The following is a 72,089-nucleotide window of genomic DNA, read 5'->3' as shown; positions in this document are numbered from 1 at the left end:
GCAATAAAAATAAAATTGAGTTTTTCCCTCAATTCTTTTTACGCGTAGTTAAAACAATTCATATGTAGAGAAATTATGTAATCACATGTTCGAAATACCGTTTTTAACGATCAATTAAAACAATGAATACTTAAATCCGACGTTATTAATATCAATGCAATTAACATAAACATCATACGTAATAGAATCTTCAAATTATGTAACTGGAAGATAATCAGAAATTCGTAATACCAATTCTTAATTAACAAATATTGGTAAATTACACTGAAAAATCAAGATTTGTCGAACGTTTGTTAAAAGATCTTAAATGAGGTCTGTAATTTGATAAATCCTGGAAGATAATCAAAGGTTGGAAATACCGAATAATAAATATCAAATATTAGTTAATTAATTTGCTGCAGTTGTCAACGAGATCGTTTACAGGGGGAACGATAAAAATGAAATTGAGATTTGTATTTCTCGAACGTTTTTAACGGCGACTACGGTTCGCTAATGCCGTGCGTACGTTATTTTAAATAATGTTTTCGTCGGTGTGATTTACGATCGAGGCATAAAATATAATCGCGCATTACTTAACGACCGCAACCGACCGAGAATGAAGATAGTGCGATGGTCGTTGCGCTGCCGCCGCCTCCGCCACTCACAAACATATACACTCGATAATATAATGCAGAGAAAAGAGGAGGCGGCCGGAGATTTCCGAGCGCACGAGCTTTCCGATTTAAATATCGCACACACTCAAATACACATGGAGGCAGCTGCTGCGGCGGCGATTGGCGGCGGGGGTAGACGCAGGAGTAAAAATACCGGGCAACCGCGATGAGGCGAACGAATTTGAGGGAATCGATATTGTTGTGTACACGGTGATGATGATGGTGGTGAGGTAAAAGAAGAAGCGCGCGGAGGACGGTGACCGTCCTCGAGCTAGCTCGTTCTGCGTGCGAGACAAGGCGAGGTGGGTGACGATCCGCCAAAGAACGAACTCAAAAAGGTTGATTGGAAGGCGATGATCGCTCGTCCTGATGCTTGGAGGTGCTGCGAGTTTAGTAAATAGTAGACGTCGGGAGGACGGAGCTTGCGTGCGGGCAACGGCAAGCCGTCCTGCCGGTAGCGCAGACCGGCAGCGACTGGGATCGGGATCCGAACGCTCGGTGTGGTATGGCAATGGTATGGTCGGGGACTACTACTACTCCGTCTCTCTCTCTCTTTCAATCCACTTGTTGAGTGCACCAACCCAGTGAGTGGATTGAAGTGGAATGGAATGGAATGGAGTAGAGTAGAGCAGACGCGACCCCGTAACGAGTCTCGCTCGGGCCGACCTCGTCCATGCCCGGTCGCGTCATTGCAATCATCGTAATCATCGCAGCAGTATCAGCAGTAGGAGCAGCTTACAATGGCGGAGGAAGGGAAAACCGCGCACACGGCAGACACCGCACCGTCGCACCGTACACACTGTACAGACACAGACGTAGACCACCGGCAGACGTGTGTACGTACATATGTGACGGTGCGCGCGCGCCTGTGGATGTGAGTGTGTATGGATGTATGTATGTAGACCGGAACCGCTAATCGACGACGGCAGCCGGCAGCAACAGCGGAGGCGGCATCACAATACACACTCGCAGCGCGCCAAATTAACCGTCGTTTAAATCACGAAAATCATGTTATAAAATTGAGCAAAAACATTTTTTTTTTCGTTTTCTTTAAATAAATTTCTTTTTCTACATATACTTGTTAAAGAAAGTACTCTATTATCTTATCATTATTATTTAACATTTTCTATTATAATTGTCTTGTAGATGAGAAAATCAATAGTATCAGTCTGGAAAATACACTAATTATGATATTTTTGATGTTGTATTAATTTTATTTACAACCTATTCACTGAGTACAATAACTAAATCTGGTTGCAGTAGACATTATATGGGTAAACTTTCTCTATTCTCTTTCTCATATTAATAAAAACGCTTAATTCTTGTTTTACAAGCAGGTTAATAACCAGTACATAAATATGTGATTATGGTCTATTTGTGTATCATTGTTATCGTATCATTATCTAGATCAGTGGTTTCCAAACTTTACTTTCGTTCAACAATTTGAAAAACAGATCAATATGAAAATTTTCATAAAACATACATACGTTATTAACATTGATTCAAATCTTTGAATAATTTGTATGTTCGACATTTTGACTGCGCCTCAATTTGTATATATGTCCACACTTTTTCTATAAGTATAGTGATAATTCCAAACTTTGTACTATTAAAAAGCAATAGAAATTAACAAAAAATATTTCTATTTATTCCCTTTTCGCCTAAATCTGATTTGTCATTCTTTTGTCGAAATGAAAGCCTAAGAATTTCAATTTAGTTGATATAGGCAGATCTTGGAACAAAGTAAGAAATGATTGACCAAAATATTTCCACCTTAGGAGTGAATAATGGTATATTTTATTTTCTTACAAATACTTATTATTGTCCGATGTTTCCACATTTTACTTGTTCCGAATTTGTTTAATTACAATAAATCGCATAACAATAAATTAAAAGTGTGGAAACACGATACTTTACAAGTAGTGCGTAGTATGTAGCGACTCATGTATAAGCTATTACTAGGTCATTTTTGCATATTAATCAAAGTCGATCAGATACTATTGAAATAAATGATGATAGGTACACAATATTATAGATGCTAAATATCTTGTCTAGTATAACCACTATCGGGTAATGTGTATGCCCGACGCTGTTCTACCACGAAATTAATCTTGAATACCCCCTGGTTTAGAAGATATATTGAAAATGAGTTACAAGTACACTGTATAAAATCGATGACCTACAAGTATTCGTCCACCGACTGACAAGTACATATACTTGATAACTTGATGAACAATTGTGCATATGCATATGCAAACAAATAAATAGGATAATCTTGTTGTTAATTAACCTTAACGATATTCCTTTTTCACATTTTTAAGTTACTCAAATGATATTTTACATTAAATACAAATTATAATATTAATTGCAATCATATAATTATTGGTATAACAACCAATTAACTATATTTTTCAGTTTTAATAAACGACAATTATTACAATCTTCTATATTTGGTTCTTTTAATATCATTTTATATAAAAAAAACGAGAATTAACAATATTTCACATATACTGTTTAATACAATTAATAATAAAAATTTTTAGAGACAATCAAATTTGATATCGAAATATACTTGATTATTAATTATTTAAATACCTTTTGAATTCACACAAAACTAGATATTGTAAACCCTAAAGCAGTGATCCCCAAACCCCAAGGAACATTAAATTATTTCCATTTTATTTTAACTCACCAAAATACAGTGAGTTAAATCACTTATATTCATTTTTGGTGTAACTGTATCAACGTCAGCCCCCCCACAGCGGACCGCGTAAAATTATCAAACGTTGACCGGTCCGCGGCAATAAAAAGGTTGGGGTGCACTGCCCTAAAGTTTCCAAATTATTTTACATTTGATTCATAATAAATATTATTGTCATTATATGAACATTGCCTATGGGAATCATATATAGAATCATATATAATACTTGTATAATATTGTACAGTACAGTAATAAAATAACAAAGTTGTAACATCTTTAACAGCAGCAATTACATTTAATGATTTGTTATCGGATACATTTCAATTCAATGTTTACTTTAAATGAATCACCATTACATTAAGTAAACGATGTTACAGCTGCACGTCTATTTCCAATAAGCCTGCATACAGTCCAGATCAAGAGTATCCATGAAATCGTTGCAGTTTTCGATTTGGCAGCCTACGCGTAACAAGTAAGCAATGCAAAAATAGCATCAAGGTTTTGATACTTCACTGCTGCGGTAAATCGTTTGATTGTTTCCATCCAATGGAGCAGTTGCCCCATCTGCACACAAAACCGCGAAACAAAACTCAAATAGGACATTCCTATTTCGTTGGACGTATTCGTCAACGCATTAAAAATATCTTAACTCGATGTGATTAAAATTAGTTTTTTGTTTTCGTTCAACTACTAGGATGGGCCACACTATAAGACCGGTTTTAAAATAGTAAAATACAAATGAGATTTTTATTTCAGAAATTGAATTGTGAAAACAAAATATATAAGTATGAATTCGAGATATATAAATTGCCTCTAAGCAGGAAACAATTTATTATATGCAATTTATGATAACTGCAAATTGAGTGGGTTGCATTCCATTTAGCGTTTGATTTTAGCAAGGAAATCATTTGCCAAGTTGGTTTTAATAGCAAATTTATGTTTGTTTCTTAAAACTTTAAATTATATCAAATCCTTGTTAATAGTTTTTATTAACTAAAACGACATGTACTTCAATCATAAAGATGTTACAGCACTTGTCAAATCAAATCTACGGATTTGTCAACTACACTATTAATGCTATAAACAATATGACTCTGATGAAACAAGCTAAAAGCGGGTCATGGCCATCTATTGAGTAAGGGCAGATTTACAGTTATTATAATAGTTACGTTGAGAAGGAATTAAAAAGAAAATGTTAATGTAAATATTGTTATAATGTATGACCCGAATCGTCGTTTATCTTATCATAATTTGAACTTTCGCACCTTTTATTACCATTATCATGTACTAAAAATACCAAGAGAGGGCGTTATTTAAGCGAACATAAATTATTAGCAATATTAATAAAATAAATCTTCTTTATCTACATAAATTTTTATTATGCAAAAATGATTACAGTTGTATACGCCAGGCAAGAAACATTTAACCTTCAATTCGTACAAAACCAACATAGTTTATGTTATATAAGTATTTTTAATGCATTGGTAAAACATATTATTAAATCATATACAATTCAGTTAAATTACGCTATCGAATATATGACTATTTACGATAAATAAATAACTTTAAGTACATAAGTTATGTAGTTAAAGTTATGTTGACACGAAATTATTTGAACTATTTATCTGGAGCATTTGCATCTCACGCGTCGAATGAAATCAATAGGAGGCACACGACACATCGGGTAGTTCAAATATGAAACCGTATGTAAACGCCACCGTACATATTTTGAGATTCGCTTCTTACATAACACAGTAAATACAAATATAGATTTTTGATGCAACCTCGAGCCATATGCAAAGGCCTCTTCTCTGTACTGGAAACGGAACATATGTTCACTGCGCATAAACATTAAATTTGTGATCGAGAGAGAGAGCAAGCATTGCAGTGTGTACAGCCGTTCAAAAAATAACCCCCAGATGTTCACTAGTCAAACTTCCCTCGCGTTTACGCCATCTATCTGTGAAAAGATTACAATTTGAAGTAGTGGCAATCTCTAGGAATCCTGAAGTACGCTCATTATTGTCTGTATACACCTTATATCCACTCATCCGTGTTTTTGCTTCATTATTGTATTTGCTTACATAGAAAAAATATTCATTTCTATATGAAAATAAGTGATTATTGCAACTCTACACTTCTAAGATTATTTTATTGCATTCTAGTTATAAAATTGACTCAAATATCTTATAAAACAACGAATGTTAACTTCTTTATTCAACCTATATTTCATCTGTCAATTTAACAACTAATATACTTTAATGAAATATTGCTCTGTTTCAATTGAACTAAATACAAATTCATATATTTTAAGATACATTCCTGCACATGGTCGTAAAATGAAACTTTTGTCATTGCTACCATTGTTAATGTTAATTGTAACAAATATTTGGAGTAACCGGTGTAATTAAATTATTATATAAGGCTGTAATCATTAAAATATATTTATAAAAATAGTAATAGTTGATTGATGTAGAATCTATGAATTAGATTCAATATATTTCAATTACATTTTGAATATATGTACCAACAAATATCAATTAAGAAATACATTCAAATATGTAATTCAATGAGTAGAACAATATTTTAAATTATTCTGACATTAACTGTCATAAATATTTTAACCTACATTTACATTCGACATTGACATTAATCGCTATATTGAAAAGAAATTTACATTAAAATTGAAATTATTTATTAAAGATATTAAAATAGAGGTTATTAATTGCAAATATTTAGCTCAAAATGTATGTCTTCAATAGTTCATAGCCAATTTGAGTACGAAACTATACATTTTACTCTATAATTAATTAAATAATGTTAGTAAATAGGTTATCTGGTAACAAAGATAATTATTATAAACCGACTGTTATTAATTTTGCAACTGTCATTTTCGTAAATAATTTAGGTTAAAATATAAATTGTAAATATTATTTTAATTAACAATTTTAGACTTGTGAATCTATTCAAATTGGGTTAACCTACTTTTCTCAACATTGATACGAAAGACAAAAGCCGATTCATACATTATTTTTACATCATAAATTTAATTCAATTTTTTTGATTTAATAAATATGTTAACTTTCTAGAATATAAAATACATTTAGTTAAGATAGGTCTACAAATACATAAAATGTATTAAATAAATGTCATTTAATAAAAAAAATATTAATATATAAAATCTGTATTGTGTCACCGATTCATTTTACAATCGTAATCCCGACAGTATCAAAATCCTCCACTTACGAAGGAAATTATTATTATTACGGGGTGGGGATTAGGAGTATTAAATTAATAATCTAATTGTATTTTAGATTATTTCTTATTGTTAAGTCCACAATTCAAAATCTTCTGGATTATGGCTGTCGAGATTTTGATAATGGATTTCGAATGTCGGGAATTTGATTGTTGGGATTTCGATAGGATAGGCCCGTTCTAAATAAAAAATTGAAATGCGCGAGCGCCATCTATTTATTTTAAATTAATTAACACTGAAATATTTTCGTATTTTTTTGTTTGAATTTTAATAAAGAAACTAGGTTTCCAACAAATCCGAGGTGGGAGTCAATTTTTTGTTTTTTTTTAGTTTAAATGAGGCAATTTAAGTGCAAGAAAAGTAATTATTATTCTTTGCACGGTAATATTAGTAAAAACGAAGGCAGATGGCCTTGTTAAGGCAAACAAACAAACAAAAAGAGAGAAAAAAAAAAGTAATGAATAAAAACACGTGCAATGCACGCGATGATCTGCAGCGTGTAATAACAGCAAAATAAAGCTTCAAAAATGTGGACCGCTGCTCGTTCAGAATGAATTCAAAGAAAAATTTTGAACAAACAATTCGTTATAGGCGACTGTTTATCGAAGCGAAGGATCCTCCTTTTTACACGTTAATATGTACGAAAGATGACAGATGGCCACACCGTATTAAGGAACGTGGCGATAAACTGGAGGAGGCACGAAATCGAAAATTGCTTCGGATGTTCATAAATGGTCGCAATTCGTACGGCTTCCCCGGTTTTACACCGTATCACAATTATGTAACAAGATATCAAACGTGGCGTTACACTTAACTTGGGGGGCTAACGCAATCAAATTTACGCGCACATTGTTACGTATATTTATTGTAAACATTATCGGACATCGATCAAAGTCCTAGAGCCATCACAGCTGGAGGCGCTTCGATGTGTACGTACGTATCCGCTATGTGCTAATAAAGGATACCGATATTAAATAAAGGTTTCCTTTCTGTTTGTTATATTGCAGTATGCGATCGATCATCCTCGGGGAAAAAGAGTACACGCATTCGTTTAGCTTAGGTCAATCTCGAGGCTACTACTGAAACCTTTACCGCCATGTCATTGAAATTAATTAACAATTACATTTAGAACGTATATTTGCTATAACATTTTTAATTCATTCTAAAACATATTTTATTCATCAAATAAAAAAGATATTATAAATTAACGTTATTTCCTGAAGTTGCCTGATATAATATATAGTTATAATATTGTTCCATATTTGGTTTATCGTTTTAAATTTTAATATCAGAAATACACAATAATACGACGGAGATTTATATACTCATGACACTTGAAGTTTGACACCTTACGAATGCTAAACCACATTACAGCTATCGGAAAACATTATCCTTTGCCAACTCTGGACTAATATGAATAAATATTGATGCAAACACTATTATAAATTGATTTTTATCATTTTTCATCTATTATCTGAAATGAATTTCTGAATACTGGTTTAAATAAAAAGTGAATCCAGAAAGTAAGTACCAATTGATACAAACGCTGATATGTAATAAATAAAGGTGATAAAACCTGTCTGTAAGTCTAGGTTTACAATTTTCTTATTTTTCAAGAAATCTGATAAAGCATTTTTTAATCTTGCATTTCGCATCCGTGCAACACATTGCCATAAAATATTTGTAAATGATAAAAAAAATCAAATTTGCTCATTAATTTCTATGACAAAAAAATGGATTGCAATACTTTCTTACTTGCCAAACATCTTCTACATTCTAATCCAATTAAATTTATCTATGAAAGGAAATCTACACATGTTTTTCATGCGAGATAAAATAGAAGCAACGAAAATGAAACTTCGTAAATGGATTCGATGAATAGAATCGAATGTTTTCGAAATATTTCCAAATTATTGAAAGTAATTTTTAATAAAGAACATACACATTACTTAATTCAATATCATCTCCAAAAATTAATTGAAAAAATTGACAAATATATTACAAATAATTAAATTGATAGCAGAAAATTGTGGATAATATAAGGATAACTGGGAGAATATATTTTTTTCACCAACCCACGATAACATTGATTGAATTGATAAAGGATTTAAGTTTAATTCACTTTTCAAGAATTTTCACTATGGTAAATATTAACCCTTGTCCCAGCAATAAATAAAGTCTATTAGGACAAAGATACCAGATACAATGTTGGGACATAATGCACATATGACAATTAATTCTCACACATATATTAAGTCTCTAAATCATTATTTCTTAATAATTTCCATTTTTCAACAAAAAAAACTATAGTTACAGACTATACGAATAGCATTGAATAACACAATTGAAGTGCGAATATATTTATACCCTGTAGTTATATAAAATTACTATTTTAAAATAGTGGGCCGCGAAATTATTTTAGGATATATTTAAATCATAATTTATTGTATCAAATAATACCTAATTGAAGCAATAAATATAATTTGTATTATATATATTTTTTATGAATATTACTAAAGTAATTATTACATTTATGGTCTAAAACAACTTGTCTAATTATTAATTTAAGTCCAGAATATAAGTTCACACTATTTCTTTTAATTTTATTTATAAACAACTCGCCCAGAATTGAGAGAATATTTTTATTTATTTATAATAACAACATAACAATACATGCAATTATTAATTGCTTATTGTTAATATACGTAATTAAAATATAATCTATATAACAGTAAAACTTTTGTCAAAATCACTTTGTACAAGAACTTTTTGTGTAATTTATAATTATTTAAGGTCTTGTTCACAGTGTTTAAACTATCAACGTCACATCAGACCATAAAAAGTAATGGTGGTAATTGAAATTAATTTAACTGGCAGTAAAAGAAACACATCAAAAATGACTTTTTAATGGTTGCAAGATTATTTTTTTCTTAAACCACAATAATTTTAACAATTTAATTATTCGACAATTTTAATAGTTAAATGGTGCGAATTGTGTTTTTTCTATAAAATAACACCATTGTTTAAAGAAGTTATGATTATTTGGAAATCGGAAACTAAACTTTCTATCCGAAAATAGAGATTTCTCGCATTTGCTTTATGATTTTTCATTATTTAATAGAAAAGATGTAAATTATGTTGAAAAGCAAGAACTAAGAAAGAAAATTAAAAACTAATTTCAGTATTATATTATGTAATAATATAATGTAATTTCATTTTTCCAATGAATACCGAAATGGTAATTGTAAATGACAGATGAATTTCAAATACCTCAGAATATTACATGACATATAAATCATCAATAAAAGACTAAATCATAAATGTTTGAAGGTGTAATAAAAAAAAATAGATTTACAATGGAAAATACTGCTGTTAAAGTATCGGATATAAACCTGAATTTAGGTGTGAACTGATTTGTTAATTAAAAACGTCATAGATTAACATAAGTAATATATGATAGGTATCTATTAAATAACCTATTTCCATTACAAAAAAAAAAAAGATTATACGTTTGTAAAGTAGGGTTTGTCACAACGGAGAGAAAAAAAGTGACACTAAACATGTTCCCCCTGGCCACGTGGTGAGTGTGTGTGCATGTAATTTGAGGACTAGTCCATCGAGTTTTGTATAGGATGTAATTGTATTTGGTCAAAGAAACGCCAAGGGCGTTGCTCGTCCATCTCTATTCAATTCAAACATTACCAGTTAGAAAGGTAAATCAGGTATTATTGCTTATTAAATTACCAAAAATTCCAATTGGAAAGATCATAAATTTGAAAAAACAAACAAATCAGCGCCATCTGCAAATCAAATCCTTCAAATATGCGGAGGCGTTAATAAACATGAAGTTAATAGCACATGAAACTCACAAGTGTATAAAATTGGATCTGAATGTAAAGAGGGGAGAGACAGACAGAGAGAGAGAGTACCAAAAAGCCGACCAATAAAACGGTCGTCTAATTTTTCCGAGCGGGAGACCGTTCGGAAATCGAAACCACCACTATAATAATAACAGGTTTTTAGGTTCAAAGCTTGGAAGCCCCCCTTTTACAAATAAAAATTAAATTTAACCCTCGCTCATTTTACCCACTCGTTATGTGTATTCGTTCTCGGGTTCGCACGATCCCCCTCGCAGCTAACTACCAACTTAATGCGTTCAGAAAAGGAGTTAATTCACCCTCAACCATACACACAATAATAGCAATTTAATCTGCAAAAAATGGTTACCTTCCTACGTTAAATCTTTAAGAGTAACGACTAAATGCACTAATTTATAAAATACACTTTTAATACAAATTAATGAAATCTTTATTTGCATAATTTCTCATAAAAATAACAATCAATGTTTCAATCAAATTACGTGCCATTTTCACGTGCATTTGCGTGTCAGTTTTAACACGCCATCTATAATTTAAAGATGCAAGTACATAAACTTCACGTCAGCAATAAACATGTTGAAAAAAAATATAAAATTAATATAGTTAAAAATGATTAAATCAAGATAATTAACATCAAAAATGTAATGATTTATTAATATTAAAGTATTAAATTGTTACAGATTAAATTACGTAGTATTCAAAATATCAGCATCAAAAAACAAATTAGAATTATTGTATAAATTGATGACATTATCTAATTAATGTGAGTGTTAGTTTGATCAACTTACAATCTTAAATTAATACCTGAAAGATCCGGGTAGCAATACAAAAAAAAACTTTTTTGCCGTAACATAACTTATATATTTTATGTATATATATATTTACCAACGTTATTGGGTAAGTGTATACATTTCCCGGAAATGGTGGGTAAATGTAAGTTGAACTTACATTTACCGATTATGTACTTTTACCGTAACATGTATATTGTATAAAAATATATATATATATTTTATGTTAGGTTTTTTCATATCGATTCGTTTAACCTATTAGAAAATAAGTTTGAATTAAAGAAAATTATAATCATTGTAAAATACACATATTTTTCTGGAATTTGTATTGTTAACTACAAAAGAATGAAGCTTGTAACAATACGAAACAGAATATCTCACACAAAATGGATAGCCGATTTCGCCATGTAATATATTGCTAAATGAAGTAGACCACTTAAAAAAGCTCAATTTAAATGCCTACCCACAAGTTCCTGCTAAATTTAGAATAAACTTATGGGCGAGGCAACAAGAGATGCTTGCATGAAACAAACACGTTTACTATTTTATAGAAATATCCTTCACTTTTATTTTTATAAAATGCTTTTAACGCCGTCAACACTTAAATAATGAATTGCAATTTAGAACCCGCTGAAAAACATCCAAATAACTTACTACTTTGATAAACATTATTTGCAATCTACTAAAACGCAATAGGTTTGTGTCGAAAAGAAAGTAGAAACAAGTAACCAACATAAATTCATGTTATCTGAAAGACCTAATGAATATTACTTAGTTTTAAAATAAATCTATATAAACCAAACATATTGAGTAAACATTTACAATTCATACTTTCTTCATAATGGTGCAAACTATTATTTTTGTTTACGCTTAAAAAAAATCCTGACGTCAAAGAATATTTAAAAAAAAATACACACACATGATGTGATAAAATTGTACTAACTGCGTACATATTCTGATAACAAACAACTAATTTTGACACTTATGTTTCTTATTGACAATGCTTCCTCAAAATTATTAATATGTTCAAAGTTTATATTCAATTAAAATTCCACAATTAACAATTTTTTGTTAATTAAATACTAAATTATGTAAATATACCTGTGCTATTGTTTGTTTGCTATTTTAAGCAGATGCACGGTAATTAGCATACAGTCGACATAAAAAAACACATATTATATAATATCAATGTTTCGTGTTATTGGGCATTTGAAGGTTGACTAGAAATATTTTCATTTGTGTTTTGTAATTGATACACTCTGCAGATTCTTCATTAAACTTAATACAAGAAATAATGTTTTAAAAATAACGATAAATAGGGATAATTTAAAATATGCAGACTTAAATGTAAATTAAATTGCAAAATGAAGACATTTCAATACTCACATATATACATTTTGTATTTGAGCTCCTTTCCTTTCCATAGTAAAATTTGCCAAATGAGCGAACATACTGCAAAATGCAGGTGACGTCTCTCTCATGACACAACAATGCTGATTAAGCAAAATTTGTCGATCATCGATAGCAATTCAACAGGAAATGCCCGAAGGTTGAAATATTTCAACTGTTCGACCGATATGAAATGCGATTAACGTTTACATTATACCCATTCTGTTGTTTTAATTGAAGCGAAATATCCGGACAACAGAAACACACAACTGAAGTGTTTCAATGCTCAAACGTTTACATATTCTTTATGTAATCAAATTAATGTGCATAGAATACAAAACTCAAGTGTTTGAAGCACTTGGATAAGTAGGAACTTTCAAATTTACGACTTACATTTCTCTACTGTATAATATTCTGTAATCAATACTACATACTCAAATGATGTGTACCAAAAATTTTTAAATGATTTTAAAATAAAATGGTTTCTCTTAATATTAAAAATTTAAAAATATCAGAAAATGAATTACATACAAATGCATTAGACAAAAAATATTTCAAATTCTATATGTAGAAGATATGTTATAATTATATAATACAAAACTTGCAAATTACTCATTCTAATATGTTTATATATTAAAAATAATATAATTGCCAAGTATCATGCAGTGTATGGATAACTTAAAATGTAAACTATTTATTATTAGTGAATATATTAATATTATAATGAATTGATGAAATCAAGATATGCTTCTAGGTACTTGTTTATTAAAATACACTACAACAAATGGAAAGTCATTCAACCTTATACATTATAATATCAATTGTTGCAACAAATATCAACAATATATGAAATTTTGAGTTACTGTAATCATCGATGATGTGTAATGTGTAATCATTGAATGATTTATTACCAGTTATGAATCTTTTTATATCGTATCGATTATGAGTCAATGGTTTGTAAACTGTAAGCCATTTATCCAACATAAAACTGCGACGAGCACGAGCATTCTAGTGGTTGTCATGAAGCCCGACGGGGTCGTGCGGATAGCACCGCATTCGAGCGGCGAAAAATTGGCGCGCTTTGTTTCTTTTCGATTGAATTTCGAGCAGATTTCTTCATTGTCAGCAAACGGCTGGGGCCGCAAACCAGTGGAGGTTTTCGTTTCTATCCGCGGAACGGCGTATGCTATGAGTTTGGTGTGACCGGGTCGCACATCGAGTATATCCATATACACCGACGCCTGGTGGGAATGGAGAGCCAGGAGCAAATCAAAACCAACCAACCAACTTATCCGACGATTACGTTGAGCATATCCGTCTACGACACATACACGAATTAGTTCGACCGGCCGCTAGATAACGCCACAGATATAGATAACGTATTACAAGCATTCTTTAGATGGACTAACTAAAACGAGTAAAAAAAAAGAATGGCTGCATATCCTTAGCAGTTCCAAACCAGTAATCTTCAAACACGATACACTTGAGACAATTTTCAGAAAATGAAAAAAAACTTATAATTATAAATATATTTGAGCAATTTGAATACAAACTAAATATGATTAATTATTTATTAATCATTGCTGAAGTGCTTTCATATTCAACATCAAGATTATTTATCTATTTTGTTTCGCATAAGCTGTGACAAATACTATTAGATTCTGTACATGTTAGACCTTTCGGGATATTCTGAATTTTCAACAAGTAAATGTTTTCTAATAGGATTAATTCGAATAGGAAACTATTAAGTTTTTCAAAACATTTATGTGATAACGTCAAAATTTGTCTAGGAATAACGCAGTATATGCAACATTATAATTTGAATACAATTCAATTATTTAACCAAATGAAATAAATAAATGTATACCAGTTGTACAAATAGCCTCCTTTATAAAAATAAATGCATGAATGTTCATAGAAAACGTTTAAAAAATAAATCAATTCAAACATTTCAGAAGATATCAAACTAATATACTTGTCAAATATCGCGTAGCCCAGCTTCATATAAATCTAAATATAAATTTCCATATAATTAGTGCAAAAAAAAACAAATTTCGAAAAATGATAATTGGCAAGTATCGAGTAGTCAGTAGCCAACGTTTATACGCATAATATTAATTGATACAACCATTTCTCTAGAACAGATGTAAAATAAACCAATTTTGGAATAAATGAATTTATTTATATTCTTTAATTTAAAAAATAAAGAAACTATGCACTTTTTAAATAGTGAGCAATTTCAAAACAATTGCTAATTGCAAAATAAACAAGTGCATTATAACTGATGATTGGCATTTTTTTCTATTCTAAATTGAATAAAAAAACATTTAACTTCGTATAGGAAACTGGTATTTACTCAAATGTTTATTAACATCAGTATTATTATATCACATAATTAAATTATATTATTTAATAAATTACTAATGGAAATATTAAATAATAAGTACTGCAGAAAATGTTATATACTTTACGTAATTCATATAATATTAATACAATAAGAATTTAATTATATAATATATAAATTGTTTTTAAAATAAATAATTAAAAACAATTACAAATTACGGAATTAATAATTGTTTAGATGATTTGCAAAAAAAATTGAATTTTAAATTGAATGGAAAATATGTACATCATTGTTGAAAACTATTATTCAAAGAAATTGCGCTTTTATAATATAAAAATAGAATTATTTTTCATGACTTAATAATTCATTATATTATCTGATCATATTATATAATAATAATATTACTTAATAACTTAATAAATAATTAATGTGTCAGATGTCATATAAAATAAATCACTAAATAATTTGATTGACATAACAATATTTCAACAATTATGCATAATTTTTATTCATCGCAATTTTAAAAGAAAAAATAAATTTTAATAGTAAATAAAATTAATGAAAAAATATATAAATCCTTGAAGGCAATGTGTGCATACATTAAAGTACGATTTACCAAATATAAATTTAAAAAAAAAAAAAAATAGATAATGTGGGATCTTATAACCTATTCTTAATTCCTTATTTATGAATCATCAATATAAACAGTGCATTTAATTTAAAACTTTTTAAAATGAAATATTGAATAATTAAATACAACTATAAACTTTTTTCAAAGAAAACTATGAATAAAAGAAAAGGTAAAATCTGATTTGTAGTATTTGCACAATGTGCTGATATATGTATAGTTGTAACATTTATTAAACATTAACATTTAAACTATGATTAACTACTTGATACTAATTTTCAACATAAACTTTGTTATTTTTAATAATTATTTGTTATTATAAATAAACATATAAGAAATATAACATTAACTATTAACTAACGAGAAATTAATTTGAATATCACTTATGTTTTGTCTAAATTGAAATTAATGGTATACAGAAAAGGCGAAAGCAGAATATTGTTATTAAACACGATAAATGATGATAGATTACTGAATATGAGCATCATTTTATAATTAAAATATAATATATAAATGTGTCACATTTAATTATGGTCGTTACTTTGTAGTTCTCTACTAATGTTGTGACATTGTATTATCAATCAACAGTCAAGTATTACAGTTGCAATGTTTAAAGTCCAAGTATTACTAAGCAATACTTGCCAATTAACATGTCAAGTACACATAGTGGATTGTTTAAAATGATATATGTAAGTACAGTAATACCTCGCATAGTGCGGGCAATCGGTTTCGCAAATATCCTGCACTGTTTGAAACCGAAACAAGACTTCACTGAATAGAGAAAAAAACGATAATTTATGTAAAAAAAAAATATTGTATCCTATTTTTATTTGCTCAATCAAACAGTAGATTACTTTGAAATTTTGAAACCGTACTATAGTGAAGCCGTACTATACGATGTATTACTATAAAAATAATTACATAAATAAAAATCAATTGACATTCTGCACAAATTATTATTCTTTACTTTATAACAAATAAGATATTGGTATTAATTTCAATATAATATGAAAAAACTTGAATTACAAATATTAAATTATATTTTCTGCAGAGTAAAATATTGACAATATGATTCATTTATATATAGATTACTGAAAATGTACATTATTATTTCATCATAGTATAATTAAATGAGTCATATTATCAATAAACTATTGCGCTTGTCCATCAATATATTCCAGATAATACCGGAATTTCTTTGCAAGTAGATTTACAAGAAAAATAAATAGAATAAATAATTCTTTAAACATTATGGAAAATTTAATCTTTGACGGAAAGACCTATGGTCAATAGCCTTTTGTAATAGTTGATCATTTTTAACATAACACATGTGAGTGTTATACTAAATAATATTCTTAATTATTTTTTTGAAATCTTAGGAATAAAATAAAAAAATAGATTTCAATAAGCCAACATTTAACAATAAATTAATTGAAAATTAGATAATAACTCATTCCTTACGAATTTAAATAAATATATTACCTCCATATATAAAAAAATCAATGACAAATAATATTGATCTTTACTTATATTCAGTTCTTTAAGTTATAGCTTTTGTACACTTGACCATCAAAATATCAAATATCATTATTTAACATTTAATTTAATACATAACAGATTCAGTGTAAGATGATTTGCAAGAAACTAACGAAAATATATTTTAATAAATCATTCTTTAAGCATAGTCAAAAATTCGTGACTTGATCAAAAAATTATTTCCCAAGAATCATCAAATAATTAATTTAAGCTTATATAAGATTTCATGATAAAAAAATATTGGTATTTTAATGTCAAAATAAAGAAATATTTGTTTAATTGAACATCAATATATGAAGTTTAAGAGAAAGATACAATAATTTAATTGTCAAAAACGAAGATAATTTGTATTGTAGCATCATTGTAACATATATTATAAATATAATATCATATTTAACAGATCATATTTATCAAAGGTGATTTGCAAAAATTGTTACCTATAACTCGCGCCGGTGTAAAATGTACACCAATTTTCTAAGAAATGATACCACATCTATATTTTCTTTCCTGCATCTATGACACTTAACGTAACCTATGTTCAAAGTGTTTACTAAATGTCGGTGCAAAATTGTGTTACTGCAGCACAAAGAAGTTGTTTTGTGCATGTTTGTTCTTGCTCTGCAGTGTTGTTGTAATAGCAGATGTTGATCCCTCTACTTACGTTTATATAGAGGGCAATGACGACAACTCTGATTCATAAATTATTAGATTAATTATTATATTAATGTATTACAAATAGTTATGAATCTAATAAAAAAGCATTAGTAAACTTGAAAAATTAGTTACAATCATTTATGCACTTTGTCTGGCAGTAATACATGTGGTGTATAAAATACACCGCGCGACTAGTTCATAGAAATTTCAGTGCGCAAGTAGTTAAAATAAACCAATTAGATTGGTATGAGAAATTCCTCAAGTAACATTGTAACTATGTTCCTAACTTTAACATATATTGTAAACAAAATATTACTATTACAAAGATTCAATTAATTTCATCAAACATTCTTTAAAAATGAAGTCAAGAGTTTAAAACGATTTTTATGTATAAGAAAACCTACATATAATATTGTCATAGTTTAACATATATTATATACCTAGATAATTATATTAAATAACATATTAATTATTAATAAAGTTATGAATAAAATAATTTAATAAATTATTCTTTAAATCAAATCAATAACATCAAAAATGAGATAACTAGTAAATCTTTTGCTAGGTGTATCATGTTCATTACTTTAACTTGTATTTTATATATGTATAACAAATTAATTTTAAGATTATTAGCAAGAATTTAACAATTTATTATATACAAAAACTCAATCTTTAAAAATTAAGTTCAACAACTAAAGACAAACTGCTATTTCACTGTTGAGAAACCTCTCAAGTATTATTGTTAATCACTTTAACCTGGATGATTTACAAGAAGTTAATGTAACAATTATTCTTTAAATATCAATTCAAGAGTTTCAACTCAAAGAATGTATGTGAAACCCCATAAAATAATGTTTGTGTATTGTGAATATGTTTATCATTTAAATGTGCCGCCTAAATTTACGGAGTGCCCCTTATGACCGAGAAACTCGATTAGAGCAAATCGCAACAAGGGTGTTCTGATTTGGATGACTCACCGCCTCCTGAGAAACACCGGTTATCTGCCATCACTCCAACATTTATGGCGCCCCATTCGATCCTGCAAACGACGAAACAAGAATTCAATTGATATTGCAATGAGCGACGACAGGAAGAGATGAACGTGAACGGGACAAGGGAGGACTTGGAATCTCGGAACGGAAGAGAAGATGGCCATTTTCTGGTATGCAGACGCGTGCACGGCGAACAGGTCGTTCGCCAAAGTGGATTTGCAGTTGGATGTGCATGTGCATTTTTTTTGCAACAGCAGCAGCCATGATCACTTGCCTCCGCGGTTTCATCTCTTTACCGGAGAAGTTGTAAGATTATTCAATTGAAATAGATCAAAGTATAATAATGACACACACACAATACCGATTTGTTTACACCTGTCGCTAGGTGAATTACGTGAACGCTAGCCGCTTTGATTTCGGCGAGAATGGCGGATTGGGAGAGAGAAATTCGCTCCGTGTAACGGATTCATACATGTCATTTATTTGTGTTATGTGTGTGTTTTTTTTAGTGTCTCTCGCAGATTATCCTTTCGGCTGGGATCCTGGGATGGACGGGCGTTCCGGCGAACGGAAAATTACGCAGGCGAATCGATATAATACACGCAGCTAGGCGAGAGACGGGCGGGCGGTAGGAGGACGAAAAAAGTAAACGGGAAGATCCCGCGACCCGTCCCATATTTATACAAATTACATTACACGTATTTATATGAAAATGGCGTCACGTGGTCCACACGGGTTTATTTTTAGATGCCCGATACACTCGGCATTCCTGTCTCTCTCTCTCTTTTTCTATCTACTCGCATTTAGGTACTTCACTGTCTCTGTTCTCTCGATATCTCCGCGAAGTGGATTTAGAACGAAGTTAATAATGTAATTGTGATATTATGGGCCAGAGGGAACAACCAACAACGTGGATGGTCGAAAAAATGGTGTTTACCTTTATGCTATGGGAATCCGGTCGTGGCCGGTGCCGATCCGGTGGAGCGCACTCTGTGGACCGTACTTTTCGCCTCTCCGGTGCAAAAACGCTTAATTCCCATGCATCGCGATAGAAAAAGTCGCGGGCGAAAAGATGGCGACCGATAAATCGTTCTCTTTCACGGTCATAATATCAAGGCATATACGTGAACTGTACTATACTATATTACTACAACTGTACGATATTCTCGGTAAACTCGGACAGCACTTTCCGCCGAAGGATAACGATTTGCAGGATACAGGGAAGCAGTAAATCCTCTATTTTCCTGGAGAGAATTTGCGATGAAAAACTTGGATAGAAGTAGTAGTAGTAGTTACTGGGTGGTTGTTAACATGCAGCGGAACCGACGCAAGTGATCGAAAGGCGGAGGATTACCGGTCATATGCAGGGCAGGCTCCTAAATTGATCCTCCGAAAGGCACAGCACAAAAGAACACCACCGCACCGACGTTGATGTAGTAGATGTATACGTTGATGTTGTCGAAGGAAACGACGGCCGCTCTAGTTGCAACTCTCTTTATGTAACCGACGTGGTCGCTTGTGTAAATCCTCGCCTGCTGTTGGAAAACCGACTACTAATTGAAACGGAACTACCATTCGTCACTGCTCACTACGTGCGTGTACGTCTCTGTTTATTATTTCTCTCCGCCGAGTTGTAGTTCATATATATATAAATACATATACACACTTATTCACACACACCTACATATATATACACACTAGCACATTCATATACATGTATAAACATTATATATATTTTTTTTCTTTTGCATGCGAACGGTCGGTTTTCAGCACCGGTCCTCCTCGTTCGGTCCGTGCTGGTTTGTGCAGGGGGATCGCGAGATCACAGATTGATCCAGTTTTCTGGTGCTGGTCGCATCGGTAGGCGCGAGTCGTAAGCCATCCCACGGCTTTGAAGAAGACGGCGGCGTCGATCAGGATGATGAGGACCAGTACGAAGATGACGACGGCGACAACAGCACAACACCGCCAGAAAACGCCGACACATTCACTCTCTCGCCGTATACACACCGACTGCTGCGCCGCGACGTTGCCACCTACTCAACGTGCGCCTCCTCTCCAGCGCCCATTCAACTCTCCACTCCACGACGATTCACAACAAACAACACGCACGCTTACACACATCAACACACACGCACATGCATATATGTAGACAACATTGTACGCACCCGCACGCATTTTATACAACAAGCCGCTAATCAGCAACGGCCATTCAATCAAAACCGTTGATGTCCAATAAAAACTTTACTCTCATTTATTAACAAAAAAAAACAACAGCAAAATAGGTATTAAATTTCATTTTTAATTTGGATTTTTTAATGTTTATTGCGAATAGTTCTTTGTAATATTAGAACTTGATTATATTCCTAAACTTATTTGGCCCTTCAAACCGTTTAAGAAATTCCACGCTCTTCTACATCAGCGTTTCATAACCTTTTTCCCTTGCAGTTGTACTGAGATCTAATTGCTACTTTGCGACCCATTAAAAATATATCGTGACCTAATTCTGAGTTGCGTCTCATAGGTTGAGAAATTAATATATTTCTAAATATATTAATTCCTGTGTTTTTCAAACGTTATGTCTTTTTATGTTTTCATAAAAAAAATATCACGTCCTTCCTCAATTTCATAACTGCTGAAGTTTGTAAATAATTATTTTAAATTATGATCTTTTTAATAAATTATAAAAGAAAATATTTTTGGTAATATTTTCTAACAAATTCTCAGTGTATTATATTTGAAAAAAGTGTTTAGTTTATTTTAAAATCTTTTAATTGTCTGCAAAATGTAGATTTCTGCTTTTGGCTAAAATCCTAAATTTCGTTTGTACAGAAAAAAAATATGATACAAAACTCTTTTCTTCTTCCACAGCCCCCTTATTTTTATTCACTTGGGGTGAGACTTTTACATAGAATATTTAAGCGACCCTAGGGGACGGGAATTAGCGATTTATTCCTTCATAATAATATTATTTGCTTATAAAAAATAAAATTGAAAATAACTGGTTTCCCAGGCGGGTCAGTGGTTCAATTTCAGATTTCTCAAAGTAACATTTTATTGAAGTTATTGCATCAGTTAACGTTACGTCTATGTTGTTATATATCGAACATTTTCAAAGCGCTGGTCCAAATTCTAATACAGTGCGCAAATGAAAACCGCGTAAGTCGAGCGAGCAATGACAAATAAGTTGGATATTTTCAAATTTAGCAATATTTTGCATAGTACTGGACGACTGTTAAACACCGGGCTAATAGAGGAACTAAATAATAATAAAACATTAGTTATCGACTAATATCAACAAATATTAAAATTCTACAAAAAACGAGATTTTATAATAAAATTTGTTAATGTTAATTTAAAATAGATATATCTTAATATATTATATTTAATAACATAATAACAACTTAATGTTATTTTTATTTTTTCCAGAATATATACGAAAAATGAAAAAAATAATTAGGAAAATAATGAATTCTTCTTTCCAAACAAAAATGTTTTTAAAAATTTGTTCATACCAATTTGATTTATATACCAGATTCATTTTTTTTAATAACTTATTTAATTAATTTTTATAATCGAATTTATTTTATGTAACTTTTTTGTTGTTTAACATTTTACGTATATTCTATGTTTTCGTACGAATGAATTTCTTTTCTTAATCTAAGCTCGGAGGTTACCAATTTAACATTACGTCTTATAGAAAAAAATTGACAATCGGAGTACTCTGTAGTTCGTAGATTGTATAAAAAACACATAAGTGATAGAAACAATTTGCCAACAAATTGTAACTCATACAAAAAAATAAATCGATGGAATTTTAACTAATAAAGGAACTAAAAATAAACTATTAATTATTGACTAATATCAACAAATATTACATTAAAATTCTACAAAAAACGTGATTTCATAATAAAATGATTAATGCTAATTTAAAATAGATATAAGTGATTAATATAAGTACATAAAACATTAAGTACAAATTATTATTAATATATGTCAAACATTTTCTAGGTGCCGGTCCAAATTTGGCAACATTTACTACAACGCGCAAATGAAAACCGCGTAAGTCGTGCAATGACAAATATGTTGGATATTCTCAAATATAGCAATACTTCGCATAGTACTGGACAACTGTTAAACACCGGGCTAATAGAGGAACTAAATAATAATAAACCATACAAAAGGAGACTTGTAGAGACAATAATAATAAAAAAAACAGATCTGATCATTTATCTATAAAAATAATATATTTTTTTAGAAGTTATTTTTATTTAGTTGAATTAAAATTTAGTTTATTAAGTTAATCCTGACTGATCCATACTATGCGAGGTATTGCTATATAGGTTATTATAAAATAAGTAATGTTCTATACATTTGATTTAATTATAACTGAATTGAATTAGAAGATTGAAAGGAATTATATTCGCAACGAAAAGAATTTCTTATAAAAAGAAAATAATATTATGAATTAAAAATAAAATGAATACTAAATGTACAATAGTCTGTAGTTATGATGATAAAAACATGTTTTATTTATTTTAATTTACGTATGTTGAACAGTTTCAATTAAATAACTATTATAAAATTAATAGATATTGATAATTGACCCTTTACAGCAGTTTAATTTAATTTAATTTTCTTGATTTTTGATATTATATTATAGTATTGCGTTGAGTTTATATTTTGGTAATTTATTGTTGCAATAAATATTATTATTATCATCATTTAACAACTTTAATAATTATTATTTCGTAATGAACTTAACACTTTTATAGTGTTAAATATAAGTTCATATTTCGGTATTATTCATAAAGCCCACTAATTCTGTACACTGCCCAAATTATACATTTTTCTGTTAACTTCTATCTATATTTAAGTTCTATTTCGATGTATCTCTTCGCTTCTACTACGATGCCAATTCTTCCATATAAGCGTATTCTAAAATCAATACTGTGCTAAAGATGTAGCGATTTCTACCAACTCACTATAAGAAAATTTCACTAGTCCATAGTCAGAATAAAATTAAAGCATTACTATATAAAAAAAAAACTTTGTTTTAGAACTGAATTAAATAATAATTCAGCATAATTTCTATGTGAACACAACTTTATGTACTTATTAATACTGAATACATTTAACCTTAGCACAATGTAAACCGAAAAAGGGGTTTTTACTTATATTTACCCAGAATTATTATTTAATCGAGATTGAAAAATATATTATTTAAAAAATCTTATGCAAATTTATAAAAAAAATATACTAATGCAAAGGAAAATAATAATAACAAAAGCATAATTTGTAACAGAAATGTACGAAACTTTTATTTATTTATTTGTTAAGCATTAATTTTGTTCTAAAATATTTATATAATTTTATTTTTATTTAAACATATTGTACATAAAAAAATAAGTGCAAATTATTTTAATATAATATATTTATCGGGTCTATATCGCAAGCCCGACAACCGAAAGACCGGCTAATGAAATCCCGACGTTCGAAATCCCGACTGTATCTAAATCCTGACTATATCAAAATCTCGACAACCATATTCCCGACTATATCAGAATCTCGACAACCATAATCCAGACAAACATAATCCCGACTATATCGAAAATTTTTACAATAACATTTTTAAATTATTTTGGAGCGTATTCACCTTGTGCTACACTTTTATTATTAATAACAATAAATTATAATTAATTTATTTGATTTTGTTGAATTATTCATAATAATCCTTAACATTATGCAATAATATCAAATACAATCAGATTATTAATTAAGATTATTTATTATTAATAACAATTTAAAAGTCACTACGCTCCGGAATAATTTTTAAATGTTATTTTAGACATTTTCGATATAGTCGAGATTTTGATAGAGTCGGGATTATGGCTTTCGAGATTTTGATATAGTCGGGATTTCGATACAGTCGGGAATTTGATTGACGGTATTTCGGTTATCGGGCTTGTGATTTCCACCGATATTTATCGATTTTTATGTTTTAATAGAATAACTTGTACTTTTGTTCAAAGTAATCAAATATATCTGAAGACAATCTCATACATACCTTAGGTTGAATATCGATGTCGAGACAACAGTCCTTTACAATAATTGATAATTTATATTTAGCTTTTAGGTAGCTATGTATGAAATTATTTCCATGTTTATGTAACAATTTTCAAGAATATTCGATTTATAGCAGTAATAAAAACTATAGTCAAAACGTTTACAGTTCATTGTTCTTTCTCGGACATTGAAAACATACCATTTCATTCAATTTAAAAATTTAAAATCAAAATATATACAGTGGAACCTCGCTTAACTAGCACCTCGCATAACGAGCAAAATGAATTGTAAGAAAAATGACTTGCTTAACGAGTTTCGCATAACGAGTGACGAGGAGAAGAGAAGTCCTGAATTGTGCGCTTTCCAAAATAACCATAGGTATGAGTGGAGTAATACATCTCAGTGATACTCAACATTATTTGTAAGATAGTAAAAGAATCATAAGAGCTGGTATTTTCTTGATTATAACTATTTATGTAATCAAACATGCTTGTTTTTGATATATTTAATATCACTGCTAATTCACATGTCGTGTAGTGCGAGTTATTTTCGAACAATGTTATGATTTCATCATTATTACTAGCAGACCTTTAAGGCTAAAATAAATAGCTCTAAACTTAGCAAATTACTTTTGAACAGTACTTTCAGTTGAAAAAACTTTTTCGTAAACAGAATATTTCTTCTTAGTTCAGTGTTTCCAGCCCAAAAGTGTTGGGTTTCCAAAATACATATAAAAAGTAAAACGAACGAATTATTGTTAATGTGACACTTGTTTTTGTATACCAAAATTCAAAATATAGAAAGTTGAAAACTTCAATCGCGGGTTTGCCATGCCTGTCTTAGTTATTGCTTTAATGGCATTTTTTAATTCCAGTAATACAAGAGCATACAATGCACTTTGTTTTATAACATCTTCAAACGGGTACTAAACTGACCCAAATTATTTGATCTGAACCAAAATTTTTACTAAAGACAGTTCAGAATATGTACAAAACTAAATTGTTTTCAACAATTCTGATATATCTAGACACTTTCACGAACTTTCTGGACAATCGAATACATCAAATTACAACTTAAATTATGTATTTAAAATTAAAAATATTACTTTTCATAAGAAATTGTACGTTATCAAATCTTCATGCAATTTAAATGAATCACATTTATTCAATCATTATTTGTCTGGTAATGCACGTAGAGCATAATAATAACAATTTGTGTTAATCAATAACTCTCATGTAAATAAACAAAGGTTAAACTTTATTTTTCGAGTACTTCAAAATAAACTCAACTAAATTATTCACTAACAGCCTAACAAATATTCCAATAGTTGAAGCTTCACATAAAATTAGTACACGTTTTGTATTTTACTGTAAACCACAAATGGAACATAATAATAGATTACAACGCGTAAATATTTGAGTTCTATTATTTTAAAACCACAAAATTACTCACTTGTAAATATTAGTTATACTTGAATTATTGATACAATTTTAAAATATGTATTGTTCTAATAACGTTGTTTTTTATTTTTTGAGAAAAATATGGTAATTAATTTCTTTATATGAAATACAGCGAAAATATATTAACATTCTAAGACGTGAATATTCTTAATAGAAATAATAAATTAAATATTCGTATATATTTTCGGTTTCCGAACAAAACCAAAACAAAAAACATTTTAGTTATTTAATAACATAAAATTACATTTAATAACTTAATGTAATTTGTCATATTTCCAGAATGAAAAATAGAAAAAATAATTAATTCTTTCTTGTATATGTGAAATACGACTAAAATATTATATTAACATTCTGAACAGAATAGTCGAACGATTCGGTTCCCGAACCAATAACTAAAATTTTCGAATATGCTTTCGGTTCCCGAGCAAAAATCAAACTTAAAAAAGCCTTAAAAAATTTGTTCATGCCAATTTGATTTTTATACCAGATCCACATTTTTTAATATCTTAATTAATTAAATTCAACAACTTAACTAATTTTTTATTTATGCAGAATTTATAAATAAAGAAAAATTAATTAATTTTTATTATCGAATATATTTTATGTAACTTTTTTCTTGTTTAACATTTTACGTATTTTCCATGTTTTCGTACTAATGAATTTCCTTTACAGAGTAAATAATCTGAGCTTGGAGGTTACCGATTTTACATTACTTCTTATAGGAAAAATGATTCGGTTTTCGAAGAGTAATATCAAACTTAGGATTTTAACTTAAATTTAAATTTAATTATCTGTACGGCTTTCATTTTAAGTGATTTTATATTCATTTCAATTGCAAAGTTATTTATGTAATATTTTAAGCAAATTATTATTTTTATTATTCATTATTTCTGTCGCAAATGAACAGTTTTTAGTTTTCCTTATCAGAAATGATTGTTCGAAATACCAGTAGTTATTTTTATACAAGGTTAGAATTTTAAAAGAAATACTGAATATATAATTATTAAATGATATTGAATACAAGTCAAATATAACGATTTTGTAAAATTTTACAGTATAATTTATTCGTATTTTCAACCTCTTTTTTTTTCAAAAAGAACTACATTCTAAAAAATAGACTTTATTATTAAATATATTGTCCATTATTTTGTATCGCTCTTGCCCAACGTTCAGGCAATTTCACTTGATTTGCGTTTTTCCTATTCGATAAATTCAATTCTCGTTTTGTTCTATTTCACAAACTAAATAGCAGAATTAAATTAACTTTGCACTAAAATGTAATCACAACTGTATCGTTATCAAAAATTCCCTCTCACCTAACAGTTTACCGTCCACCGTCAACGTGTGGATATCAAAATACGAACGGACTTATGTAACAACCCAATATAAGAACATTTTCTCAATATTCTGAATGTAAATTGTTAATTTCTCCATTGCATAAATATATTTGTTGTTCAAATTGTCATTTATTTTAACAATCAATTATTTATATTACAATACTATTCCAATACTAAGGAACTATTACATTTCTGAAAGAATATTTTGTTCCTTAATTAAAATAAACTGTACAATAAAGCGACTCACTGGGAATCATTCAGGATGGCCCTGGAACAAAACATTTCCCTAAATGTTCCGCTCAAAACAATAGAAGAAATTGACGCTGCTGTAGAAAATATTACAAAAGGTATGCAACACGCATCATGGAATCAATTCCAAGACGTATAAATCAAGAAGTACATAGTGAATGTCCCATTGTACACAAGAAAATGATTGCGGAAAAACGGAATATGGCAAAATTCGAGGTTATCCGTAGATAAAGCTAATCTAAACAAAGCAACGAATAAGCTTAAAAAGCTATTAAAATCAACACAAAACCAATCCATACAAGATTATCTGCTAAATCTGACGCCAATAGACCAATAACACCAAAGGAAGTTAATAGTGAAATAAAGCCAAAACAAACTCCTGGATAGGATCTAATCACAGGATAATTTTCCAGGAAAGGCTTCCGAAGACATAAAATCTTATAGACCTAAAGTCTACTTCCAATAATATCAAAGTGTTTAAAAAAATATTAATTAATAGGCTCAAAATAGTCATAAACAATAACGAGCTAATACCAAATTACCAATTTGGATTTCGTTGTCAATACGGTACCATCGAGCAAGATAATAGAATGGTATATATAAGCCAGGACCTAGAAAAGAAGCTATTGCTCAGGCGAATTCTCAGATGTTTCGAAAAGTGTGGCATACGGGATTGCACTATAAATTAAAGAAGATCCTACCATACAACTATTATAAAATAATACATTCATATTCGACTGGAAGATTATTTCAAGTGAAAGTGTTCGATGCGGTGACGCATTTGTATCCAATCACGACAGGTGTACCGCAAGGTAGCGTGCTAGGACCTATCCTGTATATACTATATACCGCAGATATGCCCTTAACGGACAAAACAGCGACTGCAACGTTTGCCGATGATACTGCAATATTATCATCTGATGCAGACCTAGCAATTGCATCACATCACCTGCAAGTAAACCTGAACCTAATACAGGAATGGCTACAAAAGTGGAGAATGAAGGTTCCATGAATCGAAATCAGTATATGTCACCTTCACCATCAGAAAGGACTCCTGCCCACCAGTGAGTCTTAAGGGAAAAATAATTCCCGCGGATAATAAAGTTAAAAGCGAATAATTCGAAATTAAGTTCAGGAAACTCTACTGGCTATTACGGGAAGACAATTTCAAAAGAAAACAAGTGGACAACCAGAATACAGTTATAGGGAGTGAGTAGCAAATCTAATATTGCAACAATACAAAGATTCCAGTCGAAGATCCTAAGAACGATCATTGGTGCTCCATGGTTTATTACGAACAGGATAATTCATGAGGACCTTCAAATGGAAACAGCAGAGGAAACAATTATGAAAAACAGTAGCCGATACAAAAATATACTAGACAAACATCCAAACGTATTAGCTGTCAATATTCTTGACAATAGCCTAATAACACTATATTGCTCTACTATTGATCTACCGTTGAGATTCAACAAATGACCAATAAGAAAAGGATAATCGTTAATGGGCAATTAAAACCTTGTCAACCGCCAGATAATTTACTGAAATTCGTGTAATTAAAAAAAAAGTACCTCAATCAAATGACGAACTTTATATCTTTGTGGTTACTTGTTTGTCAATTACACTATTATTAACATAATAATGTCACATAAATAATCAAGGAAATATTACTTCATACAGTAAATTAAGAAGGAGAACGACAAAAGCTGGCATATGAATTTAATCGGTGATAAAATTGTGACCTAGAAATGATATCTGATACTTTTATGTATGCAGTGTTAAATTATCTGCAATTTCGAACTTATATTTGAATGTCATTCTCATTTGAGTTTTCATTGCAAATGAAAAACAATTGAATTATTCACCATAACTTTCAAAGAGTGTAGTTCACATATTGTTACATCATTTATATAACTTCTAGATATGTATTGAATCCTACCTTTCTATTTAACAATACAACAATGTTGATTAGCATGTTAAGTAATAAATCTTAAATGTAATAAAAGTTTAAAAGTAAGAAAAAAGCATTTTTATAATAAGTAGATAAATCCAAATATTTGTAAATATGTATAGAATTATTTCTGTTCTGTATTTTATATCTGTTGTTATGTTTTCATAATATACATATTTATTTATGCTTCTCTGACCTCTTTACATTATTTTATTCAACGGATTACCACTTAAAACAATAATTTTAACATATTTTACAAACCAGTGACTTTCAGATATTAACCGTGAGCTCTTTGATATTAGCGAACATAAAGCAAATACAGTGGAACCTCGGTTTTCGAACATAATTCATTCTATTGTAAAATGAAAATTATACGTTTCAAAAGCCCAGATCATTGCTTATCTAAATATTTACATAAATCGTAAAAAAATATTAAAATACATAAAATCTTAAATAATAACAACATTTATTCGGAAACTGAGGTCTTCGAAAACTGTATAGAAATTCAAATTATGTCGTTTCATATTTTTTTCATCTTCAGATTTCGATTCCTCATTTTAATTTTAATAACTTGTTATAATCATTCTAGAATGTATACAGAACAGGTATACATACATTTTTTAATAACAAAGATACGATATGAGTGCAGTCCCAGAAGTACTCGACTTCATGTATAAATGGTGGTTATTGATTGAAAAAAAACTACTATGATCAAAAGTATCAAGCTTATAAAAAAGAAGTTTGAGCTAGCAGACATAGTAGGCATTTCAAAAAGTGCTATACATCGCATATTGACTGAAAATTTGACCATGTGGAAACTGTGCAAGATGGGTGCTGCGTTTGCTCAAAATCAAGACAATACACCATTATCGCAATGGCCAAAATCAATGATTTAAAGTTCGAATTGCTTCCTCGTGCAATTTTCGATTTAGCCCCTCGGATTATTTTCTGTTTCCAAACTTAAAAAAAGGCCCGGTTGTAAAAGATTTGCCAACAATGAAGTCTGCGGTTGATGGTTATTTTGTTGAGCTTGACGGTTCTCGCTATAAACAGGGTATCGAAGCTATTGAACATCGCTGGGAAAAGTGTATCACATAAAAGAAGACTATGATTGCTTATGCTCTCAACGTAGTTTTCTTTTAGCCAGAATTTTTTGTTATGTTTTCTTTGTTAGGTCGGGTACTTCTGGGATATACTTGTACATACAATTTTAAATAGCAGCCGCAACTGGATATAACTAACTTTTTAAATCGCGGTATAAAATTGAAAATTAATTGTTTTATTTAAAAATTTACAAATTATATATAATTTAAAGTAATTTAGCTTAAATATGAATTTATATATAATTGTGTATTATCCAGTTAATGTATCTATAAATTTATTTGTGAATTAAATAACCAAAACGACGAATATACTTTAAAGTTTTGTAATTTTAGTTAATTAGATTGTACATTGTTAATAGAATATGAGTACAAAACTAGATAAACAATACATGATGTAAATTATTATGAGGCCTTGTTAAATTAAGTACTATAAAGTCAAATAAAATTAATCGGCTATTAAATGTTACTTTGCTTTGAAAAAGTAAATTTAATGTTCATTTTATAATTATAGTCATATTAATCGAGATTAAGACAAATTGTATAGGATTTATTTATTGCGCGTAATTTTGCAGCTCTTAGTTTAGGGTGAATTTTAACAGGAGTGCAATAACGAAATTTTTCAACAATTTTTTTTTTGATGAAATTTATAAGTCTAGACCTAAAATATAATAACCAAATTTCCCCTTCAACTACTCTTGGCAAAAGAGCGTCCAGTTTTCCAGTAGGAAGAAATCTTGTAAAAACATAAAAAAAATGTATGGTACTAGTAATGAATGTGACGTTTGTGTGTACGTAGCAAGGGAGAGAATATTGTCTATTTCTGCAAATTTTCTATCTTAACAAGAACATGGTTTGGGTAATAGATCTATAGACTTTTTAAAATCACATTTTCTGAGAAAAAAATAAGAATTAAAATAATATTTTATTGTCATTATAGATAAATGTTATATGTAAGGTTGGTTCTGTGAGATTTTATTTTTTTTAATTCGGATAAAGTTAAATAAAAAGAAAAAAATTGTAAAAATCCTATTGTCTCTATATTTTTGGGAAAATTCGTAAACGTAGCAATTCGAAAACCGTTTTTTTAAAAGTCGATTTTTGTATAAATCCTACTCACAAAGAGATATGTGAAGTTAATGTTGATGTTTATTGTTAAACATAATGCACATGTCTGTTCTGGATATTTTCATTCAAAGATAACCAACTGAAGTTTATGAAAACCAAATTAAAGTCTTAATTGAATCAAATCGTTATATAACTGTGTAGGAGATTACAGAGAGGTAAAATGTATCTCACACAACAATTGAAAATCACTTAAATGTCTTTGACTCGTATTTCCATATTAGCATGAATTGAAAAAGATTCACTTAACACAACGAAAATTGGGAATATCCATCACAAACATAATGTAACCGTCACTTTTCTAAAGGAATCATCAGTGGTGATCAATGATTGATAAACAAACAAACCCTATACAAAGCTGAATTGCATAAAAAATATCATGCTATCATTTTGGTGTTGTATAATTTGAGCTGCTTCCAAGGAACCAAACGGTCAATTCAGATGTTTACTATCAACAATTACTGAAACTGGAGGAAGCAATGCAAGAAAAATAGCCACAATCGGCAAATCGTATTCTACCAAACACCATTCCCTGTTTGGGAAAGCACCATCAAATTACCATTTATTTTGATTTTGTTGTTAAATTTAAATGATATAAATCGAAATTAAAACAAATTGTATAGGATTTATAAATTTATTTAGTTATTTCACATAAACAAAAATAAATTTAAATTTTATTTCAATTAAAAAGTTTAAAAACAGACTGCATATTAAAATTTATCACCAAAATTGCTTGCTTTAATTCTTTTTTGCAATGATAAACCTTTAAAAGTTTTATTATATAATTGTCCTCATGTTAAAATATTAATAATGTTTTGAATGTTTCGTGTATTGTAATACATAAAACATGATGTAATAGTTCTAAATATTTAATAACACCGTCCTGACTGATATGTAATTGAAATATGTACATGGCTGTTGCTCGACGGAAAAATGTACGTCTGTGTGAATAACGAGTACGTTAATGAGAACGAAGATGCATATATCAACAAAATAAACGTAAATGTAGTTCGTTTGTCACTTAAGGTAAGTAATTTGTGTATCAAATAAATGCTAATTATATGATATTTTCAATTGATCTGTCAAACTTTAAAAATCAGATTAACGCATTTTTATTTTAAACTATTATTGTAGTTAGTTATTGACCCTTTCGGACCTTCCGGTGGCTTTTGAGACCGTAACATGTAAAGAGATCTATTCTATAACTGAATACCTATTTTCAGCAACAAACCAACTATTGCAAAGATATATCATTTCGAATTTCAACTATATTGGTATGAGAGTTCTTATAATATTTTATGATAAATAAAAAAAATAACAAAATTACAAAATTCAGGTCCCAAAGGGTTAATTAAATTTGGTAAGTTTTCTATTAACATCGAGGACCTTCAATTGTATTAAAATACTGCCTGTGTGACATATTGCTTAACTTTCATAAATAGTCGCATAAAGGAAACCGTTGTTCGAGTGCCCTGTATACAAATGTATCATATTTATTTAAAAATACCCAAGATGGCGCCAGTGTAGAATAACACTATTTACATAAAACATTTGATTTTAAATAGGAATGCTGATGTAATTGATCAAGAAATAAGTAATCGGTTTTTGGTCTTTGCGATCGTTTTGGAAGTGAAGGGAAGGGGTTCGAACATAGAGATGACGTCACCACCAGTTATGTTAACCATGTGTCATTTTGTCGTTTAATAATAAAAATAAAACTAGTCAGTTTCATGCTGTGTAACTGTAGATTTTTCGAAATACTTCAGATTAACTTATTTCAATTTACTCAAGTCATAACTATATTTTAATGATATTATAACATATTATTTGTTACGTGTTTTACCTCTTTATCAGGAATTAAGTCCTTTATTCATGTATACTTCTTAACTTTTAAAAGATATGTTATTTATTAGCATGTGATTATTGTCTAAATTGATACACAAGTATAAAAAGTAAATAATAATGTTTATTTCCTAAAAAAAATAAATATTTTTTTATAGACGTATTAAAGCTTATTTGGATGATAATTTCAAGATATACCAAACATATGGTGTTGTACAGTAAAATCATTAAGAGGAATCTCATCCAACTTTTTACAGACCGAAAAAGTTCTTTTAACCGTTAAAGTGTTTGTTGTATTAAAATTTGTTACTGTAACAAATGCCATTGGTCGCGGGATGGAAAATAGTCAAGGTCATCTATAGTATATTGCTTAACTTTTATAAACTGTCAAACCCGATTGGTGGCCACTCGGCTTTCAAACAGTAATTAAATAAAACAGAAAATGTGATTGAAAACGGTACCAGAAGGAATACAAAAAAATGGTTATCTCAATCGCGCAATTAGTAGTCGGATTAACCGGCGATAAAATCTGCCGGGTTGATGAAAATATGTGACATGTGGCAACGGGGCATAGGAGAGATTCAAGTTGAGTGGGTATAGGGAAGCCGCGTAAGAGATCGTTGAAAATAAACAAACTATTAAACCGACAGCAAATCCGCAGGAAATTTACCAGCCGATTATTAAATTGAAAACATCGCAATAAAAAAAAAGTAATAATAATACGCATAACAATAACGAAATCCTGGCTGTCGCAAAGGACCCCGATTTTGATAAGAGATAACGTTTATTTCGGAAAATATATATATATGGGAAAATGTGTACGCAGTTTTAGATAAATAGCCCTTGGCGCTTACCTTTAATTAATATCGTTATCACGTGGATGCGTACGTGAGCCGAATGCAAATAAATAGCATTCCGTCATCTGCAACGAAAGTAAACGTAATTTATTGTTGCATACCGAAAAGTATAATAGATTATTATTAGAGACAATGAAAACACTTACCGAGATATTGAGGAAAAATGTGGCGAACGGGATGCATCCTAGGCAATTCATCGAGCAGCAGCGCCAGGAAAAAGCCTACAAACAAAAAGTAATACAAAATTATCATTAAAGTTACAATTATTAGAAATTGGTTTCTGATTTTGAAAAAAAAACTACTTTTTTTAAGACAATTGTTTATTAATGTAATTGTATCACATTGTAACATAAAAATATAAATAAATAAAAATGATGAAAGAAATAACAATATATAAGTACAAATAAAGCCTTCTCTTTTTTTTTCTTTACTTAATAATGAGCATTGCTTTAACGATCCCTTTTTTAGGGAGGCAAGTTTATTTACCCTGTTAATAAGGAAACTATAACGCAACTTGCTAAAACTCTATACAATAATAGCAATGTAATCACAAAATCATATTGTACGAACGTGGTTGCTAATAGACTTAATAAATAACGTCACTCCATTCGCATGTTAAATATATATACAATCGGGGAATGTAAACTGCTTTGCTGAAACTGACTAAAAAAAAACTCGCGTCTTCGAACGACCGGGTTCATAAAAAGTTACTATACATTATTGATTGTGCCATTAATCGAGGGGAAAGGAAAAGGATACAAATGTAATTGACGAGCTTAGACGATCTTGATCTCGGGACTCTTCTTCACTGCAAACGTGTCGGTTTTGTCCTGCTGAATTATGAAACCGTTCATCAGATCCTTGTCCTTCTTGATGTTGTTAACGTCGTTCTTCTCGTTCATGGCTTCCTCGCTCTCTTTAGTGCTCGTCTCATCTTCCGCCTCATCCTCCTCTTCCTTCACCTTTTCGTCCAGCTTTTGGCCGGGATCAGGGCTCACCAATAAGTTGCTGAACCAGCTAGAGAAAGCTCCTTTCGCATGGGATATTGCACCGCCTGAAATCACCTCAAATGTGAGACGTATCGAACGAGAGGATGATTGATTGTATACTAACCGACTGCTTTACTCGTTGTCGCCACGGCTCGACCAGTCGACACCATGGCTTGGTTTATTTTCCTTCCACTCTCAGTGTTATGCATTGTACTAAAACAAAATAAATTTCACTTATAACATATATATAAATATTATTATATTATAACATTATATACAATTTGTATCACGGATAATACTGGTTACCAATGCAATTTGTTTCCAATAGAATAAAGACAGTTCGCTATAAGTCTTAATTCTACACACATAAACACAAAACACTCCTCCTTTATCCACAGTAACTTCTTTAGAACTGTTATAATAAAATTAACACCTCAAATAAAAAGCAAAGATTCGCGAAACGTATTGTTTTTTTTGTAAATATTTAAAAAAGGTTAATGCAATTTGGCAAATTTAACTTTTTTTATACTGATTTTTTAGTATTTATTCAAAACTAATAATTCATTGATAAAATTAAGTTAAATCTCTCTCCAGGATAATGATTCCTTATACTATTTTTAATATATTATTGCTGTATTTTTGTCTTCATTTGACATCATATTTTATAAATTTAATTAAAATACGAAATCTACTTTCCGATTCAAATAAATTAGTTAATTTTGTCAATATATAATGAAAAAAATACTTAATATAGATAGACAAACAGCAATAGTGTTAGAACAAAATATTTTAAACATTTTAAATAGATTATGTTTAATTTATTACAAATACTATGCAATTCCGTTATGTTTTACATTTGATTAAATTTCAGTTTTAAAAATACTTATTTAAATCTTCTACTAAATTTGTTTACAATGAAAAAAGGAACATTTCATATAATGTCTGCCTAATTATAAAATCACATCTAAGGTACTAAAACTTGAATAAACTAATATGTCTTCAAGAAAATTAAATATCTCTAACAGTAAACATTCTAATGAAAAAAACACAAAAATTGCACTATTTACAGGCGATACTGCAGTTATATAAACTACAATGATCGACGTGAGATATTCAGATATAAGTAGATTATTTACCTGGAAAGGGTGTATATACAGAGAAAAATAAGAAATAGATAAAATAATAATAAGTGTAAAATCTTGAATATAATACGCAGAATAATATTAAGAATGTGAAGGCAGTGAAGTGATTAAGAATAATATTTATGAAATTTAAAACAAAAACTTATATAAGTTATATACGAAATTTAATTTGATCATAATCTTTCACGCTTTTCAGGAATGGGTATAGTATTAAAGATTTTATGGTATCTAATATATACAATATTAATAAAATCTATTTTAATTTAGGAAAATGATGGTGAAAATATTGCAAATGAAAAATGGAATATTATTGAATTAGTCTAAAAAAAGTAAATAGATACAATGAATCTCATATAAATGTAGTAAATTAAGAATGTGGTTGAATATCATTTTATAAATAATCATTTATAAAATAATATCATGGAGTAGGACGTAAGGACAACGATTCATAGTCCTTTGATAACCATATTTATTTCATATTAAAAATTATATACATTTTCAAATTTTTTGAACGGTCTGTCGACCTTTTGTTTGTTTGTTAAATCATGTTAACTTGAAGTACACCTAAAATTAATACTTTCGTTAAAATGCATTGCAGAAAATAAACAAAAGAGAAATAATAATAATATATGTAAATTACAAATGAGGATATTCGAATAATCACATGCGCCAACTCAATAAAGCGTACAGGAAGTGCCAATAAAATACGCATGATGCATACTTACTGAATTAAAAGAATGATTCAATATTAGCAACGCAAAGCAAATTTAAAAGAAAGAAAAACTATTAATCTAAATTACTCACTGCGATAGCCTTAGCTTCATATCCGAAACCGATAGTTGTCCGGCAAAGGGGTGGCCTGGATTGACTTCCAAAATACCGCAAGCCTCTGCGCTATTCCACATCTTATAGTTGTGGGTGTCCTTCCAAGTTTGCACAAATGTTGAATTGAAATGATCCAACTCTCTACTACCATCTAGAAATTATAAAAAAGTAACATGATTAATACATGTTCAATATACTTAATATTTCTGATTATAGTTCTATGATGATTTTTTGTCAGGCTCCCTCATCTGAGGTTACCCAATTTCTGATTATAGAATTAAAATTAAATGATATTTGACTGTTCTGTTCAGCAAAAAAAAAAAGAACTTGCGCCTGGTGCCAAATATCTAATTTGCGTCCGCGCCTGAAGAAGTACATTAGAATATGTACTAGCTTTAAGTAAATCACTATTATATGTTAGTACCAAAAATTAAGAAAATGTAATATTTATTATAAAGTACTCAATATTCAATACGAACGTACACTTTGACGCTAGATATTTCGAAAATAGTTATAGAAAAAAAGAGATTAAGCTACAAACTTCAACTGCAGTAAAATACATAAAATATGAATGTTTCATGTACAATTGTCATTAATTTGTAAATAATGGAGCTATTATCAAAAACACATTTAAAGAATGTGCGTTAGGTGAGCGCAAAAAATAAAGTTATTCTATCGAGAATAAGTACTAATGGAAATAGTCTAATCAAATCCTTAATTTCCCAAAGAAGTGATATACATATGTAAAGTTCAACATACACTTTTATTTTGAAAATACCTGAAAGTAATGATGTCCTGAGGAGGCAAAGTAAGTAAATCTTGAACTGAGCTCTGATCCATTCGTCGCCGCCCTCCCATCCAACACCATCCAAGAACACATCGTGCTTCTCCTCGCTAACATGCTTCACAATATAATCGGCGAACCTAAGGTCTTCGGTGGTAAGATGCAGCTGCTTACGCAATTCCAAATCTTGACACTCGATCCGACCAGCCTCAATGTCAACTAGAATATCATACAATTGTCTCTTCTGCTTGAAGAGCACGTTCGTGGCTCCGGCGACGTAACCTCTCACATTAACGTCGCTCAGGAGGTCCATGTATGGTAAAGAGAGATAAGGCAGACAAAGATTGCCTTGCTTGTAAATATTCAGTGGTAGGCCGCACGTTTCCGGCTTAATTTGGGCTAAGAATGCGAAATTATTGTTCATTTGCTCTGTGATCCCGTCAGTGCTTACATCTCTCCTCAAAGAGGACGATTTCTCTTCGTTTTTACCATCCGGATTCGGGATGGTGATGGATTCTGTGAGCTGCTCTATACCGATCTCATCGTTATCAATAATTGCATCTTTCTGCTTTACCTCTGCTGGTTGTTCTGGCCTGCCCACTTCCACAGGTTTATGCCTAGGACTAGTTTCTGGCGTTCCATCGTCATCCGAGAAATTCGGCATTGGCGACATTGGCCTCGACAATCTGTAAACAGAACAAAATATTTTATTTTCAAAAAAACTTTGGACACAATAAATTTACATCAAAAAAATACTAAGGTATAAAATGACTATCATAGCACATGTGAGTTCTGGATAATATTAGTTATATCAACAAACGTGTTATTGATAACACAAGCCTACAAAATAATAATACTAATATTTACATCACGTATCAAATATTCACAATATTAGAATTCTAGACGTTTTGTGATCACAGTTACATTCGTTTTTTGTTACTAAGCTCGTGATATTCATACAAGAGAGTTCTATTTCATAGGTAAATTATTAAAAACTCTGTATTCTTTAGAATTTATTACGATTATTTTAATCAGAAAATGAATAATTCTATTTTATCTCCAATTTATAACCAATAAAATGATTAATTACTTCAACACATTCTCACTTATGTGTTGAAGTAAAAAGACTGTATGAAACCGGACTAATCGAGTATGTAACAAAAACAAACCGCACAAAAAGAGATTTTGTATAAAGCGAAAAAACGATCATTTATGTATAAAAAATAATTGTGTGTACTATTTATTTTGTTCAATTAAAATTTACTTAATTTACAAATTTTCAAACCAGACTAGAGTATTTGAAAACATGGGAGGAAAGATCAAGTTCAACGCCCATTGAAATGATTCATAGTTTTTTTTAATTACTACTACTCGTTTAGCTATACATTGGAGCCTCGCTTAACAAGTTTAATCCGTTCCAAAATTTCCGCAGTTTTACTCGTATGGTGAAACATATAAAAAAATACACATAATATATGTACGCAAGTTTTAAAAATGATGCAGCAGCCGCGCAATCCGGGACTTCTCTTCTTATCGGTTTTAAGCGCGGTTCCACTGTAAATGTGTTATTGTATAATTGTTGCAAGAAATATTAATATTAGAAAATAATATTTTCTGAATCTATGGAGAACATGAATTACGGCTTCAGCGTACGTCCTGCGCAGATGCAAGTATGTATAAGGACGATCGATGATAGTTTATTAATTATTATGGTATCCTTTTATTGCAAAAAGAAAATAATAAATTTCTCACTGAACTTGATGAAAGTTATTAAATTTAAATACAATTCCATTCCAAATTTAGGACATTATTCATAGAAATTAAGATATATTGTATTTAACATCATATTAAAATAAAAACACTGAATTGCAAATCTAGTTAGCATACTAAACATTCAAAATAATGGATTAATTAGAGCAGAAAGACCTAGGTCGATAGCTCATTAACAAGACGTATCTATTAATTAACTGCTTTTTTTATAATTCATTTTATTTATTTCAATATTATGTTATATTTTCTTGACAATAAATGATTATTATTAGCTTATTTCTTTCCAAAATTAGTATTATAAATATTTTTTACTAGTATAAAGTACACTTTTAATCAGAACAAACATAATATATCTATTCTCAGCAAATATTGTTATCTCTAAAATATATCAATTACACTTTAATTTAATAGCAATCAATTTTCGGTTGATCAAACCGGAATTTTCAATAAAACGCGATAAATCTGAATAACATTATGAACTCACCTAATGCAAGCTGACTCGTCCAGTCCTCTCTCAATCATCCCTGGATGCAGAGAAAGTAAAGACAAGACCATCGAACACAAAGGATGCACCGGCGATTTATAAAAGATCACACGTTTCTCCAATAGAAGCAGTTTGAACAGCAGCACAGCTTTGTGTCTCCATTGCAGAATAAGATCTCTAGTTGATAAACCTTAAAAACATCAATGAATCTGAATGTTCTAAAGACTAAAATATACAAATAGAAAAAAAAAACAAATTGAAATGTGCCGAACATACCTACAAACGCCTGAGAAGGTGACTCATTTTGTAATAAAACAGAATTCAAATGGTGGTACGTATCCTGCAGTAAAGAAACTTTACTGAAATCTCCTTCATCAAAGTATGCATGAGTTATGAGAGCCATTTTTACTTGAATATGTCCATACAGTGGAACAGTACTTAAAACACATACTGACTTTTGCACTGTTCCTCTGGTAATATCAGATGTTAAGTTCTTGATTTTCTGTAAAACAAGTATGTTTATAGTAAGTTAATTGTAGTGATTGTTGTTTGCCAATACAACCTCAACTGGTATTTGTCGAAAGCAAGATATGCCATAGATGGTTTTACGGGGTTTCGTCAAACTGGGCAGATGGAAGAAGACAGTGTCTTCATCATAATTGTGTGAACCGTCTGGCAGTGCCAAGGTGGGTAGATACTTCCATCCTGGTGGGCACTCATTAGGGCAATTGGGTACCAAAGGTGGATATGAGTATTCAACCTACAACATATAACAACACATGAAACTTGCAATAAACAATGGAAATGCTGGTGAGAAACAATTGAATTTCTTATTGGAATACTCACTTGACAGCCCTTCTTGTGGTGGAAACCGACTACGACGACGTAACAGATAGGTCCTTGCTCCTCGTCCATGTTTTAAGAGCGTTTTGTACAGCGGAAAACACAGTGAATCACTTGCAACTCATTTAGTTGCGTTCAATATCGAATTTACACAGATTATTAGAGAAGTCTAATCACCGCACTCATACTACAACCACTATCAGTCGCCATATTTATTTACACTGGGCTGAGCTGACAGATCCGATAGCATTCATCCAACATAAACAATTTATACGAATGCATGTAATCATAATAGCATAAGCAAAGTACTATTAAAACTGCGTGTAGTTTACTTTACAAGATATTCTATCAGAAATCGTAGATAATTCCAAATTTCTATAAAACATTACAAACGTTAGGCAACCAACATAACAGTAAGAATTTAAATTTTTATTAATATTTACATTTATTGAACTTTACATTGATTCTCAATTAATATTAATTTAATATTATTTATTAATAATAATAAAAAATATTTTTTGGTTCTATTTCCGCCTTTCGTTTATATAATGTAAGTAAAATAATTTATTATAGTACTTAAACTATTATCTGTCATTATAAACCTTGCATTATCTATAGTGTTGTAATTATCTTTGTTAAGTTTCCATAAATAATTGTATGAGTCATTGTTTTAGCATTGATACAACCAAAAGTCAAATATAAAATAACAACAAATAATTATTATAGGACAGAAAGACATTTTTTCTTAAATACTATAGGCTTGGAGCTCCCAAAGTTTAGGCACGTACATCATTTTCTTAACGGGTAATCCACCAATGTTACTAGTTATTATAGGACAATATACAAATAAAACATGTTTATCATTAGTAGTTTTAACATTTTTTATTGCAGTCGAGAAAATTAATTTATAGACAAATGCTGACAAAAATGTCATACAAAAAAATTTCTGGAACTAGTTGAAAACTGACGAATTTTTCGAATTTCTAATATGAATACTATCGGTGGCAATCGCAAGCCCGACAACCGAAATCTTGTCTATCTAAATCCCGACGTTCGAAATCCCGAGTGTATCGAAATCCCGGCTGGCTCAAAATCCCGACGTTCGAAATCCCGACTATCTGGAAATAACGACTATGCCAATATCCCTACAATCAAAATCCAGACAGTGTCTTTTATTATTATAAATTTCTACAACATTTCTATGGTAGTCGGGATTTCGATATAGTCGGGATTTTGATTGTCGGGATTATGGTAGTCGGGATTTCAAGCGTCGTGACTTTAATACAGTCGGGATTTCAATACAGTCGAGATTTCAATAGACGATCTTTGGGTTGTCGGGCTTGCGATGTACACTCGAATACTAATGATGTTCAAATAGTATTTAATGATATTTGACGATTCCATCATTGTACACTATTAAATTGTATCATTCAGAACTAAGAACATAGCAAACTTGTAAATAGTTCTTGATTTGTTGTATGTTCATCTTCTGTACTTTAAAACCCACACAATTATTTCTGACAAAATAAAATTTAAATAATTATTTATGTAATTTATATTTCAGATTTATTCTATAATTAAGATATTTGAAAGATAGGAAACTATATTTAAATTATGTACATGTCTGTGATGTTGAAAAAAACAGTACTTGTATTAAGTGTAAAATAAAAAGAAGCTCCTATGTATTGGCATAAAACATAGGATATCCTTTTGGTTCAAATTAGGGTCAATTAAAATGTGTAAATAAAAAAGAATGTTAAAAACTAAACTAAATTATTATTTATTAACAAAAATTGATACTGTTTGAAAAAAAAAATATTTTTTAGAAAAAAAAAATATAAATTAAAAAGAAAAATTAATCCGTACTTCCAAATTCACATTTATAAGGTCGATATTATTGTTGTCTTGTCTAAATAGTCTTTTATATTAATTGTAGGAGTTGTAAAAATAAAAACATTAAATAAGTATGCATATATTTTATAATAAATAAGTGTTATATCACATTTTTGGTTGTTGATAATGTTAATTTCGGTGGCAGTCGCAAGCCCGACAACTGAAATACCGTCAATCAAATTCCCGACGTTTGAAATCCCGACTGTATCGAAATCTCGGCGTTCGAAATCTCGACTGTATCGAAATCCCGACAAGCATAATCCCGACTATATTAAAATCCCGACAACCATAATCCCGCCTGTATCAAAATCCCGACTATATCAAAAATGTCTTCAATAACATTTTTAAATTATTCCGAAGCGTAGTCACTTTTAAATTGTTATTAATAATAAATAACAACAATTAATAATTTGATATTAATATTTGAATATTATTTGATAATATTAAGGTTAATTATGAATAATTCAACAAAATCAAATAAATTAATAATAATGTATTGTTATTAAAAATAAAAATGTAGCACAAGTAACTACGCTCCGAAATAATTTAAACAAAAATGTTATTGTAGAAATTTTCGATATAGCCGGGATTTTGATACAGTCGGGATTTCGATAGCCGGTATTTTGGTTGTCGGGGTTTGCGATATAGACCAGTTAATTTTTGTATAGTAGATGATTATTTTTAATATTCAATAAATAATATTGATAAATTTAGTAACTATTTTTATAGTTACATAATATTGCATAAGATTTAAATAGACATTTTCAATTTTATACGTATAATTTTCATCAGATGAAATAATTACAGAATACCAGATTCGATTTTATAATAATTGATTATATTGAATAATTTATAATAATTAATTAAAACTTTTAGTTTAGTTTATATGATATTTAATAATAACAGCAAAAAAATTTTTTTTCACTTCTTTAAGACATATACAGTGTTACCTCGGTATACGGCTTTAGACTAAGTCCAAATTAATATACGTCTTGTTTCGTCGTGTCTACCAAACTTGTTAAATTCACGACACACTGGGCAAAGAGAATTTGTTTTACGGCACACCACAAATAAAAATCCCAACAATATTATATGAACTAAATTTGTTGATCCAACAAAGCCCTACGCCACACCTGAAATCTCTCGTGGCACAGTAGTGTGAATGATCAAACATTTCCGAAACACCCTGAGGTGTAGCCAGAAATAAAGTTCTTTAGACATTTTTTTAGTAACCGTGACATCTGAAGTTTCTCAACCAGGTACAAGTAAGGGAAAGAGACAAATAAGAGAAAATTAAAGTTTCTTAATGATATGTAACGGATAATGGGGGTATACGAAGTACCAATATATCTATTTATATAAAAAAATAAATATGTTTATATATTACTAATTATTAATATATCTTCTTATAGTTCACCACTTTTATAAGTTCTGTTTTTGAGAAATTCGATTCAGCTTGGGTTCACTGTATTATTTCAAAGTTAAGGGTGAACAGATTTTTTTTATGGTACATACAACTGGAATGTGTTTGTGTTTATAGCGGATACCAAAAGTATGTCTTAGAATGCTAATACCAAAAAATATTTGTGTAAATTAATGTCCATCCAGAACACACCTGCGGTAAACGCGATACGCCGGGCACGTTTTTTGTTTGGGACTAAGCCCTTCTGGCCGAGCAAGGAAATAGAATGTTTGATATGATGAGTCAATAGGAATATTTGATATATAATTGGTCTATTCAAGATTATTTTAATTTGTGTGTGAATGTTCGTCGATTTTATGAATAGATTTAATGAAAATATCTAAATTATCCAATTTATTATTTCTAAACATTCAATGGAAGGACCACATATTTGTGAGTGTGGATGGATCTCATAATTATCCTCTATATTCTCGGCAGAGTTGCACGTCATATATAGGGCTTTGAGAATTATTGAAGTGTATGACAGGAGGGAGGTAGTGATCTTTTCGGATTCAAGAGGTGCGATAAATGCAATTGAATCCACACAAAATTTGAATGGAATGCGGAAGCAGGAAATAAACCGTGGTTCTTGAGACTTGGTTTTACAAAAAAGCCAGAAGTATCGGCGCTGAGTATATTGCGGACAGAACACGACAGCTCAATTGTTCCGTATGGATCTTTTGGAATCTCCACACTGTGTTTGTGGCATGACAGCCTCTACAAATCATTTATTTTGTAATGCCCAAATAATAGTATTCATACAAACGCCCTGTAGAGTGAATTGACATCAAACAATGTAAATCTCCCAACGGTTTTATTTCATATTTTTTTTGTATATTTTACCTTTTTTGTATAGATATAACTTATATCTACTTGTTGATACTGGTACCTTTATAACAATTCGTAACATATTTTACTTACCTATCTGAGACCTTCCACATTGTTATAAGAATCGCTGGATCCCGATGTTATAAGAACTCGTGAAGAGTTCTTATATGTGTTTTGAGTAAAACTAATAATCATGCAAGGGTATAAAATATCAACGTTCATCTGTTAATTAATTATTGATAAAGTTAGTCAAATTCTTGTTTTCGAAGAGGTGCTTTTTTAAACTTCTTATTATTTATTTGGAGTTAGCTCTTTATTTCTTTCAATATTATTGGCAGGGTTATTATTATTGTTTGTGCTGATATTTGTTCAGTATATGTTTAATAATCTGGTCTTTAATTAGGAATAGAATTAGGCATACTTCCACTGCCTGTAGAAGCAAAAAAAAACAGAAGAAGTAAACTTATTATTAATTATAATAATAATATTTATTGCAATAATAAATTAGAAAATAAAAATTTCTATATAATAATAAAACAGGGCGAAAAGACTTATGTGGATAGCTCTAATAAATATTATTATTATTATAATAATAACAGATTATTAATTAAACAATAATAAGTGAAGTTTGCCTGGAAAATCATTATAACAATCAGTAGTTGAGTTTTAGAAGATTTGAAAAATAAATAACAAAACATATGATAAATTAGATATAAATATTTAAAGAAAAACTTAAATAAAATCTATAGAATAATTAAATAAAGTAATAAATGATTTAGAAATATGAACACTATAAAATATAACTGTAACTGGATGTAATTGTATCCAGCGGTACCTTTTTTATACATACATGAAAGAATTTTTTAAACTTTATGTTGTTGAGAAAAAAGTTTTAAATTTTATAGTTTAAAATGAATGATGCGCAATATTTTCTTTTTAGTAGGTTTACATTAATCGTTAGAGCCAGACAAGTGCGTCAGGTGTCATTATGTGTCATGCAGGTGCATACAAACAGTAGACGCGAGACGTGCGAGTTCCAGACAGGTGCAAACAGTTAAGTGGGAAATATGGCTGTAAGCATACACAAAATCAAGAAGAAGTTCTTCCCGAATCCATTTCCTAATTTCTCCACGGAAAATGCGAAGGATGTTATCTTCGGTGATACGGTGAGTCTTTGTCAATTTGCGCGTTGTTTACAGTTGTAGGTTATGTTGTGGTTTTGCGTAATCTCTCGAATGCATATACAAACCGCTTCCTTTTGCCGGTTTCCATGAAAATTATGAAAGTTATCAAATTCATATAAATGGCATCCGCGATGACAAGATTCCAACATTATTGATTTTATAATCATCACATTTGACGCTTGTCCTAAATACAATGTAATGATCAATTCAACAAGTTTAATGTTTACATTAAAAACAGTATATTCAATTATGCAACGTAAATTCCCATAAGAAAACCGTTAAATTTTTAATTTATGAATTTTGTAAAATTCCACATTCATTTTTATTAAATATTGTATGATTAAAACTCTTAATATGCGGAATGCATTTACATGACTCATATCGCTAAAGAATTTTCCTGGGATAGTGTGGAATTTCAATGCATAATTTAATTGGAATGTTAATAAATTACATACAGAAATATAAAATTCTAGTTTAAAATAAAATTGGTTTTTCACATTTTAACATTAATAACTACAACTGTAGTAGTTCTAGAGTAAAATTTATATATTTTGATATATAAATATAGAATTTTTACTGTTGATGTCGAACCCTGTTTATATCGATTAAAATGTAATTAGCTCAAAACTGTTAATAAAAACATTGTAATTGTAATAATTAATAGTTCAGTCAAAGGAACTTAAAATAAATAAATAACAAGTAGTTAATTTCATAGAAAGTTGGTTTTAAGTGAAATATGAATATTATCAAATAAATAATGTAAATAACAAAATTATTCGTAATTATTTACAAACGTAATAATCATATTTAAAAAGTTTAAGAGCTTATAAAGGGTGTCCCAAAATTAACGCAAGATTTGATTTAAATAGAAAACACAGTTTTTATCACAATCACAAAATCACATCATCTGAAGACTATAATCATTAATGGCGGCTCGTTCATAATATATAATAAATAAATACATAGGGATACTTGTAAATTAATAGTTACAATTATCTATTGCAAATAGTTTCTAAATTTTTGTATATTTTATAGTAAATATAGATTTTTTAAAATTTTATTGTTGCTGGCCTAATACCTCTACAAATCAACAGAGATATTTTGCATATAATTACTGAATTAATTAATAGTTTCACATGCCGGCAGGTTGAAAAAATCCGTTATAGTTTTTTTTTGTGAACTTAATTATTAATATAATATTATAATATTCCTGGCGTAAAGACATTTTTTTTAAATACGTATTTTATTTATTATGTTTCTTATAGTTTCTAAATCTAGTCGATTTTGTTCCTTGGTACAACAATGAAATGCAGAAAAATGTTGGTATACAGTTGTTTGTGTTTGTTCATTTTTTTTTATACTAATGCAATATTGAAAATTTTTAGTTGTCCGGAAAGTTAATGCTGATTTTTGCTAGGCGCCAATGGGCAATGCCTTGATATATCAGAATTGTTGTATTACTCAACTATTAACACTTATCTTTGCAAAATTCCATTAACTGAAGTAATATTTATTTTTTATTTGTTAAAAAAAACCATTATACGGTTTTTTAACAAAAAAAAATAAACATTTGGGAGGATGAAATGTTTAAGTTGCGTGAAAGAAAGGTTTATAAATTAAAATAGTGTATACCTAATTAAAAATTTATATCGAATATAAAAGTTCTGTTTTTTAATTATAGTCAAAAATCAACACAACTTTCCGGACAATCCGTTTATGAATTTACTTATTAAAAATTAGAAAAGTGCATATTTGGAACATATGAAAATTCAATCATGTATTAGTACAAATACCACATAATCAGATATCAGAGAATTTGATATGGGATATGGGAATCGTTGATAAAGTTTTGAATTAATTTGTAAAATTAAAACAACATCATTATTTCATTATATTGGTATATTATTTGTTCATAAAATATTGAAACCTTGATCTCTCTCACCTAATTGATGTACGTTGTAAGTGTATTTCACATTCAGCAAGCAGTCTTTATTACATTGCATTAGGATCATTACATCATTTTTAAACAATACAAGTTATTTTATAAGATTCTTACAGTTTTGTTTTTCTTAAAATATATTTTTGTTATCTACATTTAATTGATGTCAAAAGACCTTTTAATTATATTTTTATTGTGATTATATATAGGAATTTCGAACGTTTCAACGATTTATGTTTTTTGTAATTATATAATTTTATGTTTTTAGCAATAAATGGTAATATTATAATTAATAATAAAACAACTATTTTGAACTTTTCAAAAATCTTACGAATGTTTTCTTTGATACGCGGAATCATATAACACATTTTGAAGACCACTGATGTACATTATAGTAACGTATAATATAGTAATTTGAAAATGAATGTTTGTTTCAGGTTAGAGATAATTCAATTATAAAAACGAGCATCGAGGAGAAATGGTGCAAAACCAAAGATAGAATTAGACATGAACTGAAGCACAACGATCTAACCGTGTACACGGGCACTGCGGGTATTGCGTTGTTGTACCTGAGGAAAGCTCCGAATGATTTGGAAAACTTAAAAGTAAGTCCCTAATTTCAAAAGAAATAGTTTGCAGATTATGGAATTGCGTTGTTCTTTGCAGGAAGTCAGAAGTTTCTTGAAAACGAATTCGATCAAATCGAAACGTCGTTTAACATTTCTGTGCGGAGATGGTGGTCCTCTCACCATCGGCGCTGTGGTTTGCCATAGATTGGGGGAGCAGAACGAGTGCAAGTGTCTGATTAAGAGTCTGCTCTCTCTGAAAGCGGATGCGATCAATTCCAAATCCGATTTGCCTAGTGAATACATGTACGGCAGGACAGGATACCTGTACTGCCTTCTTTATTTGAACAAGCACATCTCGCCGCCTCCGATCGAAGGACCCACCATCAGGAATGTTATTGAGGCTATACTGAAGATCGGCCAAAGGTACTCGAAGGATGGCAACCACAAATGTCCGTTGATGTACGAGTGGCATGGGAGTAATTACTTGGGAGCCGCGCACGGTTTGACCGGCATCGTTTATTTGTTGCTTCAAGCCAAAGAACATCTGAAGGAAATTGAACTTAGCGACATCGTCAGACCTACCGTCGATTATCTGGCCACCTTACAGTACCCCAGCGGCAACTATCCTTCATCCCTGGAATCTCAAAGTGGAGACAAGTATGTGCAATGGTGCCACGGGGCTCCAGGCTTCGTTTACATGTTCAGCGCCGCATATAAGGTAAATTATAATTTGTATTATTGCATTATGAAGAATTTTTTTTTGGTTGACATAGTTATATTATAGCATCTGTCTTTTGGTTTGGTCGTTCCTAGACGACACACGCTGAATGAAACAGCTTCAAGCGAATTCAGTAAATAGGTAAATTTAGAGTCTTTTTAGGCTTTGAGTAGACATCGTTATATTGAGCTTTAATCGAGGTAGCGCTATACAAGGACTGTAGTAGTGTGTATAGATAAACTTACTTTTGAAAAAAAAAAAGAGCTTTTGGAATTTCCAAAAAGCTGATTTTCGAATTAGTACAAAAAAAAACTACAAAAATTTAAGAAAATTAAAAATACTTCCAGCATTTCTTGACCTTTTTGTTGCGCACTCAAACATATTTGTTTTAAGATATACTATAATCAAATTGCCTATAACATACAATTTTTGATCAAAGTCTTATTTCTCAAAGTGAATAAAAATGTACAAATTCGTCACATTGTCTTTAATATTTAAGGAAAGTCACATTGACTTTAATATTTAAGGAACTACAGAAAATATAAGGAAATAAAATATACACCGTACAAAACCAAATAATTGAAAGTTATTCATTTTTTATTTCGTTTAAATGAATATTTTTCTTAATGAAATAAGTTTTCAATTATAAATATATTCATATTTCAATTTGGATTTAAAACAACTTTCACTAAAATATTCATTAAAGTACTAATAAATAATCTCACAAAATACAACAAATAATTTGTTGTTATTTTTCCAAATGTATGACATACATTGTTTTGAACGAAGGACCAAGTTGTGTGGGTGAATAATAAGAACTCGGTCTGGTAGATTAAAGATGTCGGTTTATTTTACTTATTACAATTCACACTACTATTTAACTATCTCTCAACTCATATTTTTATTTGAAATCATTTAACTGTCAACTCATATTAATTCTTTTTTTGCCGTGCTTCTCTTTTTCTAGCCAAGCCTTACTTTTTTTCCGGCGCACAGTTATGCGCCCAAACATATTCACATCATGTTGCACAGTTAAACAACAACTGATAATTGTTTTGTCTTGTACACATAGTAAATGGAAATCATATTTATCAGTATAAATAAATAAACTGGAACTAATTGTAGGTCAAAGTCAATATACTTATACAGAACATTTAAAGAAAAAAAAAAGATGTTTTAATTCCTTCGATTTTGTGTACAGAATTACTTAAATATTAATTTATAAATGTGTTTATTTATATTATCCAATTTATGCTGAATAGATTTCAAATAAAATTAATCTAATTTTATCCGATAAGAATATGCATTACTCAAACGTTTTTCTCAATAAATGTACTAAACGCTTTATTAATTTCTAGTTGAATATTTGATTGCAATAAATAAGTAATTTTATAATTGTTTTAAAAGGTTTTCCAGGATCCGCACTACTTGGAACTGGCTTTAATGGCTGGTGACATAGTTTGGCAACGGGGGTTACTGCACAAGGGCTACAGCCTCTGCCACGGTGTTTCTGGCAACGCCTATTGCTTCCTACAACTTTATCAAACTACAAAGGTGAGATGATGAAAGGTTCACATACGCCTTTTTAGCTTCTACTCGAAGAACTGGTTACGATTTTACTGTAATCATCAATCATTATTTACAGGATTTGAAACATCTTTACCGAGCTCTGAAGTTCTGCGAATGGTGCATCAATTACACCAAGGAGCACGAGGAATACACGCCGGATCGGCCGGTGTCTTTGTTTGAAGGAATCTCTGGACCCATGTACCTATTGCTGGACATACAGAACCCAATGGAGGCCAAATTTCCGGGATACACCCTATAAATTGTATCTCGCACTCAATCTAAACAATAAGAATACTCGTATTTATGAAAGGAACGGCGAAAAATGAGAAAAGATAATATTGTTTTGATATAAATTTCGTTTAAAGCCTGATCGATGATTAATGTTGCACATTTTCAAAGTTGTATTTGTGCACGTAGGCAATATTAAATTATTTAAATATGAATTCGTTCGCTCGCGAAAAGTATGAATTTCTGGTGCTCATTCTTCAAATCTCACAGATGGTAAGTAACATTATGCGTGGTCAATGTCTTACAATGACATAGTCTTGAATTTTCAATGGTGTTAGATAATTGACGACGTTTTCGGTGTAATTTTCTTATAAAGTCTGATTAATTATATATTATTGTTAAATTAGGGTTCGATTGTAATCAATGTATTTTTTGTATACTTTACAAATCATTTTTCTTCTATTATAAATATTTTATTATGAAAATTCTGTAGTAAATATAAATAAATGCTGTACCATAATGTATACTTATTTTGATACGTTTTGTATTGTTCTTAAGAAATAATCTATATTTATAACTTACCTATTTTGATCAATTACATATAAACTAATATAAAAGCAAATATCATAATTATTATTTTAAACTTAAAATCAGAGCTCGAAACTTTATATTTCTATCTTATAAAGTTTTTATCTTAACCGGTCCGAGAAATATTTCTCATAAATTCGAGAAATTTATGAGAAATATTTCTCATAAAGAACGCTGTCTTAGAGCTCTCACATTTGGGAACTTTTACCTTCTTTATTCACAAAAACATCGAAATAAAAAATATACACATTTTCAACATCTTTCTTTTATGAAAATTCCATAATATATCATAATTATTTTGCAAAGATTATTTTAATTAATATAATATATTCACATTGCCAATTTCTTTTGATATTTATATTTAGTAAGTAGCGTAATTATTTTTAGTATATTATGTATATATAAAATTAAATTAATCGCAGTTGATAGTGAGTAAATTTCATATTTGTAAAATCATTTTATTCTAATTATATTTAGAATAAAAGTAGCAAAAGGTTTTTGCGTTTTTTTTTTCTACTTATTCCAATAAAATACATTTATTATATAATTGTTTAACGTTACTTCAACTCTTAATATTAAATAATATATTAACACTATTTTTTTAAATGATACAGTTTTTACTAAGATTAAAAAAAAACTATTGTTAGTGTTTAACTATATAAAGTGTAAAGAAATAAAGTAGATGTTAATTACTTTATATCTATTAGTTCATGAACACGATGAATACTGATGAAAACTTAGAAAAATAATATTATTATGTATCCGAGTTTCCATTTGGGTTCAACTTTTTCAGTTTTCTTAATAACATTTTGGATATTATTATTAATAAAATTGAATGTGGGTTTACATGAAGAGTGACAATTTATGTTGCATTATCAACATGATTATTGTTTTTACCGATTAAGAGATTATTAGTTAATACTTCCTCATTCCTTCTTTGCAATAAATTGTCGTGTCCCGGAATTAATTACTGGATTATCTCGTAGTTATGTCGTCTTAGAAGGTTTTATGAATATTTAATGCAATATTCTTAATTAGTTTTATTATACACATCAGTTTTTATTGAGAAGTTAACTATACAATCGTTGATCTCATGGATTATAAACTATAAGTTACATTCTCTTCTTAAGTTAATAATTACTTAGCAAGTGTTCTTCCCTGGACTCTCCAAGAAAGACCTTGTTCACACTTCAACTCTCCAACTAAGACTAACTTCTCAGTTCGGATTAACTAATAGTATCTTCTATCTTCGGCCCGCCAACTAAGACTAAATTATATAATACAAAAATATAACCATTTCAAAAAGGGGCTACGTGGGAGGTAAGAAAATCAAGGTTTTGACCTTGTGGAAAATACAACCTTTTCTTAGTTTTATGATCCTGTCCAAATATTTAAGGGCTGAAGAATACTGCTGAGTGTTGATAAAATAGAAGCAACTATTTGATTTACAATGTAACCGTTCTTCCGAATATTCCACAAGTTATTCTAAATAATCACCTACAAGTATTAGATAATAATAAAATGGTCGGCCGCAACAAAATGTCAATTGCAAAGGAGTTGTATACAAACATTTAATACTTATTTTTTTTATTGTATACATCAATTATAATATATTATTAAAAATATATAGTGGCGGAACTTCAAATCTTTGTACCCTCTGCAAAATATTATTCGGGCCCCTAAATCCATCGGAGTTTTTCATAAGGCATAAACAAATTCAGAGATCTTCGATAAATTTCATGGCACCTAGCAATCTTTTATTTCAAATAGAGAAAAATCATAAAGCCAACAAAGGGCCATAAAAGCCGCAAACACCATTTAGTTTTAGTATTTGAGGGCCCTAAACAAATTTTTGTTTAAGCCCCCTATAGATCTGCCGCCATTATAGTGTCGCCGCTATCGGACTATTCAAAATATTTGCTACTAATCATAAATCGAATATAAAATTTCAGTACACACATTTTATTTTACTTCACACTTATTAATTAGCTAAATGTATTGAATCGAATTGATATAGGTGTATATGTGTCATCAATTTTTTTTAGCCAATTATTAGAAACTTGCAACCTTTACAAATTTTCCCTGTCTGTAATAATTCTGCTGCATTAAAAAAAATCCTCAAGTTTGCATTCATTATAAACTTTCAATTCATTATTATTTTAATTTTAATTTTTTTCATTTCATATGTTAATATTTTCAAACAGATTCGTCATCTACAAAATGTAACATGAATGATTGCAGTGGATTATTCAGTGGCAAAACTTCAAATCTTTGAGGACTCTAAACGAATTTGCTCCAAATCACAAACTAGTAATATTATTTAATTTACTTATGTTGACAAGATTGACAAGAAACTTAAATGTATCTCTTGTAATAAGACTCTTATCCATTATTACATAGTTCATGTAGTCTGAAATTTAGTATTGGTTGGAAAACCAGTCTCTCTCAACCTAAAACTTACTTCGGACTGAAAAATATCCAACATGACTATTCCCGAAAAAAATCATTCAAACTTATCTTTTGACATATATTATTTCTACATTTCTACAGTTTTTTTTAAGAAAACATCATCTTCATTAAGTACATCCATGCTGCAATGATTTACAAATTCAATACATCTGAAGATATTTTTGATAAACGTAAAATGAATAAAGTATACTTATACAAGTAAATTTAATCGTTAATAATAGTTAGTTACATTTTTACTGCAAAACTCGTTGCATAATAAACTTCTTCTCTACAAATAATTCTTAAATATTGTTACAAACATTCATTTATGGCATATGTTTAAAATATATTATTTTTTAATTATGTATAATTTGAAAAGTAAATATTTATTTTCGACAAAATTATATAAAATCTATCTTATACATGAATTATATAAGTGGCCAAACTATAATCCGGATTTTTCCGATAAGAAGCAAATGGATTTGTATTTGATTATTGCATTTTTAAGGTTCTGATGTTGTCCCCAAATAGAAACCCCAGAAACAGATTTATTATTAAATATTGGTTGAAGAAAAAAGTTCTGAGCATTTTTTCTCTGTATTTCGACGATGAAATTAACAAAGTTAGAATTTTCGGATTTAGATCAACAACTAAACCGTTTTGTTCGACAACTTTTATCCATTTTGAAGGCAATTTCATAATTTTTCGATTGAAGAATTCCTCGTCTGTACTAGTAAAAAACTCTGCCTCTGTTGAGGCCAGTTTTTTACCAAATGCAAATGCTTGAAAAGGTGATAATCGCTTGGTACCAGGTCTGGACTATACGACGAGTACGATATAACCTCCCATCCAAGCTCTCGGAACTTCTGGCGCGTCTTTAAATCTGGTCAGTTGTTGAAAGTATAGGTTCGAATTAAGTGGACCGATGTGAGCAGCTCATAGTGTAGGATTCCCTTCCAATCTCACCAAACACATTTAACCCGGCGTTTCAGCAAAAAAATGCAGGCATCAATTCACTCCAAAAGGTTCTTTTTCGTCAATTCATGTGGTACCCATACATCGAGCTTCTTCTTGTGGCCAGCCTTATGCAAATGGTTCCAAACGGTTTTCTGGCTAATTTTCAGTTCCTGGACAATGGAATAAGTGCTCGCATGCCTGTCCGACTCGATGATTTTATCAACATTTTCGACGATTAGCCTACCAAAGCATGTCTCATCTTCGACGTCCATATTACCAGAACGGAAGCATTGGAAGCAACGCTCTGCTGTTGCATTCTATACTGTATTGGATCCATAAACAACACATTTTTTATTGGTCGCCTGCTCCGTTTTTCTCCTTGGTCGTAGTGGTACTGAAGAATATATCGAGTTTTCTATTTTTTTACTTCCATTTTGGAACGATCTAGCACACAACTGGATTCACTAAACACAAAACTATCAAAGAACTTTTTTTAAAGCGTTATGTCGCCTTTAAGTCGCAGCATAGAATGACAAGATGCAACGGATGTATACGTTGAGATATGGCTCACTAAAGCCATCATGTGAAAAACGCTCAGAATTTTTTACTTCAACTAAATTTTAATTGAACAAAATAAAAATAAATTCTAAAAATATAGTATACACAGTTTCATTTTGTGCAATTTTTTTAGTATTTTATTTGTTTCAGACTATGCGAGGAATTACTGTATTCTGTTATTATAATAAATATACTTGCATGTTGCTTATATTTGAAAATACAATGTAACACATACAATTAACATTTATTTATGAAAATTATAAAAATAAAATTTATTTTGAATTTGAATGATAGTACAATAAACGAAATAATGAATTATTGTTGTTGTAATTCTTTTATCATATGTTTTATTGCTGCATTATATTCATAATAAGCAATTTCATTTAATCAGTTTTGTATTCTGTCTTATTTTCAAATACGCAATTCACTTTTTTTTAATTAGAATGTTAGCTTATCAAAAATAACAATACTAAGAATATTTGAGGTGTTATTTTTTATAATTTCATAATAAGCAATTTCATTTAATCAGTATTATACTGCGCCTTGTTTTCGACCAAATACGCAATTCACTTTCTATAATTCAAAATGTTAAATAACATTCAAAAATAATAAAGCTAAGAATATTTGTGGTGCTATGATAATTAGATAATTATTTATATTTATAAGATTGTTATAAAATGAATTCACACATTTAATTCAACTAAGGATAAAAGACAACACTTTTTTCTTATGGAATAATTCAGTAATATAAAGAAATGTAAATAAATTTCTGATATATTGCTATTTCCTAATGGAAATCATATATAACCATGAGCATTCGCTTAACGTACGACAATTTGTATGATCTTTATGTATCTTACCAGAGGAAAATAAAGGAGAGGATAGTCCATTATTTCACTATATCAGTTTTCTTATGTAATACCGATTTGAAACCGATTTGAAATAGAAAAAATCATAGACAACAGATATAAAAATTGTTGAGAGGGTTTGAAGTGTTGGTTTTCGGAGGGCCACGTTAAGAAAGTCGTGGATACCAGTAAGTTTTACTATTTGAGGGCCCTAAAACAATTGTGGTGTTCGGCTCTTTAGACTTTCTGACTACACATATAAAGTCAATTGGATTAGTCAACGGATGAGCACAATGCTAGAGCCGTTTTATCCATTAGGTACTATACCTAGGGCCCACGACCAAACAGAATTAGAAAAAAAAAAATACATAGCTTGTTGTTAATTTGCTATGATGCCGATAATCGACCACTTGCCTCGTCTTTTACTTAACTTAAATACGTAACTGATTGCAATAAAATTAAAATATGTGACTGTAATTTTATTTTATTTCAACATTACCTATGATAACGATGTCCGCAATTTCAAGCCCTATTTAACATTAAAAATATTCCAATTTAAAGCCAACACCAGACAATTACCCGATAAAATATGGCCAACAGTTGTACTACAATAAGAAAATATCATCCAATAAAAATTTACGAATTTTTTTTTTTGTAAATAATCGAATACCAGTTTAAACCAGTTTTTGAAAAAGTAGGTTTTTGTACAAACAATAATGGCAATCATATATAACCACGAGCATTCGCTTGTTTTCTTTACAAAATAGCATTTTTTTTTTAAATCAAAATGATATTTTATTGTAATAATGTGATTGATTCAAATACTATGTATATGCTTATTTAACGTTTTAATTTCAATGAAAAAGATTAAATAATCTAGTGTTTTTAATATCATAGTTAATTAGTTACAATAACAAATGAACAATGACATTTGTTATATATCAATGTTTATTTTTTTATTTATATTGCAACGAATATCTTTAGATTAAAATAAGGCTGTTACATAGAACAATGACTAACATCATGTCCATATAGCAATGACCACTATATAAATATTATCAGTTCATAAAGAGTGAGGAACAGAGGACTAACAATATACCCACATGCTATACTTATCAATATAGCAGTAAGGTGAATAGTATGAGTCAACAGGGACAAATCATTATTTCCTTGCATTTTCTTCAACATTTATTGTTGAATTAGCACAATTGCGTTAAACATTTATCGATGGAAAGGTACGCGCATGTGTGCGGTGTTTGCGTGCACGAACTCTTTACTTGTTCGACAAACAATTAATAAGTGCGCTCCATTGTATTTGTTTGTAGCGAGTTTCCATCGGTCGCATTTTGTCGCAATTAATAATGAATTTTGATCGATATTTCCATTCGAGTACCCGCCAGCACAAATAATACATTTTTATATAGCGGCGACATTTGTCCGCGATATCGACTCGCTGTTATCAGAAACAAGATTAGAGGTTTAAGGCACAGCCTGAAAGGTATCGCCCGTTATCACAGTACCCAGTGAAATACGCGAAGGATAGCAATTGTATGCTTTTTGTACACGCATCTGGTAGAAAGAATCGCAACATCAGGATGGCTCAAGACGCCGAAGTCGGAATGAAGTGCATCAGCTACATGCTGTTCACAACCAACTTTATGTTTGCCGTGAGTAACTTTTTTACTGTTTCCGATTTTCGTTTGTTCCTATATTAGGGCCCCTCGCCTTATCTGCATATAAATATTCTCGTGTTTGCACAAACAAAGCGTTTCAAAAGTTTCGCAATAAACGCAACGTAAATCGGTTAAGGAGAATTTTAGCTACATACTTAAACATCATATTGTAGCTCGAGTGTTTTCTAGAACAATAGTAATAAATGATAGGAAAAAACATTGAAACTCAGTTCAATAATGATTAATTGAAGGTGATAACGAGTTTCAGTGTTACACGTACTAGGTGATAGTACTATTGATTTATAGATTTACTTTTTTGTATCCATTTATACTAATCAATAATTACCGCTATCACCAACGTACACGGAATTTGAAATTATAAAAAAAAATAACTACGTTCTCAAAATGATTGAATTTTCAAAATACACGAATCAATACTTCTTTATGAAAATTACATGTGCAATTCTCTGTTTTATGTTATAACAATTGAAAAGACTTAATACAGCAATACCTTGCATAGTGCCAGGAGTGGATTTAGGCATAGTCTTTATGGGCTGCTTTATTAGGTAAAATTCAAATTCTCCCAAAGAGGATATATATGTGCTATATAACAATATAAAAAATCAAAATTGCTCAATATTAGGTTATAAAACAATTGAATTATATATTTCTTATCCATTTATACTAATCAATACATGTGAACATTATCTCCAATTCAAACGGTATTCTAAATTATAAGAAAAATGTCGATGTACTCGAAAAGATTAAATAAAATTTAATATTTCGCTAGATGGTGACAACATAAAATTTATTATAAATATTTCCAAAGTACATAAATTAATTATATATAATCCATTATTTGATACTATAATTATTACAGATACATTTTAATATAAAAAAAGAAATATTGCTCAATATTACGAATTTGACAATTGATTTATCGATTAACATCGAGATGATGTTAGTTATTTTCTCGTTTGACTAGTAACAATAAATTGATATTTTTGTTATCGTACTGAGTAAATTGAAATCAATTATTGTGAAATCTGGATAAATTGAATTAGTCTAACAGTATTAGTATGTTACACAATTATACTTTGTGGTCTGTTTTTTCAATTTTATTAATTTAATTAAAAGAATGATTTGATATTATTTTAGTTTTATATTTGTTCAATTTGTAAATAATAGTGAAACAGCGTTAAACGTTTGACATCGGTTTGTTCACGGAATGGAAAATTTTGCTATCGTGTTTATAAAACTTATCTACAGCAACATTAACATAGCATTGTTTGCGTTCCAGTAATAGGTAATAATTTAACTTTACATTTATGTGCATTGTTTTATTTCGACGATAATAGTGAAATAAACATGAGACCACAAAGATATCGATTATTGCTGATACAGATACATTCTGATGATATCTATATTATCTGAACGCGACCCTATCGGATTTCCTTAATCGCAACAAAGCAATCTAAAAATATCCATCATCTCCTTATCTCTACGTGACTGATTTACAAAATTCATGTTGTTGTTTGGTTTTGCAGATGATCGGCTTCCTGCTGATTTCCGTAGGCAGCACAATCACAGCTATCTTCACGGATTTCGAGACGTTTATACTGACACAATTCAGCCCGGCCGCTCTTCTGATCGCCATCGGTGTGATCATCTTCATCGTATCGCTGTTCGGGTGTTTCGGCGCCATCAAGAAGAGCACATGCTTGATCAACACTGTAGGTCACCTCTTGGCGTTCGGAGACGATGGTTAATGTTATTTGTCTTTTAGTATGCATTCTTGCTCAGCTTGATCCTGATCTTGGAGATCTCGGCAGCCATCGCCGCATACTCGATGAGAAGTAACGTTGCCGAATATGTCGGTGACAACATGCAGACTACCATCGCCTTCTATAAGAAGCACAACTCCACCAAGGCCGAGTGGGATTACTTGCAGTCTAGGGTAATGATGATACGTTGTAGTTGATTATCGTTTTAACAATTCGTTCTTCAGTTGCAATGCTGCGGAATCAACGGCCCCGAGGATTGGAAGGAAATCTTAAACATCGAACCACCATCCAGCTGTTACAGAGGTGATATCAAAATGGAATTGAACAACTTGTACACCGGAGGATGCTTGAACCGTCTGCATTTCATCATGCACGACTGCGCCACCCTCATCGGTACTGGTGCAATCTGCGTCGCCGTCGTCCAACTTTTGGGCGTCATCTTTGGTTTCATGTTGGCCAAATCTGTGCGCCGTTTGAAGACGGAGCAGGCTTTGGAGAGGGACAACCGTCAGAGGTTCTACGCTCAGATGGCGAGGGGCACCAGCGACAAGCCAACCCCTGTCCTCTACACACCGACCGAAAGCAATGCATAGGCGGTACTGCACTTTAACTTAAACAGGAAAGGTAACACATACTAACACTATAATTAATCATTTACGTTGTGCTTTAAAAATTGTTAAAGAAGTATGTTAACTATATTTTTGACTAGAAGAAACGAAATAAATATTAAGCAGATTTTTTAAACATTTTTTTTATTTACTCTGTTTTCTCTCTCTTCTCTGTATTTTAAAATTATCTAAAAGATGGACATTATTTAATATAAAAATTCCATCTACTAATTTGACAAAAAAAAGTGATTACAATCTACTACTCAACTCAATTATTTTGTTTAATTCAGTTGTCTGGCCCCTCTTGGGTCTAGAAATTTAAGAATTTAAAAAAACAGTACCATTGTATGCGGAGAATTAGTTGTTGTAAAATACTATACACTTCTTATATGATCAATATATAAGTCAGATTTCAACATTTGTTGATTAGTCGATTAAAAAAATGAGAATATCTCTGACACTTATCTCTAGCATTGGCAGAGGCATTTTAAAAACTATACACATTGCATAACAAAATGTTCATTTATAAATTTAATAAGCAATGTTTAAAAGTTTAGAATAACATCAAAGAGCAATTTATTATTCAATTCTTAACTTAAAGTTATAACTAAAACTATATATTATTCTATCTGAAAATAAAGATCCTCGATATTTGTAGTTATTATTTCTCTTACAACGTTTAATGTAGCGGCGCTACCAAATTGCTAAACTAGGTTTATGCATAAGATCACACATAAACTCAAAGCTTCTGACTTGTGACTAATGGATGATAGGGCTCTCAAAAATCTCTACAATAATTTTTAGGATCCACACCAAAAAATAGGAATTAGGATTCAAGAATAGTTTAAAAAAACAGAAACGCCTAGAAGAATTGTGCCTAAAACCTTTCTTTACAGGCAATATTGCATATGGACCCCAAATTGTCTAGGTTTCTAGAGCCTACGACAACATTAATGTGGCCCGTGTAATATGACATAATTAAATAAATATAATAAATAATTCGAAAAATACAAATTGTACAAAAAGTTATAGTATAAAAATAAAGGAAAACAAACTATTACTGGCGATTATGTACAAAATGTATCGCAAAAATAATTTATGTTGTGCAATTATTGCATTCAAATAATATGTGTAAATAAAAACGCATTGCCAAAACTGAATGTTTATCATCAATGTAGTATAAACATGTCACAAAATATTTGGCTCAAAATGCGAAAAAAACTGTATGTTCCGTTTATGTAACATCGATGAAATGATCTACGTTGCAAACTTCTGCATAATTAGATTAAGAAGACTCACAAGTTTTGTACTTGTGTACGTACGACCGAACTAAGCAAAATGATTACTATTTTGATGTAATATACATGTATTATAGATGATGATTAATTTGATGTAGATAAGATCATATCACATCATCTTATCTCGTTTATTTATTTTTCTGTATTTCGTTGCGCTTTTCGAAAGAAGAAATAAAAAAGATCTTTCAGTTTGTGTGTGTATATGGATCAGCAAAAATACATACATGTAATACACGCACACACATATATTTTTAAAGAATTGGTAGATAGCAGGAGAGACAGGGACAGATAGAGTAGTCTGGATGCTGCGGGCGGGCACACGCATTTATAAATTTATAAACGCTTTGCGAAATCCGTCGAGCGCCTTTGCTACCCACTTTTAAATCTGTATTTTTACATGTGTGTTTGGCCCCTGCCAAAAAGCTGAGTTTTGTGGCATTGTTAGTGCTGCCACAGTAAACACATCAACAAGATGCACTTTTGAAACAACACACATCACCGTTTTTTAGTGAATTTATAACTCTGACAAAGTCGAGGTCCGCAAGGCAACTGATCTTTTCAGTGACATCAAAAAGAAAAAGACAATAACAACAATAAAAAATGAGTGCAATGGCGAAAGCTATAAACAGCAAGAAGGTATTTCTGTTAATAATGCCGTGATCGATTCCATCGGGATGTTCAATTTGTTTTGTCTTTTCCCGCCAGTGTCAGGCAGCTGTAGCCGCGGCGAGCAGGAAGGATTTCACCGAAAACGAATTGCAAGGTAAACGGCACGAACGACGCATTCCTGGATTTCTGGATCGGGACTTTTGGTTTGCGGTGGATGTGGGACTCCTCTTTGGCTAAAAATAAACAAAGTGGACTTAAATTTGTAACGCGACTGACTAAAATTAACAGCACCGACCGTCAGAAAATCGGTCGCACAATAACATGCATGTCCATACAAAATTTAACGATTCGTCTATTTCCTTTTTTCTTTTTGGTTTTGCTTCACCTTTCGCCTTCGCCAGATCTGAGGACCGCCTTCGGTCTGATAGACTCCAATCAGGATGGCAAATTGAACAAGGACGAGCTCCATCTAATGATGCAGAAGCTCGGAATCGACGTCAGGCCAAACATCTTGGAGGACCTCGTTCGAACGGCAAGCACAACAGGTAGTTTTAAACAGTTTCAACAAACAAGTTTCTATAAAACTGAGCTAAAATCTGTACAAAATGTGTACAATTGGAGGGTTAATATAACGCAATTAATCCATACCGTGTAATATGGAAAACGCGTTATAAGAAACTCATAATTAGTACCAATCAGATTAATTCGTATGGAAACCTAACTCCAATTCGTTATGCAAATCATGTCTCCTTATGATGTGAAGGAGACATGATTTGCAAATTGAGACTGTCAATGTATTATTTATCCATATTTTTGTCTTCTAATGCTTTTGAGGTAGATGTATCAATGAATGCCACCAGTTGCTCTTCATCTAAACTTTAGATTCAAGATAACTCTTTTCAAAATAGTTTTTAAACTAATTATGTAGTATTATATAGAAACAACGCAATGTTTGTTAGAAGGAAGCCGCATTATGAGAGTAACCCGGTATAAAAAGGTTTATTGTATTATGGTCGACATTTTACGATATATTGTTTTCCAAAATTGTTTGCAACTATCTAGAATGTTTCTCTTTAATACAACTTACATATCTGTAATGACGTCAGGTGGTGTCAGTATTTGCTAAACTCACAGTACAATAATACCCCGATTAACTCTGTATACGTTTCTAAAATATAAAACACTAAACGAAACAGCGTTGAACGAGGTCATTTTAATATACAGTAAATAGGTATAGGACAATATGCGACCAGAAATAAACAAGTTTTACTTAAATTCTTTAGTTATTTTTATATTAACTTGGAACTATCAAAGCTTTCAAAATTATTTTCATTAAAAATTTAGATAAAAATTAGATTTCACTTTATCTGGATGTTCGAGAGTTGTATCGTAAGTGTTAATGAGGAGGAAGAGAGTAAGTTATGCTGTTTCGCCGTAATTTTCAGTCGCCTAATTGTCGTTTTCTTTTTCTCCTATTAAATAATTTGGTCATCATCGATCGATCATCGAAAGGGTTAACATAATATTTCTTAGTTATTGCATGAACTTAAATGTTGAATGAAATGAAAATAGTATTGAATGAACTAAAAATAATATTATTAACAATATTTATTGCAATATAATTATGATTATATAATTATTTATAGAAAAAAAAATCATATAAAAAGAACCTATGAATTTACATATTTCCTACATTCATAATAAAATATTATTTTCATCTGTTATTATCTAGATTCTAACTAACATTTCAAATGACAAAAGTTTTATTACACTGGATTTAGCTATCTGCAGTAAATTTAAAGATAAGAAAATTCATCGTTATAATCCAGCAAAAGCTGTTTTTCAAAACTATATTATTTACATTTATATTATGTTAACATTTCTTAAAGCAGCTCAGACATAATAATTATTATAAATAATACAAAATTAATATTATTAACTCCAGTCAATGTGATTCAAACATTAATTATTTCATACTTTTGTTGTATCCGTAAATATGCTATTATTAATCATTTAAATTGATTGCGGTAATTCAATAGGTAACGAACTGTTGGACGAGACCGAGTTCCTGCAGTGGGTGAGAAAGATTCAGGATCTGAGGCCGGAGGAGGCGACGGACGACCACCAGAAGGACCTGATGGCGGCATTCCGCGTCTTCGATCTGGACCAGAACGGTTACATAACGCGGGACGAACTGAAAACGGCCATGGAGACCATCGGCGAACAGGTTACTGAACAGCAATTAAGCGACTTCATCACGATGGCAGACACCGACAAAGATGGTAAAATCAACTACGAAGGTACGCATTCCCTTTAAACTCACCAACAACTCTCAATTAACAAAATGGATTTTCAGAATTCGCTAGACTCCTGCTGTAACATTTAATTTATTGATTCTCCCTCGAATATTTGACCTACACAAGGTATTCATTATTGATATAATGTGTAGTTATTATTATTATTATCACAACCGGACAGAGCTAGGCACGTACTTGATCAAGGTCGATCGAGTAATTTCAAAAACATTCATTTTTATAGGTTTAGGGCTCGTGATAAGGACAGGATCGACAGGATTACGATTACTAGAATCACTTGTACAATAAATTTGTTTCTGTTTTCATACGAGTCTCTTCCTTTATTGACATCCTTCGTGCAGATCACTTCACAGGTTTAAAAAAAGTAAACAACAACTTAATATAAAATAGTCACAGCAAGTTTACTTATTGTTAAGAACTATACTGTATGGGCGTTATTATTGTAGCTGCAAACATTCATAGTAAAAATAATTATTGACTTTATACGTCAATAATTTATTTCCAATTAGAACTAATGTAAAACAGTATTGAATGTTTATTACTCCGACATGAAACTAATTAAAATAAAGTCTCAATTAAAAAAAATAATTAATATATAATAAAAAATAAATTACTAATTTGTTTCTTTTTTAATTTAATCATCTTGGCTCGTTTACCTACGCTCAGATCTAATTATCGTATATATGTCTTCAATAATTTATTTTATTTGTTTTTCGAGCCAAACACAGATTGGTCGTAAAGCACTCAACGCTTAACTAAATCAGGGAACGAAAAACAAATGCAATATTTACGGCCAAGTCCGATGATCCGAGAAAAATGCGACGACACGGATCATTTTGGCAGCGTTTCAACAAATTCAGATTCGTTTTTATATATCACTAATAAATGGACTAGATTGTGCTTCAAGCACAAACAAGATCGGCCTCACTTTCGTTTACCTCATTTCTCTGTTTACATCCTATTAAATATCATATTAACATCAAGTTTCTTAATATTTTATGTGTACAAAAAATTAAAGCATCAGGCGCTTCAATTCTTACTTCATTGTATGTAGTACGTGTTAAGAGTTTAATGTCAAAGTATTTTTTAATACTTAAGTATGACGCTTGTGTCTGAAGGATAAATTACCTATGTTCATAAATTTTGTACCTAAATTTTGAGCATTTTGTACTCCTCCAATTTATCTTATAAATAATACAAAATTAAAAGTTTTTTAACAAATTCCATTTTATGGTGATACTTTTACGTGTAATTTAATGTTTAGTACTGTCTAAATATATTTAAATGTAAATTCTACCTTCTAAAAATAATTGTAAATAAATAATCACCAGTACTAAATATACGTCAAGACTTATCTAGCAAATCATCCCCGTTTTACTAAAATTCCATTCTGCTTTGTACATTACAAATTGTATCCACTTAATATTGAAGAATATTCAAATTATTAACAATAATTATATTCAGATAATAACATGGATATTAGCACGGATAATAAACTTAAAATTTTGATTTATTATAATATTTGGTAGATTAAAATCTTGTATATTAAAGATATTAGTCAGTTTACTTAAATAATATTATATAATTTATACAACTTAATTTTATATAATTAATATAATTGGAGGGATTTAGGTATTAGTACTCTCTGATAGTATTGATAAAAATCAAACCGCAAGTTCTATTTGCTCCTTTCTATGAATTAATTTAGTTCAACTTTTAACAACCTTCATCAAAGTCTTCACCGCTTAAGTATTATCAAAAAAGACAAAGCACAAGTACGGTAATACAATTGAAGTGTGAAGAGATTTTAAATGCTCCGCGTCAGTATACTTTGATAGCCCTGATACCGATCAGATCGTAGGTTCTCATCGCTCTTATGTCTGGGCGGCAATCCGTCTTTGAAACCGTTCAACATAAAAATTGCGATTATGACAATCAGAAATCCGCACAAGTTCCCCAAAATATCTTCGCCCTCTAAACTGCTCCACTCGTTGAAAACAATGCTTGAAGCAATGATAACGAGAGTAGTAAAGAAAACATAGTAAACTGGCGTCACTACGCTAGCATCAAACAAGTCCAACGCTTTGTTCAAGTAATTCATCTGAATGATAATACAAATCACTACAGTAATAAAGAAAAGGTACATCAACCAACCATTGGAATCTTCTACTCCAGCGAAGAACTGTTTCAAGGCTAAACCAAGACCCTTGCACGAAACCACAGTCAAACTCCCAATCCCTGAACACAGTGCAATGTAAATCAAAACATTCTGATCACCATACTTTGGTCCCAAGTAAAAGCTAATCACAAACGAAAGGCTTACAATGATAACACAGTAAACAACAAATCCTGATGTCCTCAATCTTTCCATTAGCACATCCAAACTCTCCACAGTCTCCTCTTTTGGTGAATGTATCACAATCACAGTTGAACCCAATATACACAGAACACATCCCAACTAAAATATCAACAATTAGAATCTGCTACCACTACCAGTGAATATAAGTTACCTTTCCCAGCAAATTAAGATTTTCATTTAAATATTTAGAAGCCAAAATAGCTGACACCAAAACACTTAGTGCACCCAATGGTGTAACCAATGATGCAGGTGAAAAAGCATATGCTGCAAAATTGGCTAATTCCCCAGCACCCACTGCAAACAATTGAATTTATTTATTAATTAGTATACATATTTCCATATACTTTACTTGTTATTAAGCCGAGCCACCAAATCCAATCTCTCAGGTACCCAAAACCACCAGAACCTGCCCTCAAAGCCCCCCTACGGTTTAGCCTAATCAATCCAATTTTCTTTATCACAAAACTGGAACCAATAAAAGCTGTTGATGAGATTGCCAGGACAAGACCAAAGTAGAACTCATTGTTGCGGCTCAGACCAGGCTCTGTGGAGATTGTTGAGGAGAATCCTTGCATGTTCATAATTTACTGAAATTGCGCAAAAATATGTAATAAACGTAAACACAAAAAACTACAATAATATTTACAAATATAAAATTAACCTATAACATTATTTTATTGTGATAGTTGGTGATAGTAGTCAACTTGGTTGCGGTCGGATGATCAGATACGGGTTGAATATACTTAATGTATGCAATACAAACAACATTTATATCTATAAATTATTTCGAAACCAATAATAAGTTTTATTTATTAGTACGTTCTCATCATTTGGTATAGCTAATAATTGATTTGTGCAAACGCAGTTTATTAAACTTGCTTTAGTTATTTTCCATGTGCTAGATTGGTATAAATGTGTTGGTTGGTACCATTTTTGAGGGGGGATTCCCCTCTTGTTAACAAATTTTCTGTTAAAACCGTTGAGACTTAAGATCAGTTCAAAAAAGCTGAGACCGTTGGTTTTACAATGAAAATGGTCATTTAAGACCGAACCACCAAACCGTCGAGATGGAAGTTCGTCCAAAAGTAGAAGCCTTAAGGTATGTGTAAACTTTTTGTCTTGGAATATTGATACATTTTACAACGTGTTTTACGTTACCGGCATATTTTAATTAACCTCAAACACAAATTTGAAATCGTAAAGAAAATTAGTAGAATTTTATAATTAAGTTATTTCCATTAAATTTGTTGATGCTAATGTTCGAAACTCGTTAGCGATTTTTTTTGCTTCGTAATGTTGGGTTAAACCTAATGGCAGCCGCTCAGATAATTCAGTTTTGTTAACTTGTTGTGTCCAGCCACTTTATTATTAATTATTGATATATATGCTAATAAGTACTATGTGTACTGTACATCAAACAAGCCTAACGGCATTTGCAAACATCTGCATAAATCTGTAATAAATCCTCACCGACAGCAGCGCCTTGAACGTATTCGCGCCTTTTTGCATTCGGTACGTCTTGTTACATATCGGACGACACTTTTGTTATTTTAGTTAGTTCTAGTCTATACTACAATACAATGTATCTACAATACAGTATATGTATTAATAATTATTTTGTTGTGTCCAACTATTATTATTGTAATTGTTATTATTAGTATAGTGTATTAACGAACTAGAGACATCCAAAGCGTCTCTTAGTCGCATTATTATATACATAAAGATCGTTACATGTACAATCGTAATCGATCATCTTATTCATATAAACAAATGCATGGGAATTTGTCCCGGTCTTATAATAAACAATACCACCGAGGCCGATTCCCGTGGGAGCGCTTAGTCATCAATATAATCAAACCCTACTTCCGATCACAACTCCCACTCCGTATTAATAAGAATTAACTTTGTAAGTAGAATAACTATTTAGAATTAGTGTCAGTAAAACCCTCAAAGACTGACATAGTCTCAGTAAAACGTTTATATGATGAGCATAGNATATTCCACTGTGTCCAGAATTCCATCCCTGGGACACGACAAATTATTGAACTAGTCTTAAATATACTAATAAAAGATGTATATAATCATATTTAAAAATTAATAAACTATTTCAAAAGGATAGGTCTTTCCACTCAGAAAATAATAATATATGCATATACAGAAATAAGAAATTAAAAAAAAACATCAAAATCACTTCTTCAAGCTGCCAGTATGTGATCATAATGAGTACAAGAAATTTATTATGTTTTATATTTATATTACACATTTAAATGTTTTATAATTTTGTGACTTCACAAAGACAAAACATAGTTGATTGTATTGATTAATTAAGTAGGTAATCTTAATTAGTCTGCAAAATGTTTCAAAGAATATGGCGAGTTATCTTTAAAAATACTCATTTATCTTTGATGCACTTGCTTTTCATTACCATTAAATTTAAAAATAAGACAAAATGTTTTGTGTTGAATAATATATTTTTTTACAATTAAATCATTCAACAGTAGATACATATTATGTTCTCTATTTGTGATTTTTTTTTTAAATTAATGTTCAGAAATAATATTAGTCAATCTTTTCAGGGGTTCACCACTGGTTCCAAAATATGTTTCCGATTCACTTGTGGAAACATTTGCACCACTGAGGAATCATTAAAATATCCAAACCTGTTAGCTGCTTTCAACATGTAACCAAGAACAATCAATATACAATTCTAACCACAACACCAGTGGATACTCACAGGCAGGAAATGGATGGAGCTACTACATGAAAGGATCTTGACAAAGGACAGTTTGCTGTTTATTTTCAAACATCAAATATCCACAACAACATCTTTACATACAACCTGTCAAGGATCAAGCTAAATAATAAGAACATTCTTTTGAAGTATGCTGCATGTTTGATCTGCTTAACTAGTACAACGCAGATCGCCACTACAGCTTTATGTAAGGTCATACCACTTCTCCAAAAGTTCATTCCACAATTAAGCAGCAGCAGATGACACTTGGTACTCCATTTTCAAATGTAAACTTGGAGGTGAGTCAGCAACTTTCCATCAAATATTTTTTTTAGTTAATTACACATTTAAAACTTATGGGATCGGGTATACAATATTAAAAAAACAATATTAAACTTAAAATCAACTACATATACATAGTATATTTGTTTTCACGAAATTCACTTGGCGAATATGATACAATATTAAACTAAAATAATAAATTTATGAGAAATTGAAATATAATTAATCTTCAAATATTTGCTTGTCAGGTTATTAATAATTTGATATTGTATTGAAAATCAACTATATTTTTTATAGTATGTTTGTAAATTTTATAACTTTGATAGAACTATTGAATTTTACAATGAACTGTCATTTATTGTCACAATTAATGGTAACATTTTCATATTTAAAACTTTTTCTGTAGATGTCATTGAACCACACAATTTTAAGAATACATTAACTTTTGAAAATTTCTATTAAAAATGTACATACAAAAATCAATCAAAAACTTTAGCAGTGTATCCATATTGATTCAATATGGATTCATTTGTTTTGCATATTTCTTTTTTACATATTCTAATTTTGTTGAAATTAGTTCAGTTTATTTTTAAATTTCTAATATTTTTACCTTGCGGTAGACATGTACTTTATTATTAACATCTCAAGGCTTGTTTCTATATATCTACATTAGTATTTAGCTAATTGGCATGTCAGATGTGTATCTTTTTATTGTTTGAAATATGCTGCTATTGAATGGTGATCTAACATGTATCCTCTCACAGAAGTCTATATGCAACTGGAATTTGTCTAGTTTTTTTTACAATATTTAGTTGAAGTGTGCTACATTTATTCATGAACTCTTCCATTTCTGCACAATTATTGTACGCCAATATTTCTATAAGATTTCCTCAAGAACACAGGCAAATATTTCGACTTTTTCTACATTCATCAGCTAGTTGGGGGGCGGGTCCACTTAATGATGTTATGTTGGTTAGGTCGGCAATTGGTCAGGGTGA

The 72,089-nt window shown here is 30.2% G+C and overlaps 6 protein-coding genes across 16 annotated transcripts in view; 3 read left to right on the top strand and 3 right to left on the bottom strand.

Moving 5' to 3' along the window:
- The window catches only part of LOC108561922 (serine/threonine-protein kinase tousled-like 2), a 109,899-nt gene extending 75,022 nt beyond the window's left edge, over positions 1-34,877 (bottom strand). For 4 of the 10 annotated variants that reach the window (XM_017920045.1, XM_017920052.1, XM_017920054.1 and 1 more), the window contains exons 1-2: positions 20,174-20,497; positions 18,805-18,866 (exon numbers count right to left, since the gene is read on the bottom strand). In XM_017920045.1, coding sequence (XP_017775534.1) covers positions 18,805-18,835 — 31 coding nt within the window. In that variant the 5' untranslated portion in view covers positions 18,836-18,866; positions 20,174-20,497. Of the gene's footprint in view, positions 1-18,804; positions 18,867-19,756; positions 20,498-34,803 lie in introns of those variants that run through there. The other 6 variants (XM_017920051.1, XM_017920065.1, XM_017920061.1 and 3 more) reach the window with 3 other exon arrangements.
- Positions 34,878-35,209: 332 nt separating this feature from the next.
- LOC108561938 (late secretory pathway protein AVL9 homolog) lies at positions 35,210-41,868 on the bottom strand. 2 transcript variants are annotated; one of them, XM_017920090.1, is made up of 8 exons: positions 41,647-41,868; positions 41,363-41,560; positions 41,077-41,302; positions 40,801-40,990; positions 38,541-39,232; positions 37,742-37,913; positions 35,920-36,008; positions 35,210-35,860 (listed from the first exon to the last, which is right to left on the bottom strand). In XM_017920090.1, exons 1-8 carry the CDS (start codon positions 41,713-41,715, stop codon positions 35,583-35,585), a joined length of 1,914 nt encoding a protein of 637 aa, XP_017775579.1. In that variant the 5' UTR covers positions 41,716-41,868; the 3' UTR covers positions 35,210-35,582. The 2 variants fall into 2 exon arrangements, with proteins under 2 accessions (XP_017775579.1, XP_017775580.1); XM_017920091.1 differs by lacking the exons at positions 35,210-35,860; positions 35,920-36,008 and adding an exon at positions 37,459-37,501.
- Positions 41,869-46,792: 4,924 nt separating this feature from the next.
- Positions 46,793-52,437, top strand: LOC108561918 (lanC-like protein 2). Its single transcript, XM_017920037.1, has 5 exons — positions 46,793-46,992; positions 49,387-49,554; positions 49,616-50,236; positions 51,644-51,790; positions 51,882-52,437. Exons 1-5 carry the CDS (start codon positions 46,894-46,896, stop codon positions 52,062-52,064), a joined length of 1,218 nt encoding a protein of 405 aa, XP_017775526.1. The 5' UTR covers positions 46,793-46,893; the 3' UTR covers positions 52,065-52,437.
- Positions 52,438-58,665: 6,228 nt separating this feature from the next.
- Positions 58,666-61,604, top strand: LOC108561917 (leukocyte surface antigen CD53-like). Its single transcript, XM_017920036.1, has 4 exons — positions 58,666-59,099; positions 60,653-60,838; positions 60,892-61,062; positions 61,114-61,604. Exons 1-4 carry the CDS (start codon positions 58,983-58,985, stop codon positions 61,480-61,482), a joined length of 843 nt encoding a protein of 280 aa, XP_017775525.1. The 5' UTR covers positions 58,666-58,982; the 3' UTR covers positions 61,483-61,604.
- Positions 61,605-63,215: 1,611 nt separating this feature from the next.
- On the top strand, positions 63,216-66,024 carry LOC108561933 (calcium-binding protein E63-1). Its single transcript, XM_017920084.1, has 5 exons — positions 63,216-63,431; positions 63,501-63,558; positions 63,806-63,949; positions 65,444-65,704; positions 65,761-66,024. The coding sequence occupies exons 1-5, from the start codon at positions 63,396-63,398 to the stop codon at positions 65,781-65,783; spliced, it is 522 nt and encodes a 173-aa protein (XP_017775573.1). The 5' UTR covers positions 63,216-63,395; the 3' UTR covers positions 65,784-66,024.
- A 1,258-nt stretch (positions 66,025-67,282) lies between these two features.
- On the bottom strand, positions 67,283-68,900 carry LOC108561932 (magnesium transporter NIPA2; the record flags this gene model as incomplete). The annotated part of the gene is given in 4 exon segments (XM_017920083.1): positions 67,283-68,177; positions 68,230-68,372; positions 68,428-68,665; positions 68,725-68,900. Coding segments are annotated over 3 exon segments (1,026 nt in total). The 3' UTR covers positions 67,283-67,526.
- Positions 68,901-72,089: the final 3,189 nt, after the last annotated feature.

Source organism: Nicrophorus vespilloides, unplaced genomic scaffold (assembly GCF_001412225.1).
Source record: "Nicrophorus vespilloides isolate i.1.1-1 unplaced genomic scaffold, Nicve_v1.0, whole genome shotgun sequence".
In the NCBI taxonomy this organism is placed as follows: Eukaryota; Metazoa; Arthropoda; class Insecta; order Coleoptera; family Silphidae; genus Nicrophorus; species Nicrophorus vespilloides.
This window is presented reverse-complemented; position numbering and strand designations above follow the sequence as displayed.

Bases quoted from the DNA above. Each gene is read 5' to 3' on its own strand.
- LOC108561938 (XM_017920090.1), bottom strand. From the start codon at position 41,715: ATGGACGAGGAGCAAGGACCTATCTGTTACGTCGTCGTAGTCGGTTTC. The intron at 41,561-41,646 runs GTGAGTATTCCA...TATATGTTGTAG, and splicing joins ACCACAAGAAGGGCTGTCAA to GTTGAATACTCATATCCACC. The intron at 35,861-35,919 runs GTTAGTATACAA...AGGTGATTTCAG, and splicing joins GACAACGAGTAAAGCAGTCG to GCGGTGCAATATCCCATGCG.
- LOC108561918 (XM_017920037.1), top strand. From the start codon at position 46,894: ATGGCTGTAAGCATACACAAAATCAAGAAGAAGTTCTTCCCGAATCCA. The intron at 50,237-51,643 runs GTAAATTATAAT...TTGTTTTAAAAG, and splicing joins TGTTCAGCGCCGCATATAAG to GTTTTCCAGGATCCGCACTA. The intron at 51,791-51,881 runs GTGAGATGATGA...CATTATTTACAG, and splicing joins AACTTTATCAAACTACAAAG to GATTTGAAACATCTTTACCG.
- LOC108561917 (XM_017920036.1), top strand. From the start codon at position 58,983: ATGCTTTTTGTACACGCATCTGGTAGAAAGAATCGCAACATCAGGATG. The intron at 59,100-60,652 runs GTGAGTAACTTT...TTGGTTTTGCAG, and splicing joins CAACCAACTTTATGTTTGCC to ATGATCGGCTTCCTGCTGAT. The intron at 60,839-60,891 runs GTAGGTCACCTC...TTTGTCTTTTAG, and splicing joins GCACATGCTTGATCAACACT to TATGCATTCTTGCTCAGCTT.
- LOC108561933 (XM_017920084.1), top strand. From the start codon at position 63,396: ATGAGTGCAATGGCGAAAGCTATAAACAGCAAGAAG. The intron at 63,559-63,805 runs GTAAACGGCACG...CGCCTTCGCCAG, and splicing joins CACCGAAAACGAATTGCAAG to ATCTGAGGACCGCCTTCGGT. The intron at 65,705-65,760 runs GTACGCATTCCC...ATGGATTTTCAG, and splicing joins TGGTAAAATCAACTACGAAG to AATTCGCTAGACTCCTGCTG.